The 70,664-nt window shown below is 46.6% G+C and overlaps 5 protein-coding genes across 10 annotated transcripts; 2 read left to right on the top strand and 3 right to left on the bottom strand.

Annotated features, from left to right (window-relative positions):
- Nucleotides 1–28,758: 28,758 nt before the first annotated feature.
- Nucleotides 28,759–32,571, top strand: LOC123069617 (cyclic dof factor 2). The gene is made up of 2 exons (XM_044492512.1): nt 28,759–29,183; nt 30,776–32,571. The coding sequence occupies exons 1-2, from the start codon at nt 29,016–29,018 to the stop codon at nt 32,225–32,227; spliced, it is 1,620 nt and encodes a 539-aa protein (XP_044348447.1). The 5' UTR covers nt 28,759–29,015; the 3' UTR covers nt 32,228–32,571.
- A 181-nt stretch (nt 32,572–32,752) lies between these two features.
- On the bottom strand, nt 32,753–39,896 carry LOC123069618 (mediator of RNA polymerase II transcription subunit 27). Of its 2 annotated transcripts, XM_044492513.1 has the most exons (7): nt 39,562–39,893; nt 35,627–35,788; nt 34,277–34,730; nt 33,583–33,642; nt 33,422–33,490; nt 33,229–33,272; nt 32,753–33,133 (listed from the first exon to the last, which is right to left on the bottom strand). In XM_044492513.1, the coding sequence occupies exons 1-7, from the start codon at nt 39,864–39,866 to the stop codon at nt 32,992–32,994; spliced, it is 1,236 nt and encodes a 411-aa protein (XP_044348448.1). In that variant the 5' UTR covers nt 39,867–39,893; the 3' UTR covers nt 32,753–32,991. The 2 variants fall into 2 exon arrangements, with proteins under 2 accessions (XP_044348448.1, XP_044348449.1); XM_044492514.1 differs by lacking the exons at nt 32,753–33,133; nt 33,229–33,272 and having other exon boundaries at nt 33,449–33,490; nt 33,583–33,662; nt 39,562–39,896.
- Nucleotides 39,897–40,003: 107 nt separating this feature from the next.
- Nucleotides 40,004–49,117, top strand: LOC123069616 (pentatricopeptide repeat-containing protein At5g57250, mitochondrial). 5 transcript variants are annotated; one of them, XM_044492509.1, is made up of 7 exons: nt 40,004–43,443; nt 43,549–43,803; nt 45,236–45,332; nt 46,881–47,173; nt 48,339–48,459; nt 48,659–48,724; nt 48,815–49,117. In XM_044492509.1, exon 1 carries the CDS (start codon nt 40,122–40,124, stop codon nt 43,383–43,385), a length of 3,264 nt encoding a protein of 1,087 aa, XP_044348444.1. In that variant the 5' UTR covers nt 40,004–40,121; the 3' UTR covers nt 43,386–43,443; nt 43,549–43,803; nt 45,236–45,332; nt 46,881–47,173; nt 48,339–48,459; nt 48,659–48,724; nt 48,815–49,117. The 5 variants fall into 5 exon arrangements, with proteins under 5 accessions (XP_044348444.1, XP_044348445.1, XP_044348441.1 ...); XM_044492510.1 differs by lacking the exon at nt 48,339–48,459; XM_044492506.1 differs by having other exon boundaries at nt 48,659–49,117.
- LOC123069619 (peroxidase 15) lies at nt 45,358–47,315 on the bottom strand. The gene is made up of 3 exons (XM_044492515.1): nt 46,949–47,315; nt 46,215–46,406; nt 45,358–46,119 (listed from the first exon to the last, which is right to left on the bottom strand). The coding sequence occupies exons 1-3, from the start codon at nt 47,171–47,173 to the stop codon at nt 45,535–45,537; spliced, it is 1,002 nt and encodes a 333-aa protein (XP_044348450.1). The 5' UTR covers nt 47,174–47,315; the 3' UTR covers nt 45,358–45,534.
- Nucleotides 49,118–62,091: 12,974 nt separating the features above from the next.
- Nucleotides 62,092–64,548, bottom strand: LOC123069615 (peroxidase 49). Its single transcript, XM_044492505.1, has 3 exons — nt 64,081–64,548; nt 63,271–63,462; nt 62,092–62,904 (listed from the first exon to the last, which is right to left on the bottom strand). The coding sequence occupies exons 1-3, from the start codon at nt 64,309–64,311 to the stop codon at nt 62,320–62,322; spliced, it is 1,008 nt and encodes a 335-aa protein (XP_044348440.1). The 5' UTR covers nt 64,312–64,548; the 3' UTR covers nt 62,092–62,319.
- Between the last annotated feature and the right edge of the window lie 6,116 nt (nt 64,549–70,664).

Here is a 70,664-nt window from a genome sequence, read left to right as displayed (position 1 = left end):
GGACGGCCAGGGCTCGCATACATGGCTGGGTCGGAACAGAGAAACAGAGTCGTTGTCGTGTTCATGGGGAGGCAACGGAATGCATCGTGTTCATGGGGAGGCAACGGAATGCGTCGTGTTCATCGGGAGGCAACGGAACGCGTGGGAGCCAACCGGCTTGGACGGAACAGGCGATGGAAATGAGGCCTAGCGTACCGCAGAACGGAGGAAACGGCCTTGTGTTTGACCGGACACGTTCGGAACGGGGTCCTGTTGATCGGGAGGGGTGTGGCGTACCGCAAAATGGAGGAAACGGACCTCCTACAGTCGAAACGGGGGTCATGTTGATCAGGAGGGGTGTGGCGTACCGCAAAACGGAGGAAACGGACCTCCTACGGTCGAAACGGGGGTCCTATTGATTGGGAGGGGTGTGGCGTACCGCAAAATGGACGAAACGGACTTGTGTTGAAGCGCTACGGTCGAAACGGGGGTCCTGTTCATCGGGAGGGGTGTGGCGTACCGCAAAACGGGACTCCACAGGATACTGTTCATCTCCACCATTGACCTCCTCCAGCCTCCACGGGCTACCGTCAACCTCCTCCAGCCTCCACGGGCTCCTGTTCATCCAGCCTCCACCGCGCGCTACTCCACCGGCTACTGTTCAACCACCCCTCCACCGTCTACTGTTCATCTAGCCCTCCACACCACGGGGTCCTGTTCAACCACCCCTCCATGGCCACCCCTCCACCATCTACTGTTCATCCAGCCCTCCACACCACGGGGTCCTGTTCATCCAAAGGCAATGCCACCGCTCACTGTTCATCCAACCTCCCCCCCCCTCCCCCCCCCCCGCAACGCTCACTGTTCATCCAATCAATCGGCTTCAGTTAGCAGCAGTAGCGAAGGAATCGCTCCATCGGGTTAAGTTAACAGCCATCGATCAATCGCTCGGGTTCAGTAACGCGTAGCCTGCAGTGCAATCGCTCAGCTTCAGTTAGAGCCCAACACCTCGCTCGGGTTTAGTTAGAGCCAACGCCTCGCACACACGCGCGTACTTGTACGAGAGAAACGCGCATCGCTCGGCCCCCGACCTCCCACCGTAACCGGCAACTCCCCGAAATTTTCCTCCCCCTCGCTTCTACCACGGTTTTTTCCGTCATGGACGGCCCAAAGAATGTCATGCAGCTGCGTCTCCGGCCCGCCCAGGATGAAAAGCCCATTTTCTGTCATGATTTTTTGTCATAGAAGTAGGAGCCCACCACATCTATGATGATACCGGGTTTTGTCACAATTATCGTCATAGAAGTGTCATATGTATGACAGAAAAAAATTCATTCGGCCCAAAATGTCACGGATGTGTCTTTTTTTTGTAGTGATAGGCATCACATCCACGACAGTAGATCGAAACGATTCTGCATCTACTACTATTACTCCACACATCGACCGCTATCCAGCATGCATCTAGAGTATTAAGTTCATAAGAACAGAATAACGCATTAGGCAAGATGACATGATGTAGAGAGATAAACTCAAGCAATATGATATAAACCCCATCTTTTTATCCTCGATGGCAACAATACAATACGTGCCTTGCTTCCCCTGCTGTCACTGGGAAAGGACACCGCAAGATTGAACCCAAAGCTAAGCACTTCTCCCATTGCTAGAAAGATCAATCTAGTAGGCCAAACCAAACTGATAATTCAAAGAGACTTGCAAATATAACAAATCATACATAAAAGAATTCAGAGGAGATTCAAATAATTTGTTCATAGATAATCTTGATCATAAACCCACAATTCATCGGATCTCGACAAACACACCGCAAAAAGTATTACATCGAATAGATCTCCAAGAAGATCGAGGAGAACTTTGTATTGAGATCCAAAGAGAGAGAAGAAGCCATCTAGCTAATAACTATGGACCCGAAGGTCTGAGGTAAACTACTCACACTTCATCGGAGAGGCTATGGTGTTGATGTAGAAGCCCTCCGTGATCGATTCCTCCTCCGGCGGAGCACCGGAAAAGGCCCCAAGATGGGATCTCACGGGTGCAGAATGTTGCGGCAGTGGAAATAGGGTTTCATGGTGCTCCTGGATGTTTTCAGGGTATATGAGTACATATTGGTGAAAGAAGTAGGTCAGGGGAGCCACGAGGGGCCCACGAGGGTGGGGGTGCGCCTACCCCCCTGGGCGCGCCCTCCTACCTCGTCGCCGCCTTGTTGCTTCCATAACGTCCACTCCAAGTCTCCTGGATTGCGTTTGTTCCAAAAACAATTCTCCCAAAGGTTTCATTCCGTTTGGATTCCGTTTGATATTCCTTTTCTGCGAAACACTGAAATAGGCAAAAAAAAACAGCAATTTGCACTGGGCCTTCGGTTAATAGGTTAGTCCCAAAAATAATATAAAAGTGCATAATAAAGCCCATTAAACATCCAAAACAGATAATATAATAGCATAGAACAATCAAAAATTATAGATACGTTGGAGATGTATCAAGCATCCCCAAGTTTAATTCCTGCTCGTCCTCGAGTAGGTAAATGATAAAAACAGATTTTTTTTTGATGTGGAATGCTACCTAACATAATTTTCAATGTAATTCTCTTTATTGTGGCATGAATGTTCAGATCCAAAAGATTCAAGATAAAAGTTTAATATTGACATAAAAATAGTAATACTTCAAGCATGCTAACCAAGCAGTTTATGTCTTATCAAAATAGCATAGCCAAAGAAAGCTTATCCCTACAAAATCATATAGTTTGGCCATGCTTCATTTTCGTCACACAAAATGCTCCCATCATGCACAACCCCGGTTTCAGCCAAGCAATTGGTTCATACTTTTTAATGTGCTTCAGCCTTTTCAACCCTCACGCAATACATGAGCGTAAGCCATGGACATAGCACTATGGGTGGAGTAGAGTATGATGATAGGGATTACGTGAGAAAACAAGAAAGGAGAAAGTCTCACATTGACGCGGCTAATCAACGGGCTATGGAGATGCTCATCAATTGATGTCAATACGAGGAGTAGGGATTGCCATGCAACGGATGCACTAGAGCTATAAATGTATGAAAGCTCATCAAAAAGAAACTAAGTGGGTGTGCATCCAACTTGCCTGCTCACGAAGACCTAGGGCATTTCAAGGAAGCCCATCATTGCACTATACAAGCCAAGTTCTATAATGAAAAATTCCCACTAGTATATGAAAGTGACAAAATAAGAAACTCTCTATCATGAATATCATGGTGCTATTTTGAAGCACAAGTGTGGAAAAAGGATAGTAACATTGTCCCTTCTCTCTTTTTCTCTCATTTTTTATTTGGGCTTCTTTGGCCTCTTTTTTTCTTTGTTTTTTTAATTTCGTCCGGAGTCTCATCCCGACTTGTGGGGGAATCATAGTCTCCATCATCCTTTCCTCACATGGGATAATGCTCTAATAATGGAAATCATCACACTTCTATTTATTTACAACTAAAGAATTACAACTCAATACTTAGGACAAAATATGACTCTATGTGAATGCCTCCGACGGTGTACTGGGATATGCAATGAATCAAGAGCGACATGTAAGAATTATAAAGGTGGCTTTGCCACAAATACGATGTCAACTACATGATCATGCAAAGCAATATGACAATGATGGAGCGTGTCATAATAAACGGAACGGTGGAAAGTTGCATGGCAATATATCTCGGAATGGCTATGGAAATGCCATAATAGGTAGGTATGGTGGCTGTTTTGAGGAAGATATAAGGAGGTTTATGTGTGATAGAGCGTATCGTATCACGGGGTTTGGATGCACCGGCGAAGTTTGCACCAACTCTCAAGGTGAGAAAGGGCAATGCACGGTACCATAGAGGCTAGCAAATTGCGGAAGGGTAAGAGTGTGTATAATCCATGGACTCACATTAGTCACAAAGAACTCATATACTTATTGCAAAAGTTTATTATCCCTCGAAGCAAAGTACTACTACGCATGCTCCTAGGGGAAGGGTTGGTAGGAGTTAACCATCGCGCGATCCCGACCTCCACTCATAAGGAAGGCAATCAAAGAACACCCCATGCTTCAAATTTGTCACACAACGTTCACCCTACGTGCATGCCACGGGACTTGCCAACTTTAACACAAGTATTTCTCAATTTCATAATTACCCAACTAGCATGACTCTAACATTACCACCTTTATATCTCAAAATAATTATCAAGTATCAAATTTATCATAGTGTTTAATGCACTCCATATGAAAGTTTTTATTTTACCCAACTTGGATGCCCATCATATTAGGACTAATTTTATAACCAAAGAAAATTACCATGCTGTTCTAAAAGACTCTCAAAATAATATAAGTGAAGCATGAGAGATCAATAATTTCTACAAAATAAAACCACCACCGTGCTCTAAAAAGGTATAAGTGAAGCACTAGAGCAAAATTGTCTAGCTCAAAAGATATAAGTGAAGCACATAGAGTATTCTAATAAATTCTGATTCATGTGTGTCTCTCCAAAAGGTGTGTACAGCAAGGATGATTCTGATAAACTAAAAAGCAAAGACTCAAATCATACAAGACGCTCCAAGCAAAACACATATCATGTGGTAAAAATATAGCCTCAAGTAAAGTTACCGATGGACGAAGACGAAAGAGGGGATGCCTTCCGGGGCATCCCCAAGCTTAGGCTTTTGGTTGTCCTTGAATTTTACCTTGGGGTGCCTTGGGCATCCCCAAGCTTAGGCTCTTGCCACTCCTAATTCCAAAATCCATCAAATCTTTATCCAAAAGTTGAAAACTTCACAACACAAAACTCAACAGAAAATCTCAGCTCCGTTAGTACAAGAAAACAAACCACCACTTTAAGGTACTGTAATGAACTCATTCTTTATTTATATTGGTGTTAAACCTACTGTATTCCAACTTCTCTATGGTCCATACCCCCCGATACTAGCCATAGATTCATCAAAATAAGCAAACAACACACGAAAAACAGAATCTGTCAAAAACAGAACAGTCTGTAGCAATCTATAACTCTCGAATACTTCTAGAAACCCAAAAATTCTACCAAATTATAATTTGTCTATTAATCTTCTGCAAAAAGAATCAACTAAAAAGCACGTTTCTGTGATTTATGAAAATTATTCTCGTGCGTGCAAAAGTTTCTGTTTTTCAGCAAGATCAAATTAACTATCACCGTAGGTTATCCTAAAGGTTTTACTTGGCACAAACACTAATTAAAACACAGAACCACATCTAACCAGAGGCTAGATGAATTATTTATTACTAAACAGGAACAAAAAGCAAAGAACAAAAATAAAATTGGGTTGTCTACCAACAAGCGCTATCGTTTAACGCCCCTAGCTAGGCATAAAAGCGAGAATAGATCTAAGTATCACCATAATGATAAGGTAAATCACGAAAACTCATCTCATATTCCCTATGTTCAGCAGCAAGTTTTCCTTGTGGCAAGCAAAAGTAATCAAAAGGGCTAAATTTAATGGGACAGAAGTGTTGGAAATATGCCCTAGAGGCAATAATAAATTGATTATTATTATATTTCCTTGTTCATGATAATCGTTTATTATCCATGCTAGAATTGTATTGATAGGAAACTCAGATACATGTGTGGATACATAGACAACACCATGTCCCTAGTAAGCCTCTAGTTGACTAGCTCGTTAATCAATAGATGGTTACGGTTTCCTGACCATGGACATTGGATGTCATTGATAACGGGATCACATCATTAGGAGAATGATGTGATGGACAAGACCCAATCCTAAGCCTAGCACAAGATCATGTAGTTCATATGCTAAAGCTTTTCTAATGTCAAGTATCATTTCCTTAGACCATGAGATTGTGCAACTCCCGGATACCGTAGGAGTGCTTTGGGTGTGCCAAACGTCACAACGTAACTGGGTGGCTATAAAGGTACACTACGGGTATCTCTGAAAGTGTCTGTTGGGTTGGCACGAATCGAGATTGGGATTTTGTCACTCCGTGTAAACGGAGAGGTATCTCTGGGCCCACTCGGTAGGACATCATCATAATGTGCACAATGTGACCAAGGGGTTGATCACGGGATGATGTGTTACGGAACGAGTAAAGAGACTTGCCGGTAACAAGATTGAACAAGGTATCGGTATACCGACAATCGAATCTCGGGCAAGTACCATACCGCTAGACAAAGGGAATTGTATACGGGATCGATTGAGTCCTTGACATTGTGGTTCATCCGATGAGATCATCGTGGAACATGTGGGAGCCAACATGGGTATCCAGATCCCGCTGTTGGTTATTGACCGGAGAACGTCTCGGTCATGACTACATGTCTCCCGAACCCGTAGGGTCTACACACTTAAGGTTCGATGACGCTAGGGTTATAAAGGAAGCTTGTATGTGGTTACCGAATGTTGTTCGGAGTCCCGGATGAGATCCCGGACGTCACGAGGAGTTCCGGAATGGTCCGGAGGTAAAGATTTATATATAGGAAGTCCTGTTTCGGCCATCGGGACAAGTTTCGGGGTCATCGGTATTGTACCGGGACCACCGGAAGGGTCCCGGGGGCCCACCGGGTGGGGCCACCTGCCCCGGGGGGCCACATGGTCTGTAGGGGGTGCGCCTTGGCCTACATGGGCCAAGGGCACCAGCCCCAAGAGGCCCATGCGCCAAGAGAAGAGAAAAAGGGGAGAGTCCTAAAGGGGGAAGGCACCTCCGAGGTGCCTTGGGGAGGATGGACTCCTCCCCACCCTTAGCCGCACCCTTCCTTGGAGGAAGGGGCAAGGCTGCGCCCTCCCCCTCTCCCTTGGCCCTATATATAGTGGGGAAAAGGAGGAGCAATCAGACCTAAGGCCCTTGGTTGCCTCCCTCTCCCTCCCGTGACACATCTCCTCTCCCGTAGGTGCTCGGCGAAGCCCTGCAGGATTGCCACGCTCCTCCATCACCACCACGCCGTTGTGCTGCTGCTGGATGGAGTCTTCCTCAACCTCTCCCTCTCTCCTTGCTGGATCAAGGCGTGGGAGACATCGTCGAGCTGTACGTGTGTTGAACGCGGAGGTGCCGTCCGTTCGGCACTAGGATCATCGGTGATCTGAATCACGACGAGTACGACTCCATCAACCCCGTTCACTTGAACGCTTCCGCTTAGCGATCTACAAGGGTATGTAGATGCACTCTCTTTCTACTCGTTGCTGGTCTCTCCATAGATAGATCTTGGTGATACGTAGGAATTTTTTTTGAATTTCTGCTACGTTCCCCAACAGTGGCATCATGAGCTAGGTCTATTGCGTAGATTCTATGCACGAGTAGAACACAAAGTAGTTGTGGGCGTTGATTTTGTTCAATATGCTTGCCGTTACTAGTCTTATCTTGATTCGGCGGCATCGTGGGATGAAGCGGCCCGGACCAACCTTACACGTACGCTTACGTGAGACCGGTTCCACCGACAAACATGCACTAGTTGCATAAGGTGGCTGGCGGGTGTCTGTCTCTTCCACTTTAGTCGGATCGGATTCGATGAAAAGGGTCCTTATGAAGGGTAAATAGCAATTGGCATATCACGTTGTGGTTCATGCGTAGGTAAGAAACGTTCTTGCTAGAAACCCATAGCAGCCACGTAAAACATGCAAACAACAATTAGAGGACGTCTAACTTGTTTTTGCAGGGTATGCTATGTGATGTGATATGGCCAAAAAGGATGTGATGAATGATATATGTGATGTATGAGATTGATCATGTTCTTGTAATAGGAATCACGACTTGCATGTCGATGAGTATGACAACCGGCAGGAGCCATAGGAGTTGTCTTTATTTATTTGTGACCTGCGTGTCAACTTAAACGTCATGTAATTACTTTACTTTATTGCTAACCGGTAGCCATAGTAGTAGAAGTAGTCGTTGGCGTGACAACTTCATGAAGACACGATGATGGAGATCATGATGATGGAGATCATGGTGTCATGCCGGTGACGATGATGATCATGGAGCCCCGAAGATGAAGATCAAAAGGAGCAAAATGATATTGGCCATATCATGTCACTATTTGATTGCATGTGATGTTTATCATGTTTATGCATCTTGTTTACTTAGGACGACGGTAGTAAATAAGATGATCCCTTAAAACAATTTCAAGAAGTGTTCTCCCCTAACTGTGCACCGTTGCGACAGTTCGTGTTTCGAAGCACCACGTGATGATCGGGTGTTAGATTCTAACGTTCACATCCAACGGGTGTAAGACAGATTTACACACGCGAAACACTTAGGGTTAACTTGACGAGCCTAGCATGTACAGACATGGCCTCGGAACACGGAGACCGAAAGGTCGAACATGAGTCGTATAGAAGATACGATCAACATGAAGATGTTCACCGATGATGACTAGTCCGTCTCACGTGATGATCGGACACGGCCTAGTTTGACTCGGATCATGTAATCACTTAGATGACTAGAGGGATGTCTATCTGAGTGGGAGTTCATAAGATGAACTTAATTATCCTGAACATAGTCAAAAGGTTTTTGCAAATTATGTCGTAGCTCACGCTATAGCTCTACTGTTTAGATATGTTCCTAGAGAAAAATTAGTTGAAAGTTGATAGTAGCAATTATGCGGACTAGGTCCGTACACTGAGGATTGTCCTCATTGCTTCATAGAAGGCTTATGTCCTTAAATGCACCGCTCAGTGTGCTGAACCCCAAACGTCGTTTGTGGATGTTGCGAACATCGGACATACACGTTTTTGATAACTACATGATAGTTCAGTTAAACGGTTTAGAATTGAGGCACCAAAGACGTTTTCGAAACATCGCGAAACATATGAGATGCTTCGAGGGCTGAAATTGGGATTTCAGGCTCGTGCCCATGTCAAGAGGTATAAGACCTCCGATGACTTTCTTAACCTGCAAACTAAGGAGAAAAGCTCAATTGTTGAGCTTGTGCTCAGATTGTTTGAGTACAATAATCATTTGAATCGAGTGGGAGTTGATCTTCCAGATAAGACAGTGATGGTTCTCCAAAGTCATTGCCACCAAGCTGTTAGAGCTTCGTGATGAACTATAACATATCAGGGATAGATATGATGATCCTTGAGGTATTCGCGATGTTTGACACCGCGAAAGTAGAAATCAAGAAGGAGCATCAATTGTTGATGGTTGGTGAAACCACTAGTTTCAAGAAGGGCAAGGGCAAGAAGGGATACTTCATGAAACGGCAAATCAGCTGCTGCTCTAGTGAAGAAACCCAAGGTAAAACCCAAACCCGAGACTAAGTGCTTCTGTAATAAGGGGAACAACCACTAGAGCAGAATTACCCTAGATACTTGGTAGATAAGAAGGCTGGCAAGGTTGATAGAAGTATATTGGATATACATTGTGTTAATGTGTACTTTGCTAGTACTCCTAGTAGCACCAGGGTATTAGATACCGGTTCGGTTGCTAAGTGTTAGTAACTCGAAACAAAAGGCTACGGAATAAACGGAGACTAGCTAAAGGTGAGCTGACGATATGTGTTGGAAGTTTTTCCAAGCTTGATATGATCAAGCATCGCACGCTCCCTCTACCAAAGAGATTGGTGTTAAACCTAAATAATTGTTATTTGGTGTTTGCGTTGAGCATAGACATGATTGGATTACGTCTATCGCAATACGGTTATTCATTTAAGGAGAATAATGGTTACTCTGTTTATTTGAATAATACCTTCAATGGTCTTACACCTAAAATGAATGGTTTATTAAATCTCGATCGTAGTGATACACATGTTCATGCCAAAAGATAGTAATGATATTACCACCTACTTGTGGCACTGCCATGTAAGTCATATCGGTATAAAACGCATGAAGAAGCTCCATATTGATGGATCTTTGGGCTCACTCGTTTTTGAAAAGTTTGAGACATGCGAACCATGTCTATTGGTGTATATGCATGAAGAAACTCCATGCAAATGGACCATTTTGACTCACTTGATTTTGAATCACTTGGGACATGCAAATCATACCACATGGGCAAGATGACTGAAAAGCCTCATTTTCAGTAAGATGGAACAAGATAGCAACTTGTTGGAAGTAATACATTTTGATGTGTACAGTCCAATGAGTGCTGAGGCATGTAGTGGATATCGTTATGTTCTTACTTCACAGATGATTCGAGTAGATGTTGAGAATATTTACTTGATGAAACACAAGTCTGAATTATTGAATGGTTCAAGTAATTTCAGAGTGAAGTAGAAGATCATTGTGACAAGAGGATAAAATGTCTATGATATGATCATAGAGATGAGTATCTGAGTTACGAGTTTTGGCACACAATTAAGACATTGTGGAAATTGTTTCACAATTAATACCACCTGGAACACCATAGTGTGATGGTGTGTCCGAACATCATAGTTGCACCCTATTGGATATGATGCATACCATGATGTCTCTTATCGAACTGCCACGATAGTTTATGGGTTAGGCATTAAAGACAACCACATTCACTTTAAATAGGGCACCACGTAATTCCGATGAGATGACACCGTATGAATTATGGTTTAGAGAAACCTAAGTTGTCATTTCTTAAAGGTTTGGGGCTGTGACGCTTATGTGAAAAAGTTTCAGGATTAAGCTCGAACCCAAAGCGGATAAAGTACATCTTCATAGGACACCCAAAACAGTTGGGTATACCTCCTAATTCAGACCCGAAAGCAATATGAATTGTTTCTAGAATTGGGTCCTTTCTCGAGGAAAGGTTTCTCTCGAAAGAATTGAGTGGGAGGATGGTGGAGACTTGATGAGGTTATTGAACCATCACTTCAACCAGTGTGTAGCAGGGCACAGGAAGTTGTTCCTATGGCACCTACACCAATTGAAGTAGAAGCTTATGATAGTGATCATGAAACTTCAGATCAAGTCACTCCCAAACCTCGTAGGGTGACAAGGATAACGTACTACTTCAGAGTGGTACAGTAATCCTGTCTTGGAAGTCATGTTGCTAGACAACAATGAACCTACGAGCTATGGAGAAGCGATGGTGGGCCCGGATTCCAATAAATGGCTCAAGGCCATAAAACCCGAGAGAGGATCCATGTATGAAAACAAAGTGTAGACTTTGGAAGAACTACTTGATGGTCGTAAGGCTGTTAGGTACATATGGATTTTGAAAGGAAGACAGACAATGATGGTAAGTGTCACCATTGAGAAAGCTCGACTTGTCATTAAGATGTTTTTCGACAAGTTCAAGGAGTTGACTACGATGAGACTTTCTCACTCGTAGCGATGCTAAGAGTCTGTTGGAATTATATTAGCAATTACTGCATTATTTATGAAATCTTGCAGATAGGATGTCAAAACATTGTTTCCTCGACGATTCTTGAGGAAAGGTTGTATGTGATACAACCGGAAGGTTTTGTCTATCCTGAAATATGCTAATAAGTATGCAAAGCTCCAGCAATCTTCTGAGGACTGGAGTGAGCATCTCGGAGTTGGAATGTATGCTTTGATGATGATCAAAGATTTTGGGAGTATACAAAGTTTATGAGAAACTTGTATTTCCAAAGAAGTGAGTGGGAGCACTATAGAATTTCTGATGAGTATATGTTAATGATCAGAAATGACATAGAATTTCTGGAAAGCATATAGGGTTATTTGAAAGTGTTTTCAATGGAAAACCTGGATTAAGCTACTTGAACATTGAGCATCAAGATCTATAAGGATAGATCAAAACGCTTAATAGTACTTTCAAATGAGCACATGCCTTGACGTTGTAAGGTATGAAGTTAAGATTTAAAGCTCGACCATGGCAGAATAGAGAGAAAGGAACGAAGGTCGTCCCCTATGCTTAAGACATAGGCTCTACAGTATGCTATGCTGTGTACCGCACCTGAAGTGTGCTTTACCATGAGTCAGTCAAGGGGTACAAGAGTGATCCAAGAATGGATCACAGGACAGCGGTCAAAGTTATCCTTAGTAACTAGTGGACTAAGGAATTTTCTCAATTATGGAGGTGGTAAAAGAGTTCGTCGTAAAGGGTTACGTCGATGCAAGCTTAACACCTATCCGGATAGCTCTGAGTAGAGATACCGGATACGTATAATGGAGCAACAATTTAGAATATCTCCAAGTAGAACAGTTATTTGGAATAGCTCCAAATAGAACGTGGTAGCTGCATCTAGGAGATGACATAGAGATTTGTAAAGTACACACGGATCTGAAAGGTTCAGACCCGTTGACTATAACCTCTCTCAGAAGCATAACATGATCAAACCCAGAACTCATCGAGTGTTAATCACATGGTAAATGTGAACTAGATTATTGACTCTAGTAAACTCTTTGGGTGTTAGTCACATGGGGATGTGACCTTGAGTGTTAATCACATATCGATGTGAACTAGATTATTGACTCTAGTGCAAGTGGGAGACTGTTGGAAATATGCCCTAGAGGCAACAAATTGATTATTATTATATTTCCTTGTTCATGATAATCGTTTATTATCCATGCTAGAATTGTATTGATAGGAAACTCAGATACATGTGTGGATACATAGACAACACCATGTCCCTAGTAAGCCTCTAGTTGACTAGCTCGTTAATCAATAGATGGTTACGGTTTCCTGACCATGGACATTGGATGTCATTGATAACGGGATCACATCATTAGGAGAATGATGTGATGGACAAGACCCAATCCTAAGCCTAGCACAAGATCATGTAGTTCGTATGCTAAAGCTTTTCTAATGTCAAGTATCATTTCCTTAGACCATGAGATTGTGCAACTCCCGGATACCGTAGGAGTGCTTTGGGTGTGCCAAACATCACAACGTAACTGGGTGGCTATAAAGGTACACTACGGGTGTCTCTGAAAGTGTCTGTTGGGTTGGCACGAATCGAGATTGGGATTTTGTCACTCCGTGTAAACGGAGAGGTATCTCTGGGCCCACTCGGTAGGACATCATCATAATGTGCACAATGTGACCAAGGGGTTGATCACGGGATGATGTGTTACGGAACGAGTAAAGAGACTTGCCGGTAACGAGATTGAACAAGGTATCGGTATACCGACGATCGAATCTCGGGCAAGTACCATACCGCTAGACAAAGGGAATTGTATACGGGATCGATTGAGTCCTTGACATCGTGGTTCATCCGATGAGATCATCGTGGAACATGTGGGAGCCAACATGGGTATCCAGATCCCGCTGTTGGTTATTGACCGGAGAACGTCTCGGTCATGACTACATGTCTCCCGAACCCGTAGGGTCTACACACTTAAGGTTCGATGACGCTAGGGTTATAAAGGAAGCTTGTATGTGGTTACCGAATGTTGTTCGGAGTCCCGGATGAGATCCCGGACGTCACGAGGAGTTCCGGAATGGTCCGGAGGTAAAGATTTATATATAGGAAGTCCTGTTTCGGCCATCGGGACAAGTTTCGGGGTCATCGGTATTGTACCGGGACCACCGGAAGGGTCCCGGGGGCCCACTGGGTGGGGCCACCTGCCCCGGGGGGCCACATGGGCTGTAGGGGGTGCGCCTTGGCCTACATGGGCCAAGGGCACCAGCCCCAAGAGGCCCATGCGCCAAGAGAAGAGAAAAAGGGGAGAGTCCTAAAGGGGGGAGGCACCTCCGAGGTGCCTTGGGGAGGATGGACTCCTCCCCACCCTTAGCCGCACCCTTCCTTGGAGGAAGGGGCAAGGCTGCGCCCTCCCCCTCTCCCTTGGCCCTATATATAGTGGGGAAAAGGAGGAGCAATCAGACCTAAGGCCCTTGGTTGCCTCCCTCTCCCTCCCGTGACACATCTCCTCTCCCGTAGGTGCTCGGCGAAGCCCTGCAGGATTGCCACGCTCCTCCATCACCACCACGCCGTTGTGCTGCTGCTGGATGGAGTCTTCCTCAACCTCTCCCTCTCTCCTTGCTGGATCAAGGCGTGGGAGACATCGTCGAGCTGTACGTGTGTTGAACGCGGAGGTGCCGTCCGTTCGGCACTAGGATCATCGGAGATCTGAATCACGACGAGTACGACTCCATCAACCCCGTTCACTTGAACGCTTCCGCTTAGCGATCTACAAGGGTATGTAGATGCACTCTCTTTCTACTCGTTGCTGGTCTCTCCATAGATAGATCTTGGTGATACGTAGGAATTTTTTTTTGAATTTCTGCTACGTTCCCCAACAAGAAGTCCCCAAGATCAAGCTCGGGAGGTATGGGTTCCTCCTTTGGCCCCTCATATTGCACAACCAATTCATCAGTATAAGCATTCTTTTGGCAAAAAATCATGAGTGCTTGCTCAAGAGAAAATCCTAACCCATTGTTTTGAATAGCAAAATCATCATTAAGTTTGGAGATTCTATCAACTAGAACATCAGTAGGAACCTTTTTTCTAAGGTTTTCATTATAAGCAACATGATCTAAAGATCGTAAACACATTATGTCTTCTTTATTAAAAAGGATCGCCTCTATGGGAGGACGACTAGCGTCCACCCTATAGTGCACAAAAATTTCTTTGGCTTCTTTCATTATAAATCTGAACTCATGTGCCAAAAAGATAGTAGCTGCACGCTTAACAGAAAATGCTCAATATTGGAAAATTCTAGGAAAATCCTTTGTATGCAAGGATGCATATGAATAAACTTTCTTTCAAGTTCAACTATAAGCAAGGATATAGCATCCGCAAGACTACTAGTTCTATGAAGAATAGATCCACCAATAGTGGGCAAAGCACTGGCACAAGTAAAGAAATCTTGAATAACCCCTTTTCCAATAATATTATCACTACCGATTCGAAACTTTTTAGTATGTGAGATAGTGGGTTCTTCAGCAGGATCATCAAAAGCATCAAAGTTTCCCATGTTATTACTATTGTCCTTATCAACGATAACCTCCCCAGTTTCAGACATAGTGGCAGCAAATACCACAAGAAGCAAGCGAAAAAGAGGCGAACGAAAAAAAATAAGGCGAATAAAACGGCAAGGGTGAAGTGGGGGAGAGGAAAACGAGAGGCAAATGGCAAATAATGTAATGCGAGAGATAAGAGTTTGTGATGGGTACTTGGTATGTCTTGACTTGTGCGTAGACTCCCCGGCAATGGCGCCAGAAATCCTTCTTGCTACCTCTTGAGCATGCGTTGGTTTTCCCTTGAAGAGGAAAGGGTGATGCAGCAAAGTAGCGTAAGTATTTTCCTCGGTTTTTGAGAACCAAGGTATCAATCCAGTAGGAGGCTACACTCAAATCCCTCGTACCTGCACAAACAAATAAGAACCTTACAACCAACGCGATAAAGGGGTTGTTAATCCCTTCACGGCCACTTGCAAAAGTAAGATCTGATAGAGATAATAAGTTAAATATTTTTGGTATTTTTATGATATAGATTGGAAAGTAAAGATTGCAAAATAAAATAGGTCGGAAACTTATATGATGGAAAATAGACCCGGGGGCCATAGGCTTCACTAGTGGCTACTCTCAAGATAGCATAAGTATTACGGTGGGTGAACAAATTACAGTCGAGCAATTGATAGAAAAGTGCATAGTTATGAGAATATCTAGGCATGATCATGTATATAGGCATCACGTCCACGACAAGTAGATCAAAACAATTCTGCATCTACTACTGTTACTCCACACATCGACCACTATCCAGCATGCATCTAGAGTATTAAGTTCATAAGAATAGAGTAATGCATTAGGCAAGATGACACGATGTAGAGGGATAAACTCAAGCAATATGATATAAACCCCATCTTTTTATCCTCGATGGCAACAATACAATACGTGCCTTGATGCCCCTGCTGTCACTGGGAAAGGACACCGCAAGATTGAACCCAAAGCTAAGCACTTCTCCCATTGCAAGAAAGATCAATCTAGTAGGCCAAACCAAACTGATAATTCGAAGAGACTTGCAAAGATAACAAATCATACATAAAATAATTCAGAGGAGATTCAAATATTGTTCATAGATAATCTTGATCATAAACCCACAATTCATCGGATCTTGACAAACACACCGGAAAAAGTATTACATCGAATAGATCTCCAAGAAGATCGAGGAGAACTTTGTATTGAGATCCAAAGAGAGAGAAGAAGCCATCTAGCTAATAACTATGGACCCGAAGGTCTGAGGTAAACTACTCACACTTCATCGGAGAGGCTATGGTGTTGATGTAGAAGCCCTCCGTGATCGATTTCCCGTCCAGCGGAGCACCGAAAAAGGCCCCAAGATGGGATCTCACGGGTATAGAAGGTTGTGGTAGTGGAAATAGGGTTTCGTGGTGCTCCTGGATGTTTTCAGGGTATATGAGTATATATAGGTGAAATAAGTCGGTCAGGGGAGCCACGATGGGCCCACGAGGGTAGGGGCGTGCCTACCCCCTGGGCGCGCCCTCCTACCTTGTGTCTGCCTCGTTGCTTCCTTGATGTCCACTCCAAGTCTCCTGGATTGCGTTTGTTCCAAAAACGATTCTCCCGAAGGTTTCATTCCGTTTGGACTCCGTTTGATATTCCTAATCTGTGAAACACTGAAATAGGCAAAAAAGCAGCAATTTGCACTGGGCCTCCGGTTAATAGGTTAGTCCCAAAAATAATATAAAAGTGCATAATAAAGCCCATTAAACATCAGAACAGATAATATAATAGCATGAAACAATAAAAAATTATAGATACATTGGAGACGTATCAAGCTACTTCGCACTTTGCAAGGTGAACCTCGGTTGGGGGAGCATGCATTCATAGCTTAGGATTCCCTTCGTGCTGACATGAGGGAGGGAGCTGCTAGCTACTTTGCACATTGCTAGGTGAACCTCGGTTGGTGGGGAGGGGGCATGCATTCATAGCTTAGGATTCCCTTCGTGCCGACACGAGGGGGGTGGGGGCAAGCAATACCGTGCGCTTTGCGAGATATGTGCCACATCATAGTTGCATTTGGTATTTGAAAATCAAACCACCCTTTTCATACATAAATTTGGTCCACATGCAAGTGTGTTCGTGTTCTGACCCTCTCCCGCGTCGTTTTTCGCCAAATTTATGAACATTAGACAAGTCAGATGACGCAACAGACACGGTTCACTCAAACTAACCATGTGCCACGCCGGTGCCCCTGTCACACACACATCCGCACAGTACATTGGGCTCCATGAGGCTCCCCTCTCAAAAATATCTGCCTGCCTCGAGGGTTTTTCTGTTTCATAACACGCGGTTGTTATCTCTGGACCGTGTGTGAAGTTTCTTGTTCCCAATCCCGCCCGCATCCCTAGAAACTATCTGCCCGCCTCGAGGGGTTTTCTGTTTCATAGCACACGGTTGTTATCTCCGGACCATGTGTGATGTTTCTTGTTCCCAATCTCGCGTGCATCCCTAGAAAATATCTGCCCGCCTCGAGGGTTTTTATGTTTCATAACAGACGGTTGTTATCTCCGGACCGCGTGCGATGCACCATCATCAAACTTTTGAATAGCCCCGGCATTTCACTCCCGTGTTTGACTCCCGTGTAGTAAAATTTTCAGTACACGCGTCATTTCCTCAAACACCCCCCTCCACACACACACACACACACACACACACACACCAAAACCTCCTCGGGCGTGCGCACACACACACACACCCTCCCTCGCTCGAAACCCTAGCAAGGTCCCCCCCCCGCCGCCGCCAGGCCTCCATTGTCAACATCTATCGGTTTTCCCGTGCAGCTTACCCACCGATCTCCATACCCAGGATGCCCTGAGTTTCTTAGATGACACCTGCCAAACGCCCCCTTTCCCACAGATCCCCATCCCCATCCCCCACTCCAGAGTGTCGCAGCCTAAGCCTGGCTACGCTTCCTGTGGAGCTCGAGGAGCAACTGGCCCAAAAGAGGTGTATCGCGGTCTCTACGCCCGACGTCGCCGAGGAAGCTGACGACCATTACTGGTGGCAGGCACTCAAACAGCAGGCTAGAGTATGCGGGCATGTCTCGGCCGCCGGCTACGACATTGAGGTCATCGACAACAACGGCATGAGGCGGGCTATGTCATAGGTTAAGTGGCCCACCCCCAACCCCTCGGGTTCAACCGCCGTCGATCTCATCCTTGGCCCCGCCGCTGATCTCCTCTGGCTCGCTGTCAACAATTTGCCATCCTACACCACCATCGTGCCCCTTTTGTCATTTCTAAAGGACACGTTCTGCGACGCTGGCTTGGGATCCACAGCTTCCAAGTCAGACCTCATCGACGCGACCACGAGGAGGGCACCCTCTCCGGCTCTTCCAAGGGGAAAGAGCCCATCTACTCTTCCAAGGGGAAAGCGTCCGTCTGCGACATCAGGGAGGGCACCCTACAATCGTGCTCTTCCAAGGGGAAGGAGCCCATCTGAGACAACATGGAGCGCATCCAGGGTCCGTGCTCTTCCCACGAGAACGAGCCCATCTGTGACAAGTGAGGAAACAAATGATTTGTTGTGCCATGCCTCTTCACAGAGGGAAACCCATGATTTGTTTTGTCGAGTCCCTTTTGTAGTGTAGTGAGAATATGTCCAGTTTTAATTGCTATATCTGGTTGTTTGTAATATGCCTTGTTTATTTCAGTTGTTCACAATGTGATGCTCTATATGTGCAATTATTTACTGTGCAGTATATTTCATCAATCTAGTTTTAAATATACCGATAGGAATGCATATATTTGCTTGTTGTTGAGCCTGTTATAGCTAGCATATGCCTCTTTTAAAGTTTTTTGATTGTTCGGTTGTTTGTAGTTAGCATATGTCCAGTTTCAGATGCTATCTTTGGTTGTTCGTAGTATGCCTTGTTTATACCAGTTATTCACAACGTGATGTTCTATATATGCAAGTATGAATTGTGCAGTTCAATTTCACCAGTACCAGTTTCAACAATACCACTATGAATGACTACATTTGGTTGCTGCATCTTGTAGTTAACACGCCTTTCCATTTTTATTCAACAATAACCAGTGTACTTAGACCGGCAGAATACCAGTTTGAATGACTATATTTGCTTGTTGTTAAATCTTAGGCCTATTGCAGTTAACACACCTTTCCACTTGTTTTGCTTTACTAGCGTGCTTGAACATGCACACTGAAGCTATCTTTTGGAGATTATTTTGTCTGCCATGGATAATTTTGGTTGATGTTTAGCCTGTTGTGCTTAACATGCTTCTCGATTTACCTACACAGGACAATTTTAGAAACGACTGTTGTTTTCCATCGAGGTTATTTTCATCCCATGGCTTATATATGCTCACTGTTCAGGATATCGGTAGCTGGTACCATATAGGCCGGGGGCTGATAAGAGACTAATCGGTGAATCGCACTTTTAACTAAATATATCTGCAACCCATTTATCGTTAGGTTAACTAGGGTCATATGTAATATATCTGAGGCTACATAGCAACATGCACTGTACTTAATGTCTAAATATGCAATCCTAGGCTACATAGCAACAAGGAAGAGTGTTACATTAATGTTCTGATGATGTCTAAATATACGTAGAAGAGCAGCAACAACAACACAACCCTGTTTGGATACTCAACTTAGCTAGAGGTTAGAGTTAGCTTCTAGCCCATGACTAACCCTGAACTAACTCCATCCGAAGAGTTGTTTGGATGGTAGGGTTAGATTGACAATAAATGCACTAAGAGAACTAGCTCCAGTTAGCACCTCTTGGGTTGGATAGTTGTTTTGGGTGGGTTATAGATGCAACTATCTTAAACTAGCCCTCATGTTTAGATATACTTTAGGGCTATTTGAGCCCGAACTAGCTCAAACTAACTGTAACCCATGGATGCATCAGCAGTTAATCAGCCGATAATTTGTAAGAATGCAATAAACTCCTTCCGGCCCATAATATAAGATGTTAATTCACCTAATATGTGAGTATATTGGATGTTATTAGATATTATAAAAGAGTGTTGTACTACATCATTGTGCGATTGTTGTTTAGCTTCTAATATTAACTTTGTGCTTTTAGATACATATGTCATTGGTAAAGATCCGCGCTTCGACGCTTTCTGCGTATGGGGCAATAAGATATCGATGAACCAACATCAAGTGAGGAAGCTGAAAAAGATTGTTAGTAAAATGGGTCCAAAGATGACAATTAAACTATTTGTTTACACTTTATCCAAGACAATAGCGAACTGCAGGATGGTAATTAAGAATTCTGCAGCCTTCTTTTTACTGTCCATAATGAGTTGTGTTAGATGACAATGTCTGAATATTTTTCTTTTGCAGTGGTTGCCAAAACAGTTTACTCAAGATTACCTCTCAAACTACATGATTGGTGGGCATGCAAAGGTTAAAGTATTTCTACCAGAACACGATGATTATCTAGATGTTTTCATGAAGACCGTGAAGGATAGGCGGTCGGCCATCACAAGGGGTTGGACTAGAATCGTGCGTGCCTTTTGCATGGAGGAGCGTACCATATGGGCATTTCGCTTCACCTTGTTCAACAACCATAATGTATTTTGCCTCTTTCTTTACCGTCTTTAATAGTACAAGTATGCAACTGTGGTTCATCATTCTTTATTTGGTTCTTATGTAATTCTTGAACATATGTACCTATTAATCGTCGGAGGAGCTAGAGGAGATCGAGGTCGTCGCCGTCAAGCAGGAGCCCGAGGAGATTGTGCATCGCGGTGTCGTCGGGCCGCATGTGGAGCTCCGGTCACGGCTCCGGGAGTAGATCCGGCGGCGGTGACGACCCCGAGCACGAGCGGCGTGTCCGCTCGGACGGCGCGAGGAAGCGCCGGGCGAGGAAGTGGACGAACCGGGGCCTCTCGCCGCCGGCGAGCTTCTGCGTCTGCGAGACGGAGGAATACGTGGCGTACGCCCTCCTCCACCGCGGGCTCGTCCTCCGGCGTGAGATCTTCCCACGCCGCGAGCTCTTCCTCTTCCGGCGCGAGCCTTCTCCCCGTGAAGAGGGAGTGGTCGGAGGAGCCAGAGGAGATCAAGGTCGTCACCGTCAAGCATGAGCCCGAGGAGATTGTGCGCCACGGTGTCGTCGGGCCCGAGGACTTCGTCGCCGATGTCGACGCGGTCGTGGCTGCCATTGCCGAACGCAGCTTGCGCGAGGAGGCGGAGCGCCGACGCCACCACGAGGAGCTCGACGACCTCGTGTTCCAGCAGGCGGTCGCGGCAAACCTTGCCGCCAAGGAGAAGGACAACGAGTGGCGGCGCATCCGCGAGGAGCAGAAGCAGAAGTACATCGACCTCGGCAGCTCCGGCGAGGAGGATTGAGCTCCTCCACCGCATCGTCCATGGCCGCGAGCTCGCCGCCGTGAGATCCCCACCCCCTCTAGTACCAGTAGTGAATATAGTATGTACTATGAACTAGTGTTTGTAATAAATTAGTGTTTGATCATGTAGTATATGTAGTATGTGATGAACTACTACGGTTGCAATTTCTACCAGGATTTTTTTTTCAAATTATGCAGTTCCATATACGATTTCTGTTCGGCTGCGCATGTTTTCGACCCGCAAACGAGATCTATGTCGAACTGCAAACGCGTTTTGCGGGTCGGGATTTTGCGGGATCTGCTAGAGTTGCTTTGTGTGGCCAAAGCAAAAACCTATCGCGGTTGCATTCCATGCGCCCGTAGCGATCTATAGCACCGTTCTATCCACATGGTAGCGTAGGCGACTGCGTGAGAGAGGGAAAACAACGGCGACAGGGGATGGAGCGAGGGCCGCTGGATATGTACGCTTGCGCCCAGGAAAAGGCGGACGTGAGGAAAGGAAGTTGAAAAGTGTGGCTGGCAGCCGCCCCTTTTGGGTCCGCTTTCCGCCAGATTCGCACCCGCGCGCGCTGACGTCGGCGGACTGCCCTCCCAGCCACGAGTTTTCGTGGCTGACGAGCCCCCTCGCCGCTGACCTGGACGCCAGCTGTCCCCCCGCCGGGCGCCTCCCCGTCGCCATCTCGTGTGCTACTGTATTTCGCACCCAGATCGGCATGCGCTAACGTCCTCGGTAAAAAGGATAATTGCGCACACACCCCTCGCGTTGCACACGACAACGCCGGTGCTGCTTTAGTTCAAACCGCGGCCGGCAATTGCTGCACATCTGGGTTGGCTAAATCCTCCCTGCAAATTTAGCTGCTGCAGTTTGACAGCACGATTTGCTACCGACACACGTGTACGTGCATGCATATTGATCGAGATGATGTGCACGTAGCCAGGTTGGCGGCGACGGTGTTTTCAGCTAGGCGGCAAACACGCACGGGGAGGATGAATTCCATCTCCACGTGACTTGTATCTGTGCTACTTGGCCAAATGTTGCCATCTCTCTACACCAACGTGAATGCTTTTGCTTGTATGTCCGCCTCTGTGCCCATAACACATCGCGGCCTCAGCTCAGCTCGCAACTCTAAATCGCGTGCTCTTTGCACTTGTCCGTTCAACACAACAGAAATCTTGCATCATTTCATATACTCCCACTCTCTCAGTTTACAGGGCGTGCGCGTACTCCTAGGTCATCAATTTGACCAATCTAATACAAGTCATATACTACAAAAAAATATATCAATACAAAATTCAGATGTTCTATTTTCAAACCATATAATTTTTGTGTTATATAGTTTATATTAGGGTGATAAAATTGGCAATCTAGGTATACGCGCAGGACTTATAAACTGAGACGGAGGGAGTATTATTTTATGGTATTTACTTCCATATATTATTACGCAAATGAATGTGAAAACATGTTTTTTAACGCAGTACAATCAAAGTCCCTTTTTTGCAAGTACAATCAAAATCAACCACATACACAAGCATACACTCACCCATATGAACTGGCAAAATTTTGATAAATGAGGTAATCCGGATGAGAAGTTGTAAAATGGGGTAATTATCGTCAAAGTGTCAAAGTAGAGGTAAGACTAGAATTGACTCTAAATATTAATGCAAGCAAGAGAATTTGAAGCCTGCATATATCAACAAATAATCAAAAATATTTGTCATGTTAGATAAAAGAGACATTACTCTAAAAATTCAAATAACATGCACTAAACAAGAGCAAAAAATATTTTTATTAAAGGTATCATGTAAAACATGCATGTATTGGGGATAAAACTATAGGGGAATCAATTAGGAGATAACAAGCATACTCACTAAATGTTGGATTGAAATATTAAACAGTGTTAAAGATATTTAAGAAACTAAATTATGCCATTTTATGTAGGCATAAGTAAATATCTTTTTAACTAGAGGTAATATCAGCCAAGCCACTTTTGTCTCCTTTCTATTACCGCATTAGCATTATCCATAATTAACTAAAAAATCAATCAAAGGAAAAACTAAGTTAAAAATAGTGTCACTACCCTCTAGATGAACTAAGTGTCCAACCTCCTAAGAAACCTTTCAAAAATTTAGAAAATGTCACAAGTCCAAATAAACACGATTATGCACGGATGTGGACCACAAGGGCATGATGTGCAACTTTAAACCGAGTACATGTGAGGTTGCATATAGGGGTATAACTAAGATGCTGAAGTTGCTCTTGGTGCCAATAATAGTCTAGCAACTGACTAATTATGTTTCTGATTTGCAAGATAGTACATTTGCTCCTAAAGCTCAGGTTGTGGCTATGGTGACTATTTTAAATGAACCATGAAAAGTTAGTTATTAAAATTGGCAAACCATGTGAAGTAAAAAATAAAACATATACATAAAAGGATTAAAATACGAGACTATAATAATCCATTATAACCAACTAAAGTACATGTTTAGTGAGATCTAGATGATCTTAAATTTGTGTTAGAAAAATGATATTGAATTCATGCAATTCTCCCTCATGAAAACAAATTATTCATGCAATCAGATTCAGTGGCTCTGAAATTAAACACCTGGGAATTTACAAGGGTTAAACCTCGCTTAAACGTGAGTTAGGCTAAGTATCAACACTATTATTTTCTTCTACGAGCCCAACTCACATGCCCTCTTAAATTGACCCGTGTCACCCCTCCATGGATACCTAAGGTGGGTAGTATACTCTATGATCCACTGTTTCCATGTTCGTAAGGGCAATCTCCAAGGCTATCCTCTATTATGCCTTAGTTTGTCCGTATGGGTAGTTGGGCACTGTGCGAACAGAAAAGGCAATCCAACAAGCTCTTATAAATTCACTACAAATATGAACTCCCCCAAACCCATCCCATATGTGGGAAAGTAATGGGGTGGTGCGGACATGCCTGCTCTAGCTCACCCCATCCATTTTCCTTCTTTCTTTTGTATCTCTCATTTCTCTCTCTTTCTCTCACTTCTCTCTCGTGGGGCGAACAAATGGGGTATCTCACTTTTTTATAACCACCCTCATGGAAAAGTTTATTCATCTAGACGGTTCATATATGATTGAATAGTCTCAACTAGGTAGTCAGGGGACAAATCAAAAGAAATATAAGCTACCGATAGATTAAGTGTCTCCTGAGCACACAAGTGCGTATGTATACTGGCGCTTCTTCTATCAAGAGTTAGATTAAAAACCCTGGAATGTGTGAGAGATACAGTCTCATCTCTCTGAAAACTTGTGACCCCACCAAGTTTTCATTATTCACTTCCACACAATGACCGAATCACCTGGCAGTCATTTTCGAGAACAACACATCCATTGCCATGTGCATAGCATCCCGACAGGATAATAGCTCAACGGTGAACATGTGAGATATAGACCAATACTTGGCTCCCCTTTCGTAGGTGAGGACCCCCTTATGATCATGCACCACCGTTGTTGCTCTTGCACATCTCAACGTCGCGCTCAATGCCCCACAAGTGTTGATTTTAAACTAGCCCACCTCCACGAGTTCCAATTAATACATCTCCAACGTATCTTTTTTTAATGTTTTATGTCTATTATCCATCATTAATTTAATGTTTTTGGAGTTATTTTGGAACTAACCTATTAATTTAGTGCCCAGTGACAGTTCTTATGTTCTGCTATTTTTATATTTTCATGAAAATAAAATAACTATGTACCTAGGATGTCTAAGGGATGATTGTAGCCAAGATCCAGGGCAAGGGAAGGCCCATAGGCCCCACATTCCCTATGTAGGTGACCTAGGCCCACAACGCTTAGGGTGGGCGTCTAGGAGCCCTATGCTTCCCTTGGCCGCATGCTTTTATATACTCCTCCCAACTTCTATTATACTTATCAACTATTTTTTTCTCCGCCGCCACTTAGCATTCCGAAGTGATCTTGGTTTCAGCCCTGATCTGGTAGTCTGTCGGAGGAGGAGTTCATTGCAATATTCATTAATGTCAATCACCAATGCTCTAATATGAGTTGTAAGTAGTCCAACCTCTGGATTATGGGTTCATGACAATATTCAATATGTAATCTCTCCTCTTTGTAGTTCAATACAATGGTCATATGAGCTAACCTACATGATTATGGTTCATCTAATGTAAACCCTAGCGATGATATTGATCAGGTGATGAATTATTTATTTATGTTGAGATTGTGTTGGTGCCCTATGTTTTATTTATAGATGCATATTTTTGTTTGGTTTTTTTCTTCTCTTGGCCAATTTAGATGGGCAATCAATAGTGGGAAATGTCTGAATTAGTTAGGTTTAATCCTACAAGTAAACTATCATGGTGACAGGAAAATGGGAAAGACATGTATTGTATTACTTCCACTAAGGATAAATCTTTGTATCAGGACTCTGATGAAATCATAAAATACAACACTGTGTCATCTTGTATAAGGAAATTATCCATTTACACTTAATACTTGGATGATGTAGAGGGTATCCCGATCTAAGAGTGGATTATTAGCTATAGATGCAGGTTATGTCTCCATCTATATAATTATGGATGTACTGCCTATATAAATCAACACATCACACACAATCTAGCATGAGCATGCATGAAATATTTCATATGCACTTTTTCCACATGATTGTGTTATTTGCTACATTTTATCTTATGGAGAGTTACCACTTGGTAAACTTACGAGCCCCGATCCAATTTTAGGATAAGAAAACACTTCCAACAACTTTTACTTGAACTTTTTACTTCTACTTATTATTTATTTAGAAAATACAAAAATAACACCTACCACATTATCTTTTAGTATCTTATACAACTAAAAAATCTAGCAAGTTTGACACCCTTGTTAGTGTTGTTGGCGGGCACAAGTGAAGTTTTAGTTGTGCTGTAGAGCTTACCATTGGTGTATAAACCTTGTACCTCCACAGATTGATATTTAGTTTCTCAGGGAGGAAAAATGTTGTTGCTTGCTACAAACCCTTGCACTTGGGTCCAACTAATTGTTAAGCGATGACATAGCAATCATCACCTATCTCTGTTCCAGCATCTACACCCCACCTAAAACTGGTGGAGGAACATCTAGGGACTTTACGAGTTCGTCAATAAGTAGCATATAGCCCATCGACTGGTAGCCAATCTCTCTGTGAGCAGGTTTGTTTTGATTCCCTCATATAGCCCACATGACAGAAATCATGATTACTTCGTCTGTCTTGCTAATGAATGACTGGTCGAGCAAATCCCTAGCCCATGCCATCAGATGTAACTTTGGCAACTACAAACTGAATAAATCACAGGCTGAATCTGAGAACAACATGGAAGTACCGCATGAGTGAGAGCATGAAATAAATACCCTGCATCATTTCCACAATAGGACATGTAGATGCCTCCACAATATATCTTCTTCTCAACTAACCATACGATGGCAAAATGTTCTTAATCACTTGCCACCAGGATATCCTGCTCTTCCGCTGGAGTCACAACTTCCACATTCCCTTCTGTGTCTCGACACCATCAGTGGAATTGCTCGGTAAATCTTCACTCAAAAAACTTTTCTCCGTCATCGCTGGGTATGCTGACCTGAACGAGAACACACTTGATTGCTCCCATGGCTAGGAAAAAAATCACCCGTCATCACTCTCGGCCATGGCATAGATAAGATCGCCTCTGCATTTGGAGGAATGAACAATGACCGAATGTGATCCACATCCTACTCCCATGTTCTGGCGTTAATGAGGCCCCCCACGAGCTGCACTAATTCATGTGAGATTCGGTGCAAGGACCTCATCGTGGGAGATCCATCAATCCACTTGTCATGCCATATTTATGTCGTCAAACCATCCCCAACACGCCTAATCAGGTCCTGCATCAACACCTTTCTCCTTGTACAATCACCTTCCATGTCGAAGAGGAACTTTCAGGACACCTGACTTGTAAAATCTCTCCATCGAAGTAGTATCTTCCCTTTATAGTGCACACAAGCTATAGGCTGCTCCAACGACCTCCATGCTTGATTAGCAAGCATTGCATCTTGAAGATCTGCCAATGTTAGAAATTGAGCCCCCCTCTAAATTTTGACACAATCAATTTATCACGTGCTTGCCAATGCTGTCTTTCTTATCGAATGACCCCATTAACCAGTACTTGAACATAACCGTTGTCACTTTTTTTCATAGCGGGGTATCACATGGAGTGCCACAATTTTTTGGACGAATGGGGGATGCCCGCGGGCACGTTAGGATGTCTCTGTAGACAAATGGAAATGCCAAGTGATGTAATGCCCTTAGAGATGCCATGAACTGCAGAAACACGCAGGGGCACGCAGGTGCGGGGGCATGCAACTGCTTGCTGTGTTGGCCGCCCAACTTCATCGCGACCCGCAAAGTCGTTTGATTCCGCAGGTGTGCACACCAAGTTTAAAGTTTTATTTCCTGGAACTTATGATTTTGTCGTTCTCTCATACCATTCTAGCAGTTGAAACTTAAAGGAGTTTTGAAAACACATCAAAACGTATTCTAAATGGATCTTATTTGAAAGCCTTCGTCACAAGAAACACGAATATGCAAACGAAATTTAATTTGGATTTTTGGCTCAAAAAATATAAAAGATCGAAAATCAAAAGCCAAAAAAGGAAAATGCTAAAAATCCGACGTCAAATCTTTAAGCATGGAAAATCGAACATTCTTTAATGACAAATTGCGTGTCACGAGCATGACAATTCCCTTCAGCAAGCATGGCAAAAAAAGCTGAACATTCATGATGTGCCATGCTTGATGAGGGGCATTGCCAGGCTCACGGCACATAATTTGCCATAAAAACGTTTGATTGCCATGTTTAAAAATCTGACATCAAATTTGTAACGCAGTCCAAAACTAATGGGGTTGGTGCCCCCGCCCATGCGGGCCATAAATCCTTCTCCCCCCCCCCCCCCCAAAACTATCTTGTTTTGAACATAAACGTGATCTCTAACATGCTAGCCAAAAAAGTGTTTCATTAAATGATTAATATTTTCACAAAAAAGTTATGATAACATTTTCACAAAAATGATTATGGTATTATTGTTGCAGCAATATATACATTCGCAAAACGTGCCATGGTTTTCTTGAGGTAAGAAACGTCCCATGAAATGGCAGTGTTTGGAGAGAGTACTCCCTCCGGTCCCTTATACTCAGCATATAAGATTTTTCTAAAATCAAACTTGGTAAAATTTAACCAATTTTATAGAAAAACAACAACATTCATAATGAGTAATCAATATCATTAGGTATGTCATAAATTCAGTTTCATATTGTATAATTTTAGCATTATAGATGTTGACATTTTTTATCTTGTATGATAAAATTTTACGAAGTTTAACTTCAGACAAATCTTATATGCGGAGTAAAAAAATCAGAGGAGTACTATCTTTTCATGAGGATGCATGTGCAATTATTATGCCTGTGGAGGACACGCATGCATTAACCCCCCTTGTTAATAAAAGAAGTGCCCACTCTGAAGTTCCCCTAGTACCTTTTATTTTTGCTCTTTCGGCTTCATACTTCAATCCCGGACTGAACTTCAGTGCCGTAACTGCACCTGCAGTTGGGCCAATGACATGTGGGCCTAACAGACGGCTGGCCCACATGCCATTGACCCAACTGCAGGTGCAGTTACGGCACCCAAGCAGCGTCCTTCAATCCCATATTCCCCATGTAGAGTAGCAGCTATATCCATTAGCCCCTCCTCTCCCCTCCTTCCACCAGCTCGGTGTTTGCTCTCTCGCAACTTCGCTCAACTTCCAGTGGCAATAGCAGAGGCAGCGGGCAGCCCGCGATCGATCCTTGCTGGGTCCGCGGGTGGGATCGAGGATGTCGGATCAGATGGATTCCGGCATAAAGCTCTTCGGGCGGGTGATCCCGTTGGTTCCTGACGCTGCGCCCGGGCCGCCGGAAGCGGAGGCGACGGCCGGCTCCGAACACCCACCGCCGCCGCCGCCGCCGGCGTCGGAGGCCGAGCCAGAGGCTGATAATAATAAGGTTAGCTCAAGGAGGGCTTTTGTTTGATCGACAATTTCAATACGCATGTTCCTCGGTTTTCGCGTGAAATCAAGGAGGCGCACCTTCATCTCATCATGTTTAGAGTCTGCATATTGCAAAATACTTATAATAAAACTAAAAATTACTAGAAAATGTTTAGAAAAATAATCCGGCGATCGAATTGGAGAACGAGGGCGGATTGGAGGTTTAGAATTTTAGAGTGGACTCGAGGTTTAGATAAACGGCGCGGATGTGCATGCCTGATCAGGTGACCCGCATGATGATAAAATAGACCAGGTTTCGTTTGGATCTCAGAATGGATAGGTCCAAAAGTACAGGAGGGGTAATCTCTTTGGCCAGGCACAGTTGGACGTCGGTTTCTCCTATTTGGGCTCTATCTTTGTTTCCAAAAAAGCTGCTGTGAAAGGTCTCCTAGCTGTGGGGTCCGGAGGTACAATAATTGTACTACCATGCTGTGAGTGAGATGCTGATTAATGGGGATTAATAATCGTCTATTCATTTTTATACTATACTATATGGGACTCCTCGGAGTTACTAATCTCTGAGTCAACGGTAATACCCTTCCGATCAAGATACTACTCTCATAGTTCTGTACTTGAACAAATCTTGATGACCCAATGGAACATTTGTTTTGAAGTAGCTTAGAAATAGTAATTTCTCAGTCGCCTGGGAACCAGCAAACCATTTTTGTATATCATTTGCCTTTCTTCTTCTTCTTCTTCTCATTTTTGTTACACCTTATTTCGTTAGATAAAATGAAGTTGAACATGGAATTATTACCATAACTGGAGTAAATTGAAAAGTTAGTTATCGCTTCCATTTGGTGCATGAACAGAAGATGGCATACCACATGTTGCCTACATATAGATGGCTGGGTGAGGACACAACAGAGTTGGTAGGGTGTTGTCATGCTGCTTCCTCAGAAGTTATCAGTTAGGAGTGCAGAGTAAGCTATCCATGCAAAATTCAGCTTGTTTTGAGCATGCGGCAGTCCTTCAAGGGCCTTCTCATCTTCATTTGTTCACGAGTGGTCACCTGGGGGCTTCTATTTTGAACACCAGGCCCAGAATACCTTGATCTTGTTAAAGCAGGGCACGCAAAATTTATGTCATATCATATGTCACCATATGCAGTACAGTACCTCTTTGTTTGTTCTTTTCGGGCCCAACTTACAAATGTCTATTGCCGTTGCACTAAGCTGATCGAATTTCGATTTTGTGTTCAAGCAGCCGAACTTGAACCCCGTGACGAATTTCTGCGTATTTCTTAACGCTGTCTTACTGTGGTTAAATGCGCACACTATGTTAGTTTTGGTTAGTATTTGAGGACGCAATACTTCCAAGTTCTCTATGCGTGGAGTGGTAACATAACCAATACCTCAGATCGTTTGTTAGCCAATATTGTTCCCTATGAAGACTATAGTTGATCCGATTTATGGTCATGTTTTAGACCTGTTGGTGCATTTGCAGAAACATAATGTTCCCACTTCTATAAGATGTTAAATACAGTAACTTCAGTTTTGTTTGAGTTGAAGTACTCTTTTGACAGTATCTCGTGTTGCAACCTTATAGGAACAACACAAAGAAACGGAAGACAAAGGTGATAGCGAAATGAAGGTGGATGCGCCAGAAGAGAAAGAAGATAGTGCAATGAAGGGTGATGAACCAAGAGAGAGAAAAGACAACGAAATGGAGGTTGATGCACCACAAGCCAAAGAAAATGCAGAAACAGCCAGTTCGTCTACCTTGGACCATAAGAAAGATGACCAGGCCCAGATAAGCAATACTGAAGAGAAAGCAGCGTCAGACCCTAAGGAGGAGAATGAGAAGAAATCAAATGACGAATCAGGCCAGGTTAAGGTGCTCAAGAAGCCAGATAAGATTATACCTTGCCCTCGGTGCAACAGCATGGATACAAAGTTCTGTTATTACAACAACTACAATGTTAATCAGCCTAGGCACTTCTGTAAGAATTGCCAAAGGTATTGGACTGCAGGGGGGAGTATGAGGAACGTACCTGTTGGTGCTGGGAGGCGCAAAAGCAAGAATTCAGCGCTGCACTACCGTCAGTTGTTGATGGCCCCTGATTGTCTACTGGGGTCTAGAGTACACATCTCTAACACAGTGAACCCAGAAGTCCTTGCATCTCTACCTTCCATCCCGACACAATCAGCCAGTAGAAGTGAAACAGTTCTCAAGTTTGGGCCTGAGGTGCCACTTTGTGAATCGATGGTATCGGTGCTGAACATTGAAGAACAGAATGTGACCAATGCTGGATCCGTACCAAGAGATGAGACCAGGGAAGATAACTCGTGCACATCGTCTACCACATCAAACAATGGATTACCTGCAAACGCAGTCCTGCCTGGTCAGAACGGAGCACCTGTTTACTGTAATGGGGTTGGTCCGGTGCCTCAGTATTACCTTGGAGCTCCTTTCATGTACCCATGGAGCATGGGGTGGAATAACCTTCCTGTAATGGTGCCGGGTGGAAGTATGCCCGAGTCTGCTTCTCCATCAGAAAGCTGCAGCACTAGTTCGGCGCCATGGATGAACTCTCCCATGATGCCAGGCTCAAGGCTTCCTGCACCCCCGTTTCCATATCCTCTTGTTCCGCCTGCCCTCTGGGGTTGCTTACCAAACTGGCCAGCCGCGGCATGGAACACACCATGGATCGGGACCAATGGGTGCATATCTCCGTCTGGGTCAAGCAACAGCAGCTGTTCAGGCAATGGGTCTCCTACTCTGGGGAAGCATTCTAGGGACTCCAATCCACAGAAAGATGACAAGGAGGAGAAATCACTGTGGGTTCCCAAGACACTCCGCATCGATGATCCCGACGAGGCAGCAAAGAGTTCCATATGGGCAACTCTTGGCATCAAACCTGGAGACCCTGGCGCCTTCAAGCCTTTTCAGTTCAAGGGTGAGAGCAAGGGCCAGCCAGCAGATGCACGCCCTGCCCGTGCTTTACAGGCGAACCCCGCAGCGTTTTCTCGGTCGCAGTCATTCCAGGAGAGCTCTTAAACTGATGGCTGCTGCCTATCTAATACATTTTGGCAACACAGCTTGTCCTGTAGTAAAATTTGTACATAATAGTATAGCTCTGCGATATGGGAAAAGACCAAAGGAGAGCTTTTTGAATAGCCACTGACCTGCAGTGGAGCTTGCAAAGAGCTTTCATGAGAACTTACTTGAGAGGTGTGTACTGTAAATATTTGACAAACTGGTTATCTATAACAATGTAATTAGGTTAAGTCAGGAGTACAATCACCTGGTTTGCCACTCCTATTATTTCGGTGCGGGTTGTAACAATTTAACGTTGCTACTGATGAAGACTATTTATAGTACTATCAATAAACAGTTTGAGATGTCGAGCTCAGTTACTCCTTTCCAGATAATTATTCCAGTGTTTCACGGTACATGTAATCCGCCAATTTGAAGTTTCTTTTATACATATTTATTCTTTTCTATAATTATTTCTCAGGCAGCGACAAACAAATCAACAATGGGTGCACGAATAGTTTCACAGTGCAGTTAAAGCTCAGTACATAAGAATTATCAAAATTTGCAACATCTGTTTACCACAATTTCTGCCCATGAGATACACAGGTTTTACACAGGTTAGGTGAAAATGCAAACAGAGTAACCCCTCGATCACCAAGCCTTTAGTTCTTAAAAATTCACTACAACATTTTCATCGTCCTACGGATTAGGCTGGTATAGCACAAATACAGTCGGGTGACGGTGTTAGAAACATCCTAGCTAGAAGTCCAGAGTGCGTAGAAGCGTCAGGCATCATAGGAAGAACATCCAATGTGATAGGCTTCCTGATGATCTGAACCAATGCTTGAGATCTGGTGGTAGGGGCGGTGAACCGGGGGTAGAAGCAAAGCCAAAGACTTGTCCATGAGCAGAAGCCGTCGGCATTTACTGCATGACAAATAATGCAGTGTTACTTGTCTGTACAGGAGAAATGATTGATGATGATATGATGCAAATTAAGTTACATATCTAAGGGGGATTACCTGCAAAGTTTTGTAAATAGAGTCTGATAATCAGCAATCCAATGCTGCAAAAGGTTTGCATCTGTTAGTACTTACTTAAAACAAAAGCAAGGTAGAATTGTTGCAATGGATTTCTAGTGATAAGTTTTGGTAATAACTGGATTACTGCCATACAGTATATTTATCTCAATGACTAAAATTTGCTGCAACTCACCAATAATATAGAAAGTGCTTTACTGGGTTCCACACTGATGAAGTACTGCAATGCCTTGTCAGCATGCTCCTACATAATCACAACAGTACACCCATGCTTCACTTCGAATGCCTCTTATGGGAACAAATAATCAGCTCAAAGATTATAAAAGAAGCATTTACCGTCACATGCTTAAAGACGTGATGCACCGACAAGCCTCTCGCATGAAGGTAGCTTCCTCCCTAACAGAGGATAACTGCATCTGTCAGAAATAATATCTTGCCCACTCATTATCAACAAGAATGCTCACTTTGCCTATTAAGTGTATCAATGGGAACATGCTAAGACACAGAAAGTGATCTTGCTACATAAGCAACTACTTATATGGTACTCCCTCCGTCCGAAAATACTTGTCTTCAAAATGGATAAAAAGGGTTGTATCTAGAACTAAAAAACGTCTAGATACATCCCCTTTTAATGATTTTGATGACAAGGATTTCCGGACGGAGGGAGTATTGGCTACTCATTCCAGTTCACAAAGAAGCGGTGTTTTGGACATACCTTCGGTCAAAATTTATAACTTTGACTGCCAAACCATTTAACATATATCGGAAACTTGAAAAATAATATGTACATATTTGTCTCGGAAAGTATTTCCAAAATATTACATCTTTCTTGGGTTTTATGCTTGTACTATAGTAAAAGTTAGTGGTTAAAGTTATATCTTAAGACTCTGTCCAAGTCCAATACATCAGTTATTTCTGGACTGAAGACGGTAGTGAACACACACTTTTTGCACCAGTGCTTGTCTGCTTATGCAAAGTTCAAAATTGTGATGAATCATGAATGAAGTCAGCTTTTGGAAGACATTCTTACCTCAGTTGGAGAGAAGAATGCCACAGCATCAGGATCAACAGATCCTGCAGGATGCAATGACACTACAACTCTAAATATTGAAGGAACCAGCAACTCAATTACTGCAACCTGATCTATCGGAGTCGTCACAGAACCAGGTCTCGATTTTCCCATATTTTGCAGGTTCAACTCCTTAGATGGATCCACAAAGTCATCATCCATTAGAGATGCTAATGATGAAGCTCTTTTTGACCAATCTAAACGACGATACGTGGATATTTTCATGTTGGGTACTTCATTTTCTAGATTCTTAAGTATCTCGGACAAAGTTTTTTCTTCCAGCTCTCCGTTGCCCGCAGGCATCCTTGGCCTTTTAGCAATACCAGATTCACCATCATGGAGATGGTTAAGAACTTCGTCTTCTAGATGAGGAAAGAATCTTCTTTTCTGGTCAGTGAAGGCCTTGAGAGCTAACCTGAAAACAACATTGAAACAAGATGAATCCCAAACCAAAATCTTCCTCCCAAGTTTTTAGGTATATAGCACTTAGAAATTGTATGCATGAAAAAAGTAAGAAATAACATCGGGAGAGCAATTTCTCCATTTAGGCATAAACCAGTGCGCGCATAACCACATATAGAGGGAGTGAGTGAGTGAGAGATCCAGAAATTATAATCGTATTTTAGAGAGTAACACTATACAAAAAAAACATTGAATATACATTCAATTGATTGTATGGTTGGCCATGTTCACCAAGGCGTTAGGCGCTAGTCGGGCTGTAAAACAGTGCCTAGCACCTAATTGCTGAATAGGCAAGCAGGCTAGGGGCCCGCCTGGGTGGGCTAAACTGGCTGGGTGACAGGGCGTCGCCTAGCATCAAGGTGGGCTTGTCAGTTACTCCCCCTGTAAGCAAATATAAGAGCATTTAGATCACTAAAGTAGTGATCTAAACACTCTTATATTTCTTTACAGAGGGAGTATCTTTTAGCGCACTGATGGTTGGTGAAACCGTGAAAGTGTCGCATGCCACTCTCCTAGATAAGATCTATGGTATCACCTCTGGTGGTCCATGATTGCTGATCCAGCTCACCTCTTGGTGGATGTGGAAACAACACAAAAGTGCGTAGAGACCAGGTGTCCATCATCTATTAAACACTATGAAAGTATAAGTACAGTTCGGGTGACATCGTAACCTCAATCTTGGTTCCACAGACATTGTGTTCCCAGTGGGTTTCTTAAGGCTTGTACATATACTTCTTTTAATCTGAACACATTGAGACAGACATTTTTCTACATTTTCCCGAGAAAAAATGCTGCACATCAATAGCAAATCAAGAGTAAGGCAAACATCATGGAAGTAATGAATTTCACCTAGTTCTGTCAACAGCTGATGCACCAGCTTGGCCTGCCAATTGACGCTTCCAAGCATAGGCCACAACAGCACCATCTGGGCACACAAGTGGCATGTGCAAGCCCCATGAATTTCCTCGAGCTTTAAGGGCCCCATTTAGAACCCCGGACTCTTCCAATTGCCTTGCTAACAGAAAAAATAAATAAAATGAATTAATCACCACAAAATAAATATTAAAAAAAAGGAATACATGATACTTTGGATACAGTTGAACCTTTAAATGACTATTCCCCAACCGTTAATGAAAAAAAAATGTGGGATTACTCTTGAAAAGTTCAAAAGAATCAAAGAAATTTTGGTATGGATGCACATAACTTATGATGTCTTTATGAATATAAATGCTTACTTCAGTTCAGTAGGACAATAGTGTGACTAACTCATAACTTTCAAGTATGCTGCTGAACTTTATTCACATTGGTTCCAGATACCTTTATAGCTTTCATCACCCATAAGTCTGTTATGTCCGGCCTGTCATATGGAAGGCCCATCGGGCAATCTTAGCCCACAAGTTATCTTAGGTTAAATTCGTGCGCAAGTTATCTAGGTTATAAATATAAGTTGTAAGACTCTTTTCAGATCAAGCAATAAGAAGAATATTATCTCCTATTGCCCGGCTCCCTGAGGAGCCGGAAACCCTAGCCGCCAACAGCCCTAACCGCCGCCGCCCTTCTCCTAGCTCGCGACGGCGCCCTGCCGCCGGCGCGCCCGTTCCTCGCCACGTCCCCCTCCATCCTTCCCTTACCGCCTACGCCCTAGACCTGGTAGAGTACTTGATTCTACCAATTTGGTATCCAAAGACACCAGGCCGATCATGTCACTCCCTCCATCACCGCCGCCGCTGTCATCCACCTCCCCCTCGCTCTCGCTGCCGCCGGCCACGTCCACGCCGATGACGGCGATCACGTCCGGCACCACCACCACCACCACCGCGCCCGCGCCCATCACCCCCACGGCGGATCCGCCCCCACTATTCTCGCCCGAGGAGATGTCGACCACTCTGCGGGAGCTTGTCCAGGCGGTCAGGGGCATTACCCTCTACCTCGCCGGGAACCAGCCCCCGCCACCAAGCGCCGTCTACGGGCCGCCGCCGCTGCCATGGGCCGCACCGGCCTTCCAGGCGCCCTACGGAGGGGCGCCCCAGCCGCCGCTGCTGCTACCGCATTACTCGGCCACGGGACAGCCTTGGCCAGCGTGGCCCGCCTCCACCGCGCCGCTGGGGGGCCCGACCCAGCAGTTTCTTCCAGCGCCACCGCCGGCCCCCACGACACAGACGCCGGTGCAGCAGCTCCCCCAGGCGCCGCCACCATCGACAGCCCCACCACCCGCGTCTAGGGCCACGGGTCGGCCCCTGCACCAGGTGCAGTTTCCACCGTCACCATCGCCGATCCTCGCGTGGGCGACCGGTTCGTCTCCGGGCCCGGTATACTCCATGGCGCCGGACCACCCAACGCCCTCCCTGCGGTTTGATCACCCCTCCAGCTCGGCGACCTACGCCCCGGCGTACGCGCTGCCGGCGACTGCGGCCGCCCCCGGCCACGGCGGGCCAACACCCCCTCGCTTCGCCAAACTGGACTTTGCCACCTACGAGGGCACGGAGGACCCCCTCAACTGGCTCAACCAGTGCGAGCAGTTCTTTCGAGGGCAGCGGACGCTCGCATCGGATCGTACCTGGCTCGCGTCCTATCATCTCCGAGGCGCAGCGCAGACCTGGTACTACGCCCTTGAGCAGGACGAGGGCGGCATGCCACCATGGGAGCGCTTCCGGGAGCTCTGTCTCCTCCGCTTCGGGCCTCCGATCCGCGGGAGCCGCCTGGCGGCCCTCGGCCGTTTACCCTTCACATCCACGGTGCAGGACTACGCCGACCGCTTTCAGGCCCTGGCGTGCCACGCGCCGGGCGTCTCCGCGACTCAACGCGCCGAGCTATTTGTGGGCGGTCTACCGGACCATATTCGCGTGGACGTCGAGCTACGGGACCCCCCCGATCTCCAGACGGCCATGTACTATGCCCGCGCATTCGAGCGCCGCGCGGTGGCCATTCAGCCGGACTCACCGTTTCGGGCCGCTGGCTCACTACCTTCGCTGGATTCTGCACCAGGACGGCCTGTGCAGGCTTCCGCGGCACCCCTTGCCGCGACCGCGGCACCTCCCGCCGCAACCGCGGCGCGTCCGTTCCGCCGGCTCACCCCAGCCGAGATACTCAAGCGTCGCCGCCAAGGGTTGTGCTTCAACAGCGACGAACCCTACAAGCCCGGCCACGCCTGCCCGCGACTCTTCTACCTGGAGGTAGCAGACTACATTCCGGAGGACGCCGTCGCCGCCGACCTGGCCGCCCCAGATGTCGAGAAGGGGTTTGATGCTGGTTGATTACCTCACGGAGTTCAAGCAAGCGCTTCTCCACCTTACAGCTCGAGGACGAGCTGTTTGTGCAGGCGGGGAGAAGTGTTATGTCCGGCCTGTCATATGGAAGGCCCATCGGGCAATCTTAGCCCACAAGTTATCTTAGGTTAAATTCGTGCGCAAGTTATCTAGGTTATAAATATAAGTTGTAAGACTCTTTTCAGATCAAGCAATAAGAAGAATATTATCTCCTATTGCCCGGCTCCCTGAGGAGCCGGAAACCCTAGCCGCCAACAGCCCTAACCGCCGCCGCCCTTCTCCTAGCTCGCGACGGCGCCCTGCCGCCGGCGCGCCCGTTCCTCGCCACGTCCCCCTCCATCCTTCCCTTACCGCCTACGCCCTAGACCTGGTAGAGTACTTGATTCTACCAAAGTCAAATCACATGGCTTATTAGCCTTATCTAGTAACTTCAGCATTTTCTCAAAACTTAACTCATATATGTAAAACTACAATTAATTAACAAGTAACTTCACAGCTTCATAAGGATTGACAACTCGCACATCTTTGATGTGCAGGTGGATAAGTAGATTATATTGCTGCAGCTGTTCATGCGCCGTACAGGCAGTACCACAAAGCAGACTATCAAACTATTCACAATTTCCTATCCAACACAAAAATTACAGAGCTCGCTGAACATGATAAATGTTTGTAGGGCGACTTCCAAGCGTAAAATTATGGCCATGGTCACACTGAAGCAATAGCTGCTAAATGCTAGTTCTAGCTATAGCAGTTAAACAAAACAGCCAGGTATAAAACATGTGTTATACATAATTAGAATTATCCCAATTTAATAGATCGCGCTATGTCTCCAGAAAAGGCCACAAACACCTAAAAATCTAGATCAAAGTCGAGTGATTAAGCAAAACATAGACCTGGCTACCTGAGGGCCTTAGCAAGGAACATTACTGAGATTCTGTCAAAATCAGAGCGCAATCTCATTTTAAACTTCTCAATACATTTGTTCAAAGTTATCAAATTTTCTCATGGATATTTTACACGAAAAGTTTTCCTTGTTGAGGACAAACTAGGCCAAGCAGAACAAAAGAAGATCAGAATCTAGCTGACAGTAACTCTGTCTAACCAAATTACCTTTAAAGTCCAAACATGATCCGCGAAAAATAGCTATAGAATTCAAAGTACGATATGCGTATCTAGGGGAATGACCAAACCCTCAAGAGTTACAATTTTCTTGCAAAGTCAGCTACGCAACTCAAATTAGCTTAGCCAGAATCACAGGCATCAATTTCCCCAACATAATCTAAACATGTACCAGTTTCCACTATCTCAACAATGTCCTGATTTAGATTTAGGGCATAGGCATACGACCTCCCCTAGGCATACCGGCAGAAGATGGGACAGTGGCTGTTGTCCACACGCTTCAGAAACCATCCCAGCGGAAATTCGTTTCCCAAACCAAACGATACAACCACCCAAGGGAGCTCACAAGAAGCTCCCAGATCAAGATGGAAGAAAGTGGGCGCGGGCGGAGTCGAGTACCTGCCGAGGGCGCGGAGGTCGTCGAAGTGGCGGTGCATGGAGACCTCCTCCTTGGCTACAACCTCCTCGTTCCTCTCGATCTGCTGCTGGGCGCTGTCCGGCGGCGCGCTGGCGGCGACGAAGAGCGCCTCGAGGAGGCGGTCCGCGCCGAGCCGGATGTCCGCGATGATCCTGCCCGCGCGGCCCAGCCGCTCCATCGCCTGCGCCACCTGCTTCGGCGGCGCGTCCCCGCCCGCTGGCTCGTGCGCGCGCGCCGCCGCCGCCGGTGCGGCCACCGCCGCCGTCGCCTGCGACTGCTGCATCATAATTTCTCCTCTGCGGGAGTTGTCTCATGGTGGACTGGCTAAACCTTGTGGCCATTTACTAGAGTCGGCCCATTGTTGGAAAATGAGGCCCAAAGAGATCTGGTATGGGCCCCATGACTCAAAATACAAGTGAGCTCGGATACAGCCCAGCCCTAATGAGACCGCCAAATGCCGCTTCACTGCGGCGCTTGGATACAGCCCCACGCACACACACACTCGCACTCACACCGCGGCAGCAGCTAACCGCCGACGGCCATGGGCTTCCCCGGCGGCGAACCCCCTCCGCTACCGTTGCCGACGCTCGTTAAGCTCGGTCGCGCGATCACCGAGCAGCATGTGGACCGAATGCTCGCGGCGCTCCTTCTCCGCCGGCACCGTCTCGTCGGCGCCCTCGCCTCCCAGGCGCTCGCCAACTCCCTCCGCCCCACCGCCCGCACCCACCTCCTTGCTGCCTCCGCGCTGCTCGATTCCGCGCTCCCCCATGACGCCGCTCGGCGTCTCGCTCTCGCCGGGTCCGCGTCGTCATCCCGTCGGCTCTGGGACGCGCTGCTCCGCCGGGCCTGCGCCCAGCGTGGCGACCCTCGCCTTGCGCTGGAGCTGCTCTCTGCTGGTGTAGAGGATCACGGAGCTGTCTTTTCCCCGTCCACCTATCGTGCGATTATATCTGAGTTGTGTGCCCGTGGGGACATGGTCGGGGCGCTCAAGGTGTTCGATATAATGACAGCGAGGGGATGTCAGGTGGACGACCGTGTTTGTAGTGTGATCATTTCTGGCTTCTCCAAGGCCAGCAAGGCCGAGGCTGGCTTGGAGTTCTACAATAGAGTGAGGAAGGAGGTCAGAGGGTTTGAGCCAGGCCTGGTGACACTGACTGCGGTTGTGAATTTGCTCGGAAGGCAGGGGAGAATTGGTGACGTGGCGGAGCTGATAAGGGAGATGGAACAGAAGGGTATGGTGGGTGATGCGATGTTCTATAGCAGCTTGGTTCATGGATACATGAGCAGTGGCCTGTTGATGGAAGGGTTCCGGGAGCATCGGCTGATGTTAGACAAGGGTGTTGCAGCTGATGTGGTTAATTTCACTATTGTTATTGATGGGATGTGTAGAGAAGGTAGTGTGGATAAAGTGAAGGGGTTCATAGATGAGATGGAGCGACGGGGTGCTAAGCCGAATTTGATCACTTATACGTCACTTGTTGGTGGTTACTGCAAGAGGAATAGGCTAGAGGATGCCTTCTCAATAGTGAGGAAACTTGAACAAACAGGTGTAGTGGTGGATGAGTATGTATATTCAATTCTAATCGACAGTTTGTGCAAAAAGGGGGATTTGGATAAGGCTATCTCTTTGCTTGGAGAGATGGAGAGCAAGGGGGTAAAAGCTGGGACAGTGACCTACAATGCAGTAATAAATGGTTTGTGTAAAGCTGGTGAAACTACCAAGGCTGCGGAAATGTCTGAAGGTGTTACTGCTGATAATTTCACATATAGCACGCTGTTACACGGTTACATTAAGCAAGAGGATACGACCGGTGTTATGGCGATAAAGGCTAGGCTTGAGAGTAGTGGGATTGCACTTGACGTGGTCACGTGCAATGTACTTATCAAAGCATTATTTCTGATCAACAAGGTGGAGGATGCCTGCAGCTTGTTTCATAGAATGCGTGATATGGGCTTAAGCCCTAATACTGTCACCTATCATACACTCATAGACATGATGTGTAAACTTGGGGATTTTGACAGGGCAGTTCAGTTGTTTGATGAGTACAAGAAAGATACATCATTCTCCAGTACTGTTGTTCACAATTGCCTGATTGGAGCACTATGTAATGGAGGAAAGGTCACCATTGCTGATCAAGTCTTCCATGATCTCATTCATAAAAAACTAAGGCCTGATTCCTGTACTTATAGGAAGTTGATTCATGCAAATTTCAAAGAAGGTGGTGAACAAGGTGTGCTAAATTTCATTCGTAAGACGGATGAACTAGAAATGGGCTTGTTTTCATCTATTTGCAATTATGCTTCTGATTTCTTAAGCAGCAGGGATTGTTGCCAGGCAGCATTATATGTTTACAAGATACTCAGAACACAAGCCTTTGCTGTATCAAGCAAAACATTCTACAGGCTACTCAAGAGCTTACTCCGCAATGGAAATGAACAGGTCGTAGAACCATTGTTAAGTGAATTCATTAAGATTCATGGCCTGCATGAACCTAGAATGATTAATATGCTGTCTTGTCACCTCAGCAAGAAGGGTGTTGGTGAAGCTATTCGGTTTTCAAGTAACATGAACAGTGGCAGCATTCCTATCAGTGTTCTAAGAGGAGCTGTCTTTGCACTAAAGAAAGAAGGAGAAATTATGGATGCATATAATTTTCTCAAGGAAGCTGAACAAAGTGGATTTTCGGTGGATCTTGCCATGTACTCTATAGTAGCGGAGGGCCTTTGCAAAGGTGGTTATCTTGAGAAGGCATTAGACTTGTGTGAAAGCATGAAAAGAGAAGGGATTCATCCAACCATTATCATCCACAACTCTGTTCTTGGTGGTTTGTGCCAGCACGGATGCTTTACTGAAGCATTCAGGCTCTTTGATTACTTAGAAAGAAGCGACATTCTTCCAACAATGATAACTTACACTATACTTATAGGTGCTTTGTGCAGAGAAGGTTTCTTAGATGATGCATATGAATTGTTTCGGAAAATGTCCAACAAAGGTATCAGACCCACTACCCGTGTTTACAACATGCTAATAAGTGGTTACTGTAACTATGGTTTAGCTGAAAAAGCGCTTGAGCTTATGTCTCATTTTGAGAAGCTTTGTCTACATCCGGATGCTTTTACACTTGGTGCAGTTATTAGTGGGCATTGTATGAAAGGTGACACTGAAGCTGCATTAGGCTTCTTTAATGAATACCATTGTAAGGAGATGATCCCAGATTTTGTCGGATTTATGAGCTTGGTCAAAGGGCTCTATGCAAAAGGAAGGATGGAAGAGTCCAGGGGCATCTTGAGGGAGATGTTTCAGTCCAAACAAGTTGTTGAGCTAATAAACAACGTAGGATATGAGGTTGAAACAGAATCTCTTGTTGCTCTTCTGTCTTCTGCATGTGAGGAAGGGAAGATCGATGAGGTTGTGACTATCCTAAGTGAAGTGAGACTCATGTCTGTATCCTCTTCAGATTCTAATAGTTCTAATACACTTGGTCAGCTCAAAAAGCTGCAGAGAACTGATGATGCTTGTGATCCTAGAACAGATTCAGAACAAGTTCTAAGTTCAACCGATTTTGATGTTTCTAGCAATTGCCTCCACGGAAGTTCCCAAGGCACAATGCAACCCATGACAGAGAGAACTGATAGTTTATGCACAGCAAGTGATAAGACTGATATTGACAATGGCAATCTGCTAGGGAAGTCTTTCTATGACGACTTTGACACATATTATCCTGCTATTGCTTCCCTTTGCTCAAAAGGGGAGCTGGTTAAGGCCAATAAGGCAATTGAAGCAATGATTCAGAATTCTGGTTAAGTTTGGTGACCGGTGCAATCTATTAGGGAAGTTCTTCTGGCCCATTGTATCATCTTCTGTAAGCAAAGCTACTCTCATAAGTACACCATGTTCTTGCAGATATAACCGAGGCTTCATAATGCATCCTTGAGAATTTTGTTAATATGCATTCTGTGTTTTGTAGGTGAAGCAAATATTTGTTGACATCATTGACCATCCTGGCAGTTGGCAACAGAAGAAAACCAGTGGTACACTGGGAGGGCATGAGAAAGGAGGAAACCAGTGGCACTTCTTTGCGCAAGAAATGCACTTAAACGACTAATCAGATCAACTTAGGGTAGTAAACTACTAGTAGAGCTACCAGGGCTTGGTGATAAAAAAACACCACCCGAGAGAAAATGGTGCAAACAGAAAGCTTGTAAGAGCAATGGACCTGCAGGTAATTAGTTTAACTATATGCTCTTTGTTCCCTCATTGTCTTGTTATTTTCACTTTCTAGCCCTATTCGAATATCTTTCCTTTGAAATCTTTGACAATGTAATGATTCTCTTGTCTCCTGCTTCACATATAGATTCTGTTAATACATGTTAAAGCGGCTAGTCTAGTAGTCTGCCTTTCCATTTGCCCCTGTACAAACTGAAAATGGAACCTTGTACATATGAACGGAACACAATCACCCTTGCTCTATACTTAGATTTATGTGGCCATTTATTAGATGGTCTTTACTCTTTCAAAAAACTTTTAATTCAACCGGGTGAGGTTAGCCACAACTATCTGGGAACTTACTGGTTTCAGATAAACATGATTAAAATATGATTTTCAAGAAATTAAAATATGATTTTCAAGAAACCTACGTGTCATTTTCGGTGTTGTAAAGAAATATCATGAACCCCTGACACAAGAAGCTCAAAAAACTAATTCCCCGAAGCAACCAGTTTATGAAATGCCTTAGTTTGCTCCCAGCTTCTCTGGATGTTGAGCTGGTGGTTCTCAGCTAATGAGTGACTTCAAGCATAGAGTCTACAAATAAATTCCTCTCTGCTGGAACCAAGTATCCTGTGCGGTATTGATTACACCTCTCGTCCATGAGTTCTAACAGTATTAGTGTAGTATGAAAGCAGGAACTGAGGGTTTGCAATGCAAGTTGCCCTATACCTATCTGTTTGATGAAATATCAACATCACAGATCCTTGAATTTATTTTTGCAATCATGATTTGCATCTCTGATTACTATGGTGAAACTTGGCACGACTAGTTTACTGTGTGATAATTCCTTGCTTGCTCTTCCGATGAGCAGAAGGGGAGCCTTGGCGCAGTGGTAAAGCTGCTGCCTTGTGACCATGAGGTCATGGGTTCAAGTCCTGGAAACAGCCTCTTATAGAAATGTAGGGAAATGCTGCGTACTATAGACCCAAAGTGGTCGGACCCTTCCCTGGACCCTGCGCAAGCGGGAGCTACATGCACCAGGTTGCGCTCTTCCGATGAGCAAGGGAGGAGACTGGACTCCTCTTTTTTGGGCACTTCTCCTCACTTGCTCTTGTTCCAGTTTGATTGGCATCCTGATTTCTCCAGCTGTCATCAAAAGATAACACAGCTGCTAGCTTTGAACAACTTGTGCTGAAAAGAATCACATGTACCTGATTTTCTTCATTTAGAAATTAGGAGGTTTACTTGTTTTATTAACCTAGTATGGCACAGCAATACGATGTGGTGTATCCTAGTGGTCATCAGCGCAAACTTGGTCAAGTCATATTTAGTTATACTGGTTCCATAACCGTCCGAGATATTTCTTGGAGGCATAACAAGATTGAATCAATAATTTATAAGTATCTTGAAAGACTAATTCTTTTTGATCCATTTTATTTTGACAGATGATAAATCTTGAAGTCAGCACAGCTGGAGTACCACGAGAGCTGTTGAACAATAGGTGGATGTATACCATGAGTGAAATTTGGAAGTCAGAACTTGGTAAGTTATGTCAAACAACCAGCTCTAAAGCAAACAAGTGAACTCATCTTATATATTGAATTATTATTACACACATTTCATAATGCAATTACATAACACAAATGATCAAGCGATTTTGAAAATTACAACCACACTTGCTTATTCAAACAAAATATGGCGCCAACTTCCCACACAATTCAGCACTTTCAGGAGCTTCAGTAACTCAGTGATAGTTGTTGAGCCTCCTGCAGTCCTTCCTGATCTCCCCCTGTGACCCAGTCAGTGGCATGATGTTGCCCATGTTCACCATCGACTGTGCAAAGTGCTGGAAGAAGAGATGCACATCATTCGCGTACGCCTTCACGAGTGCTGCTGTTTCCGCGCTCTTGGTAAGCAGGACCTCGTCAGAGCTGAGGAGACCCCTACCGGCAAGGATGTTCTTGAAGTAGAAGTTGTCAAACTTGGTCGAGCTGACAACGTCGAGTGGGAAGAGATTGTTGTCGCCGCCAGAGCGGGGGCACCCCTGCCTTAGTTGCGCCGCGTAGGACACATCCAGTGTGCTGTCTGCCAGGCCGTTGCCCGACTGGTTGTACAGCCTCTGCCGGAAGCTGGTGCAGCGGGACAAGCCGATGGTGTGGCCACCTGAGAGGGCGACGACATCGACGACGTTGAGACCGAGGCGATTGAACTTGGTGATGATGGTGGGGAGGGTGTTGTTGGGGGCAGGGATGTCATTGTTTGATCCCTGGATGCTCGCGCCCAGAGAGTCCCTGCGGCCGAGCGGCACGTCCCAGTAAGGGCCACCAACCTGCAGGTTAATTTGGGTCCCAAAGAATCACAAATACTGGACGCATTGTTTAATTCATGCTATCTTGGAAAGAATTATTTTTGGTGTGCACATACAAGGACAGTAGAGTCACGGGCGGCGAGGGCGAGGATATCGGCGCAGGAGACAGTACCGGGGCAGGCTGTCTCAAGGGCGACCTTGATCTGGTCAACGACCTCGAACCCGCGGAGGGAGTTCAGATTGGGGTTGGACCCCTTCTCGCTGATTATGCTGCTACTGTTGTCCAGTAGCACGGATGCGTCGCACCCCTATACACAGAAGAAAAAAAAAGTCAGAAAAAGTTACTGGTACTACATAGATTGGGTACATACAACGAAATAGTAGTTTCCTTGGATCAGGTACATGGATTTTGTGAAGGATGAGCATTGCATGGAGAGTGCCAATTATTGTGCACTTGAATTAAGCAATCGCCATCTTTTTGGGGAAAAAGCAATCATGGTACGGACTCGATCATGTCATCAAGACAATAAGTAGTGGTCGTATGGGCATTGTAGGCAGGCTATCTTATCATTGGTAAAACTAAAAGTTTAGCCTAGGAACTACAGATTCTTCCATGTTCCTGAGGACAAGGTTCCCCATATGGAGGACAAATATAGCAAAAGTAACACTTTAGGCATTTAGTTAAGCATTGGAACTGCTGTAAGTTCAGAAATAAAATGCATAGCTTATCCTATTAGTCACAGACTCACAATGAAATAGTAATTTTCTGTACTACATTGCAGGAACTATGTTCAGCAAGTATCATTGTAGAAACATGTAAAGGATACTATAGGAAAGAGGAAACAGAGACCTTGACAAAGCAGTCATGGAAATGCAGCCTGACCAAGGATGCTGCCATCCTGGTCTCCTGGGCAACAGCCTGCGCCACGATGGATTGCACAATCTCCTTTGCCTTCGGGCAAGAGTGGTCGTAGAACTGTGGGAACAAGCCGTACCATGGGTTGGCACGTACGACACCAGCAAGGAGGGGACAGACAAGGCATAGCACCAACAGGCAACTCATGGAAGTCGCCATGTAAGTGTCCTTAGCTGCACTTTGTACAAGTAATAGAAGAGACTTGTTATTTGTTTGTTTCTACTTCTCTTCTTGTGGGTTATGAGGTGCAGAATGGGGTGGTTTATATAGTAGGAGGATGGGGTGCATGTAGGGAAGAGAAAGAAGGGTGGTTTCTGGGAGAGAACGGTGAGATGCTGCAGGGCAGCTGGGTTGTTAGACGATGCATATAAAATAAGGGAGCTACCCGGCATTGTGTTCAACTGCTTCAACAATAACTCTTCTATCAAGTAACTCCAAAGGTTCAAATCATCTAATTTTCTTCCAAAGCGTGCTATGTCCTATGTCTTGTTTCGGTCTTCATTTCTAGTGTTTTAGTTACTCAAACTTTAAGCTTTGGTGATTTGGTAGACAAGTGTACATGGAGATTCTTAGAAAAGTTTAAACTCAGTAAATATTTTATCGATAAGTTAAATACAAATGCACACTGTAACACTGATGAAACATCGTTAGTGCCATCACCACTTGAAGAACAACCATTCCTATGAAAATTCTACAAAGGTGCGAGTACAGAATGTCTTAGACAAACATATCCATACACAATAGCTTTGTGAACTAATAATGTAATTTCACCCTTCGTGACCATGCCTTGGAGCAGCAGTAAAGCTGTTGCCTTGTGACCATGAGGTCACGGGTTCGAGTCCTGAAAACAACCTCTTGCAGAAATGTAGGGAAAGGCTGCGTACAAAAGACCCAAAGTGATCGGACCCTTCCCCGGACCCTGCGCAAACGGGAGCTATGTGCACCAGGCTGCCTTTTTTTTAGTTTCACCCTTCGCGAGTTGGAATGTTACAGTGATTGAATCGGAATGTCACAATGACTGATTTGAATTACCTTACCAAGGCATGTACAATCTTACAATAGATCAGTCATCGGTCCGATGTCTCCCTTAATTTAACCTTTTGTATCACGGTGGGCCCACCCCTAACAAACCACTAGTCTCTAGGAGCCTCTCTATACACATGGCAATACATCGTATATCATATGTGAAACCAAGCTGCTAAAGTACACAAAATGGCGTAACCAAAAGCGAGAGGTTTGCTTCCTAATTAATACTGGTACTTTTGTTATACATAAGTATCGTTACAGGTAAGAAGGTATTGATCAGCGCTAACACTGTATGCAGGGAGGGGTTTTATATTGGTCATCATGGGAACAGGGATTCGTATCCCACGCCTTTGGGGATAAAAGTATGCCGCTACAGCAGCGTGGTGCCTTAAAAGAAATACAGGTTTTCTAGATGAAGGGTAATGTCTAAGATCATTAGGACATTATTGCTGTGTCTTATCGTAGAATCATGCTGAATTAGGTGACTTTTCCCACCTCACTGAAACTTTTCGATGGTTCATCCAATGGCCAAGGCCAGAGAACGTGTGTGACATGTTGCCTTCTGTACAGCCTGGGGCTTATTTCCCTAGCTAACACACGTGCATGGATGCCGATCAGGTCAAAGGAGATGTGCGATATTGTACCAACTTTGGAGGCACAGGATGCGTGATGAATCTGGGTTAGGTACTTGCATGGCCTACATTGATTGATGCCGGGAGCAGGTTCCTGGAAGTACTTTCAACTGTTCCTAAGTTTTGTCACTGGGCCCAGCAGCCTTGTTTCTCTTCACAGCACATAGCAGTGGCCGTTTCTTGAAGAAAACAACAGCGTGGTTGTTACTGCCAGAGAGTCAGAGTTTCAGGGACTTTGCATATGACTTGCAGGTATGCTTATGCTACGTGTGTGCATGGTAACCGTTTTCTGGTTTAGAAAGAAAAGTACACAAATGTGGAGACCAATTTGTGACCTAGCACTGTCATATATTCTTTTTTTTTTGCAAATTAATATCCTAGCTAAACTAACACAGACAGAATGAGCATAAAGAAAATTCATATGAGCTAGGAGTTTTCAAGTTCATATCTAGCAGCATTTTACATTGTGTCGATGTTGAACATGGGACTCCTCCCCTTGGCATGTATCCCTACTGCTAAAAGCCCCGGGATGAAACTAAAGCGACATAAGAGTGCCTGCTCATTTGACTTTCTGCTGTTAGGAGGATCCTGAGTCATAATTGTTTCCTATTCGCTTTCCCCCCATTCTCCTCCTACAATCAACTCTTAACTCCACGCCAATCATGCTTACTGTAGAAGTAAAAGGCAAATCTTGAACAGGTCCCACATGTTTCTTAGAAGTTAACCAACACAGATTTTCCAATGTAATTGGCCAATGATTTCTTACAACTTGTTCCCTGAATAAAGGACTTCGCAACGGATGATTGATTAGAGAGTGCCTTAAGGTATTGTCTGATCTTCCTTTTACCAACCGCAGTCTGCTTAAGCAAGCTTTTGTAGAAAGAGAACATTATTAAGGAAAGCTCTTTCAAAGTACTCTGTTTTTTCTCATTATTGTATTTGGCTTCCCTATGATGTTACTTGACAGTTTTAGTAGGTGAAATCTACTTTTCTTGATGTTAAACATACTCAGTTAAGCATAGAAGACTTTTGACCTGTGTTATGAAAAAGGGCAAGTATTTAATCAGATACATTAGCATAGACGCCTTGCTGATCATCGTTATCATAACAGTAGCTTATACTGGTAGCCAAGTTGATCACTGCTTTGTTGAATATCAGAGAAGGCCCTTAGCTTCCAAGACATGGTTAAAATTTATTTCCATGCTTTCCTTTTTCTTTTTGTGAAGTGTAGTTGGCTCGATTAAGGAGCTTTGTGGTTCTGAAACCAGCATTTTAAGCAATGCGCTGTGTGAATATTTGACACCGTGGCTGCGTATCTGCTATGCGAAGTTTCATTGCGTAAAAAGGAAGATAAAAGCAAAAAAAAATGTAAATTTGGAGAAAAAGGAAATATATACATAGTGTATTACGAGTATACAGAACGATGCGGTTATTCCGCAGCTTAGAACAAACCTTAGTCACACTTCAATTTGGCAATAAATTAGGCCCTTTCGTTACGAATGTGGTTATATCCCACTCTCACTATATGTAGTAATATACTCCTCTCTTATATTTGATTTCCATGGCAATCGGATACACGTGTGACATACTTACTTTTACTCTTGTCATGCGGCATGCCGAGGCTTGCTGAAACAATTATGAAACGTTTTGGAATTTCCTTGAATCTTCCTGGACATCTTGGAGCTTGCTAATCACCCTCGGAGTACTTTTTGTACATGCATATCAAACATGTGTTTGAAGTTCATACAACTTGTTATGTTCTTGGGACTCCAGTTAAATCTATAAACACATTACAGTTCATCAAGCTTGCACTAGTTTTTATAGGAATACAATTTAGTGATTTTTCATGCTCTCTGCTTTCATACATCAGAATCCAATGTACCGTGGCAAGAGCTGGTAACACAATCACATATATACCTACTACCTGACATATGGGATACCAAAGAGTCATAAACGCATCCGTGGACATCTACAGTTTGATGAAAACTACCAGCTGCTAGAGCATTTGGCATACCAGCAACACCAGGGGACACCACATTAAGTATACACCACTGGTTTTGGCAAAATGAAAAGAAAAAAGATGCACTACCGGTCTTTACCTTTTTTTGGCGGTGCATGGTCTCCTTGTCTACTGTTTTTCTATGGCTCAATCAGAGGGCTTGTTAAAATGAGCACCCTCAAAAGCACTATTTTCATCGTGATCTGAAAAAAGAAAGTCGGAAAAGGGATGTGACTCATACCAGTAAAATAGAAAATCGCCCACGTCTGCATATGCATTGCTCAATCATCTCACACGTTTTTATACAACAACTAAACACCGCATACATTCATCTAATCCACCAGTTCTGGCAAAACTCTATAAGGCTAGGTACAAGGGACATATATTGTCGTATTAAGTATGCAACAATCACACTTGCTTATCTATCTACTCCACATCATGCACCATGCATCTGTACACTGATCACAATAATCAAATTGCCCATACATAACGCAGATTCCCAAGAAGACAAAGTACGTATAAATCAGTGAATAGTTATGATATTGTAAGCCAATAGAGCTAGAGCTAGTGGAGCGCCACAGCTAAAGAAGAAAATAGTACAATGCTGCTAGCGTACTAACTCTAACCAACCGCCGATTCGTCTGGTTCCATCTGGATGTGCCTGTACGGCATTTTCACCTGCCCCTGCCAGCAGCTAGTTACTGCACATGGAATCTGCATAGCCACTTGACTTTGAGTTCGATGGGTGCACATCAATTATATGGGACCTGGAGTAGGAGTAGCTAGTAGTATTTAGTTTGGTCTTCTTTTCGATCTTCATTTCACTTTTTAGGTCAAGGCTCTTAATCCTCATCTGCTAGCTGTTGGTCCTATCTAATCTGGCCTGGAGGCGATCGTTATTCAAATGAGTCATTCCCTTTAGTTAGATGCATGCATGCTTCGTACAAAAAACTACCTGAGTAGTGTATAAATCTAGAGATGGAGACACAGACACTAGTAGAAAAGAGGGCATTTGTCCCGGTTCGTAAGGGCCTTTAGTCCCGGTTCATGAACCGGGACTAATGGGTCATTACTAATACCTCCCCCTTTAGTCCCGGTTCAAACACGAACCGGGACAGATGGTCCTCCACGTGGCCGGTGTGCCGAGCCCTGGCAGGGGGGCCTTTGGTCCCGGTTGGTGGCACCAACCGGGACCAAATGGCATCCACGCGTCAACATTCCAGTGGTTGGGGTTTTTGTTTTTTTTTTTGAAAGGGGGGGGGGTTGGGGGTTTTGGGGGGTTAATTTAGGTGTTTCATATATTGTGTTAACTAGCTAATTAATAGAGAGAAGTGTTCTCTCTTATGTCCGTGCTTGGTCGACGCTACGTACTATATACATATAGCCCTCGACACGCTAGCTAGTAAGAAAATGAAGGGAACCATTGAGTACAGAAGTTCGTCATGCATACCGAGAGAAATGATCGATCGACCTCTCCTTCTTCGAGAGATTGGTTGAACAACAAGTTTTCGTATCATGTACATCCGACGCTACTGGCTACATACATGTACAATATGTACGATCTCTCAATTACAGTCCCCTAGCATTTGAAATCAACTTTCACATTGGTATTCTCCGGCTTTATTGATGACGTGGTCAAGAAAGAATCCCGCCAATTCCTCTTGAATTGCTTTCATGCGATCTGGTTCTAGGAGTTCATTCCGCATCTGCCACGTCTAATTTGAAGAAGGGGGTTAATTAATACATATATATGAATGAAACTCAACAGAAATGATGGTGTAATAAAATGAAATTGTGAATATTATTGCTTACGCACTTCATATTGTCTTTGAGAATAGCCCCGCTTGTTTTTCAAAGTCGCGGTGTGGATGAACTCGCACACGTAGTATCCACAGAAATCATTCCCTTGTTCCTGCCACAAGCACTTTACGAGAAATAGAGGTCAATCAAACTGATAATGAAGCATTATAAATGGCATTGATGAAAGTATAGCTATAGAATCAACGGGAGATGCGCGCAACTAGCTAGCCAATAGTACTTACTTTCGGGTATGCATATCGCAGCTCCTTCGGCAGTCTCGGAGCTTCTGCGATGAACTGTTTCCAAACCTTGCAAGACAAAGAAAATAATTATTATTACTTGAGATATCAGGAAATGAACAAAAAGTTGCCGATATGGTGCGATAATGATCGATTGAACTTACTTGCTGAGCATTTCAGTCATGTCCGCATAGGTTTGGGAGCTTTCTGTCTCGAGTCTAAGACGGTTACTAGTCCACGCTCAAGCTTAATCTGCAGAAGAATATAGTGGTACCTGCGCACGCATGCATAACTCATCAATTACATTACTATAACCTCGCTCGAGTAATAAGGAAAACCGAATATGCACACGACAGTAACACTCACTTGCCGTTGTAAGGAAAGAGTATGGTATCTTTGTTTTGATTTTTGATCAACGATTGTAGCAAGTTGTCCTCGGCCTCTTTGACGTCCTTTTCAACCAGAAATTCATCTATGATATTTGTGTTAATGAACCCAATATCATAAATTTCTTATTTTTTGCACTCGACGATCTTCAATCTGCATAATATATTGAGGATAATTAATTATAAATACATGCAATGAAAGAGTCGAGCTATATATAGAGACTTAATGACAAAAATAGTACTTACAGGTAGTAGCAAAAGACCGTTAATTTATCGAGGGCCTTTTGATTGAAGAACTCGAAGAACTCCTCAAATGGAACAGGCAACAGATCATTTCCAACGAGGTCGTGCTCCTCTTTAATTCTCAGATACAAAGTATTCGCCCCCCCCCCAGACTCTCTGCAGGTTTTCATGTACCAAGTATGGAATCTTCGCATCATCGTTGTTAGAGATTTTTCATCTTTGACGAGAGGCTTCCCGTACTCGTATCTGTGTTCGTCCACCTTCATGAAATCAGGAAGTGCATCGTCAGGCAGGTAATCTTGTGGATTGCCATAACCGGCCACCATCCCCAGAGCATTAGCGGCGATGTAATTGCCGCTAGACACATTGAGCGGGGGGCATGATTGGTTTGCTTGTTCGCCGAGCTGGTCAATTTTTTTCGTAGCTGCTCGTTCTCTTGCTCTTTGATGTCTGACAGTATTTCCCGACCGCTCCGCTTGGAGATATGTCTATTCAGTAATGCGCTCATAGTTGGTTCTCGGCGGAGACTTTGCCGGTTTCCTCAGGGCATCGAGAGTGTGCTTTGCTTTCACCGGATCTACCTTCTCCTCCGAAGGTGGATGTCTCTTTGCTTTCACCCCTTCAAAGAACTCCTTTACGTGGGTCCGCACGATCGTATCGTTTTCCTCCTCGGTCCTCTCGTACGGTAACTTCTCTAGAGGCTTGAGAGGTGGACCGTATCTGTATTGCCTCCCGCAGCTGGTTCCTCTTGATCTTGATCTTCAGCAGCTTCGCCCGTCTGGTTTGAGAGGTGGCACATCGTCTGGTTCCTCTTGATCTTCAACAGCTTCGCCCGTTGCAGCATCATCGTGCACATCGTCTGGTTCCTCTTGATGTTCAGTAGCATCACCGTATTCAGGGGGCACATAGTTGTCATCGTACTCTTCTTCTTCGCCGTCTTCCATCATAACCCCTAGTTCTCCGTGCCTCGTCCAAACATTATAGTGTGGCATGAAACCCTTGTAAAGCAGGTGGGTGTGGAGGATTTTCCGGTCAGAGTAAGACTTCGTATTCCCACATATAGGGCATGGACAACACATAAAACCATTCTGCTTGTTTGCCTCAGCCACTTCGAGAAAATCATGCACGCCCTTAATGTACTCGGAGGTGTGTCTTGAACCGTACATCCATTGCCGGTTCATCTACGTGCATTATATATAATTAAGTGTGTCAAAAATCATTACAGAACATCATGAATAGATAATTAAGCGACCAAATTAATAGAAGTTCATCACCACATTAAAACCAAAGTACATACATAGTTCTCATCTAACAACATAAAGCTCTGCAGAGCATCTAAATTAATTAAACCATACACTGAAACTATGTAAAACATTTCAATGCGAAAACAAATGCGATCATAATCGCAACCAATGTAACAACTGATCCAATGGCATAATGATACCAAGCCTCGGTATGAATGACATATTTTCTAATCTTTCTAATCTTCAAGCGCATTGCATCCATCTTGATCTTGTGATCATCGACGACATCCGCAACATGCAACTCCAATATCATCTCCTCCTCCTCAATTTTTCTAATTTTTTCCTTCAACAAATTGTTTTCTTCTTCAACTAAATTTAACCTCTCGACAATAGGGTCGGTTGGAATTTCCGGTTCAACAACCTCCTAGATAAATAAAATTTATGTCACGTTGGTCGGCATAATTGTCATAAACAATAAATGAACCAATAGTTATGAAAAGATAATATATACCACATCCGAATATAGACAGGACGAGGGCCGACGGGGGCGGATACCAAAACCATCGCACTATATAAGATGCAATAATAAAAGTTAGAAAATTATACAAGTATCTATATAAACATACAAGTAAGAATTTTTTTTCTTTCAGAAAGAAGATAAGAACAAGAGGCTCACCACGGTGGTGCCGGCGACGAGATCGGCGCGGGCGATCGATGACGGTGAAGACGGGGACGGGACGTGACGGACCGCTAAACCTAGAAAAATATTGAGGAAAATGGAGCTTGGAGGTCGAGCTTGGAGAGAAGAAAGCTTAAGTAGTGTGGCTCGGGCATTCCATCGAACACCTCGTGTGCATAGGAGGTGAGGTAGAGCACCACAAAGCTCTCCCCTCGCCGGCCACGAAAAACAGAGCAGTGGGAGTGCTCTGCTCGCGGGCGAGGGGTATATATAGGCAACTAATTGGTCCCGGTTCGTGGCCAGAACCGGGACTAAAGGGCAGCCTTTGGTCCCGGTTCGTCCCACCAACCGGGACCAATAGGTCCAGTCGAACCGGGACCAATGGCCCACGTGGCCCAGCCGGCCCCTGTGGCTCACGAACCGGGTCCAATGCCCCCATTGGTCCCGGTTCTGGATTGAACCGGGACTAATGGGCTGGCCCGGCCTGGACCATTGCCCCCTTTTCTACTAGTGAGAGTCTAGGTCCCAAGTATACTACCTCTATCCGGGTTTGTAAAGTGAGAGCGGGGTCTTCAGTTTGACCAGTGAAACGTGGAAAATATGTCATCGGAGGATTCGTCGTCGAACAAAGTTTCTAAACATCTACTCTTGGTGGCTTGTTACACATATTTAGTTGCTAAAGACTTAAATATCCGCGCCAGCCTTACAAACCCCGGATGGTTGGAGGGAGAATCACGTACCATGTGTTTAGTTTAGGTTAATTCCTTTGTAAAGTTGTTCTAATTTAAACCATTGTATGTAGTAAATTTTAAGTAGGCCCCCAGCCTCATCTATACAAGGAAACTAGAGATGGGGCCGGTAGGAGATTATCCTAACCATATACATGAGTGTAGGCCTGCATAATATGTTCAACACCCCCCGCAGTCGATACGATCGCTAGTGACACATAGACTGGACTGGAATTCCTCGAATGTAGGCGTCGGTAACCCCTTAGTCATGACATCGGCAAACTACTGAGTTGTGGGAACATGGAGAACACGGACGCGTCCAAGAGCCACCCGCTCACGCACGAAGTGAATGTCGAGCTCAATGTGCTTCGTGCGACGATGATGAACGGGGTTGGCGGAGAGGTGGACCGCTGAGACATTGTCACAGTAGACAGTGGTGGTCGTCGAAACGTCAAGGAGCAACTCCTAGAGAAGCTGCATGATCCACGAGCACTTGGCGACGACATTAGCCACAACACGATACTCAGCCTCGGCGCTGGAGCGGGATACTGTGAGTTGTCATTTAGACGACCACGATATGAGCGAAGGACCCAGGTAGACACAGTAGCCGGAAGTGGAGCGTCGTGTGTCCGGACAGCCAGCCCCCCAATCGGCGTCACTGTGGGCAACAAGGTCGGTCGAGGACGAGGCCGTCAATGTGAGACCCAGAGCCGTGGTGCCGCGGATGTACTGAAGAATCCGCTTCACCAGGTTCCAGTGAGTGTCGCGAGGAGCGTGCATGTGGAGACACACCTGCTGAAGAGCATACTGCAGGTCCGGCCGAGTGAGCAAGTACTGAAGGGCGCCGACGATGGAGCGATAAAACGCCGCATCTGGCGCGGGCGAGCCCTCGAGCGTAGAGACCTTGGCCTTTGTGTCGATAGGCGTGGGGACAGGCTTGCAGTTAAGCATGCCTGCCCGCTCAAGGAGGTCTTGTGCGTACTGCTGCTGATGAAGAAAGAACCCGTCGGCACGACGCACCACCTCAATCCCGAGGAAGTAGTGCAAGGAGCCGAGGATAATGGCGAACTCGGCGCTGAGGCGAGCAGTAAGCTGGCGGAGGAGCTCTGTCGAGGAGGCCGTCAGGATGATGTCGTCGACGTAGAGGAGCAAGTAGCTCGAAACCCAAGCTGCTGCAGGAAGGTGGCGATGCGCTGGTACCAGGCTCGAGGTGCCTGCTTCAACCCGTACAAGGAGCGGGAGAGCAAGCACACACGATCAGGATGAGCTGCTGACAAAAGACCTGCTCCGAGAGATGGCCATGCAGGAACGCATCCGACACATCCATCTGATGCACCGACCATGCGCGACATACCACAAGCAGAAGGACCACATGAATCGTGCCTGGTTTGACAAACGGAGCAAAAGTGTCGGTGAAGTCGACTCCAGCACGCTGACGAAACCCGCGAACCACCCAACGAGCTTTGTAACACTCGAGGGACCCGTCGGGACAGGTTTTATGTCGGAAGACCCACTTGCCGGTGATGACATTGGCATGGGGGGGGGGTCGCGGGACGAGCTGCCAGGTGCGGTTACGCATCAACGCGTCGAACTCCTCCTGCATCGCAGCGAGCCAATGCGGGTCGCGAAGCGCGGCTCGAGATGACGATGGAAGAGGTGACGGTGTGGACGTCGAGGCAGCGAGGAGGTACTCGTCCACTGAGTAACGCATGCTGGGGCGGTGGATGCCCGCGTGAGCACGGGTGACCATGCGAGATGGCTGGGCCGGCGGGGTCGGCAAGGCCCGCGGAGGCGGCGACGGAGGATCAACTGAGAGCGAGGCCGAAGAAGAGCTTGTCGGGATCACCGTCGAGTCTGTCGAGGAGCTGGGGTCAGGCGCATGAGGGGCGCTCACTGACGGGGCTGCAGACTCAATGGGAGTCGGAGGCGCCATGGAGCCTGGCGCGGTAGGCGAAGGCGGCGGGTCCGGCGCCACGGACCTGGTGGGACCCGCAGGACGGGACGAGGAGGGGGCCCCTGACGAGGGCCCAGGCGTGGCAGGCCCGCCGGAGCCGGGAGGAGACCCGGGCGCGGCAGGGCCGCCGAAGCCGGGAGGGGACCCGGGCGCAGCAGGGCCGCCGAAGCTAGGAGGGGACCCGGGCGCAGCAGGGGGCTCGAAGCCGGGAGGGGGGGCCGAGCGCTCGGGGGCGGCCAGCATGAGCAGCGTCGGCGGGCGCGGGTGGTGATGGCGAATCGTCCGTGGGCGGTACCTGGTGAAAAGGAAAACCCCTCTTGTCAAAGTAAACATGCCGTGAAGTGAAAACTCGGTGGGAAACCGGATCATAACAACGACATCCTTTGGTGTTTGGTGGGTATCCGAGAAAGGTGCATGCCACGGAGCGAGGTGCGAGTTTGTGAGGTGTGGTGGAGGCGATGCTGGGATAACATAGACACCCCAAAACACGAAGATCATCATAGGAGGGGGCGGTACCGAAAAGAAGATGATGTGGTGCAAAGTTCCCACGAGTGCGACACGGAAAAATGTTGAGAAGGAGAGAGGCGATGGCTAGGGCATCCGGCCAAAACCGGGGCGGGACGTTAGCATGGAAGAGAAGGGTGCGCGCACAATCATTTAGAGTGCGGAGAATCCATTCGGCGTGACCATTTTGTTGAGAGGTATACGGGCAGGTAAGACGAAGAATCGTGCCATGTGTGGCAAGAAGGGTGCGAACCCCAATGTTATCGAACTCCTTCCCGTTGTCAGTCTGCAACGTGTGAATGGGACGCCCAAACTGCATAGCGACATATGAGTAAAACATAGTGAGAATGGAGAGTGCATCGGATTTTCTCCACAACGGGAAGGTCCGCACATAATGCGAGAAATCGTCAAGTAGAACTAGATAATATAAGAAACCTGTATTACTGGCAACTGGAGATGTCCATAAATCACTATGAATCAACTCAAATGGATACGCCACCACCGATGAGGAAGCACTAAATGGAAGACGAACGTGCATGCCGAGGCGGCAAGCATGACAAGTATGATCATCGGTTTTATTACACATGAATGGGAAAGTCCTAAGAATATGACGAAGGGTGGCGGAGTTCGGATGTCCTAGCCGAGCATGCCAAAGGTCCACGGCGATGGAGAGGGCGACTGGAGTGGAGGTGGTGGTGGCGGTGGAGTGGACTGGGTAGAGCTCACCGAGCTGTCAAAACGGTGGAGTACCATCCGGGTACGGGCGTCCTTGACAGAAAAACCGACTTCGTCAAATTGAACAGTTATAGGATTTTCATGTGTAAGGGAACGAACGGAAACAAGATTTTTAATGAGCTAAGGTGAAACTAAGGCATTAGACATATGTATAGGCATGGAGTTAGACGGAAAAAAACCATGACCGACATGAGTAATGGGAAGGGAGGATCCATCCCCAACGGTGATACGACATGCGGTATGAACTGGATATGCGGAGTTGAGATTACCGGGGTTGGAAGTCATGTGAGATGTAGCCCCGGTATCCATATACCAGTCGCCGCCGCCGGTGTAGGTGTTGGGTGTAGGAGCGGAGTGAAGCACCGCGAGGAGGGCCGGGTCCCAAGGAGCCGTCGGAAGGGCAGCGGCCGCGGTAGGGGGTGCGGTAGGGTAGGTGGGCGCGGCGCCTGGGTAGCCTCCTGGCGCGGCGTACGCGAGCGGGGGTGGCGGCGGCTGATAGCCACCCGGCGTGGCGTACATGGCCTGAGGGGCGTCGGGACGGGCGCCAAGGATGCCAGCCGGGACGGGGGCGCACGGCACGGGCATCGTGTACGCGTGGACCACCCCTGTCCAGGGATTCGGCGCGGCCGCCCAAGGGGCCGAGGGCAGCTGCTGCTGTTATTGCCCCCCCCCCCCCGCGTGCACCTTGCTGCTGCTGCTTCTTCTTCTTACCACGGCGATGATCGTTGCCAGGGGCGGCGGCTGCTGGTTGCCGTAGGCCGGCGGCTGAGGCGCTGGGAAGTAGGAGGCCGCCGGTGGGTTGGGAACCGCGGCGGCTGCGGGGCCGTGGGAGGGGCTGCGTGAGAAGTGCCCACGGCAAGCGCCGTGTGCGTGGCCCGGGACTTCACCATCTTCATCCTCCTCTCCTCCAAGCAAAGATAGGCCACAACCCTAGGAAAGGTCGGGTCCGGAAGGAACATGAGGTTGGAGGCCGCGTTGCTGAACTCTTCATTCAGGCCGGCGGTGAGCGTGCTAAGGAGGAGCTCGTCGGAGATCATGTCCCCAAGATCGCGAAGCTCGTGAACAAGTTTCTTAAGGTGCATACAATAATCGTCAATGGACGAGTCATGTTGATGGCAGCCAAAACATTCCTGCTGAAGAAACACGTGGCACTGGAGGGCGTTGTCGGTGAAGAGCCCGTTTAGCTTCGCCCACACCGTTTGCGCGTCGTCCTCGTTGCACACGATGGTGTGAAAGAGGTCTTTGGAGATGGTTTGGTACAACCAACGAGTGATGGTGGTGTCGATGGTCATCCAGTCGTCATCCGCGAACATGAGGTCGGTGTCGATGGAGCCATGAACGTGATCATTGAGGTGGTACTCGCGGAAGACAAGGCAGAAATAGGTTTTCCAGGCGTAGTAGGTGGAGTTGGCGTAGTCCAGGATGATGGGCACACGAGCGAAGATGTCAAGATCGTGGATGAGTTCCATCGGAGGAGGAGCTGGACCGTCGAAGGGATTGGAGGGGATGGAGACGGAGGAGTGGGGAGAAGCCATCGCTGGAGAGGGAGGGTCGGGCACGGCGGCTTCTGTTCGTTGGTGGCAGCTCGGGTGGATGGGGGATCGGGGCAGGGGCGATCGGGTGGGAAGAGGGGAGGTGGTGATTGGATGGGGAGAGGGGAAGGGGAGAGGCGCGCGCGGCGGCTGGGCAAGATGCGGCGGCGACGCGGGAGGATTGCGGCTGCGGCGGCGGCGTGGTTAGGGCTTAGGCGGAAGCTAGGGAAGGATCGGGAAGGAAACTGATACCATGTTGGAAGGCAATGCAACTCTCGATGTTGATCGGGTGCCTAACGCACGTATATATGTACAAGGAGAAGCCCTCAGCCTCATCCATACAAGGAAATTAGAGGCGGGGCCGGTAGGAGATTATCCTAATCATATACATGCGTGTATGCCTACATAATAATATGTTCAATAATGCTGCTTCGCGTGAGCAGTGATGTCCAGTTGAGTTGAAAAGGTAGAAGCCAGTTCGTGAGTTCCCTTTTGCCCCGGAGGTGCGTGCAATGCAATGATGAGAATGTTGGTGGGTCGACCCGGCACACGCCTGTTACACAAATGATTACATGTTCATTTCCGCACGCACATCACTATTTACCCTTTCTGCTTTTGCTGTACGGTAGATAAGGGCGGGCAGGCCATTGACCTCTAGTAGTAGAGACGAACAAAGTGTGCTTTCTTCCGGTTAGCTAGCTAGGTTGCTCTCCTTTTTTGATGCATGACAAGGCATGATTACTCACCCTTGCAATAAGCTCTCGGCTATCTAGTGCTTGTTAAATGCATGGTAGACCGGGAGTGAGCTCTTTTTGGTGGCTCTGTATGTTTTCTGCGTTGCAAAAGAGTAGTAGTAGTTCCACTTTCCCTCCCTCTCCGAGCTTATATCATGTGGGTCCGATCAGTCGATATGAATGAAGTGGTGGGGCTTTCTTGTGAAAGCTACGGGATGGGTATGTGCAATGCAGATGCAGTGTGTGTGGTCGGCACGCCATGATTCACCCACCCACACGCGCGCCTGAGCACTAGCTTGTTTGATTGCTACCTTGACCTAGGAAGACCGGCCGGCCGTCCGGGCTGCGCATCCACGTACTACGACCCACATGCATGTTACCTACCTAACCAGCAAACAAACGAACTAATTATTAGCCTGCCGCAGTAGTTGTTCTACTAACCATGATGACACATATGCTTGGCTTTTCTCGTTCCGGCCGTACGTGGACGGTGAGCCAGATTCCACATGACCCATGCGAGGTGCTCGCTCACTGCCACCACCATCAAAATTACTAGTACTGATTAGGTTTTCCGACGGTAACGTGAATGGCCAACTGTACACGGCCGTAGTCGGTAGGTACATATTCCCTGACACAACAATGTAAAAAGAATGCACCTCGAGTTAAGATCCGATCGATTATTGTTATCCAGACAAGATGTATACATGATCAATTATGAAGTTGGAGCGCGATCACAAAGCACAATCTGGAATTCCAAAGCACACAACGACACTTGCTTATTACAAAGAGAGAGAGAGAGAGAGAGAGAGAGAGAGAGAATCAAGGCACACACAAAGCAAGCAGCTAAGCATTTAATTTCCAGCCACTTAATTAGTGGAAGTTGTTGAGTCTCCTGCAGTTCTTCCTGATCTCGCCCTGCGACCCGGTGAGCGGCGTGATGTTGCCCATGTTCACCATGGACTGCGCAAAGTGCTGGAAGAAGAGGTGCACGTCGTTGGCGTACGCCTTCACCAGCGCCGCCGTCTCGGCGCTCTTGGTGAGCAGCACCTCGTCGGAGCTCAGGAGTCCCCTGCCGGCGAGGATGTTCTTGAAGTAGAAGTTGTCGAACTTGGTGGAGCTGACGGCGTCGAGCGGGAAGAGGTTGTCGTCGCCGCCGGAGCGGGGGCAGCCCTGCCTCAGCTGCGCGGCGAAGGACACGTCCAGCGTGCCGTCGGCGAGGCCGTTGCCCGACTGGTTGTACAGCCTCTGCCGGAAGCTGGTGCACCGGGAGAGGCCGATGGTGTGGCCACCTGAGAGCGCGACGACGTCCACGACGTTGAGGCCGAGGCGCTTGAACTTGGTGATGATGGTGGGGAGGGTGTTGTTGGGCGCCGGGATGCCTTGGTTGGAGCCCTGGATGCTGGCGCCAAGAGAGTCCCTCCGCCCGAGCGGCACGTCCCAGAAAGGCCCGCCAACCTGCATGCATGCAGGTTCATTTCCGTGTCAAATTAAGGCCCTGTTTGGTTCATAAGTTCTACGACTTTTTTTAGTCTCAACTAATAAGTTCCAAGTCCTTAAAAAGTTTCTACCTGTTTGGTTCCTGGGACTTATAAGTTTCTATAAGACCATATTACAACTATAAGTCCCTATAAGTCTCTCCTTGAGAGTCTTATTTCATAAGTCCCAAATGCCCACTTTAAGTCCGTATAAGTCCCTCCTGTTTGGTTTAGATGAGACTTATAGGGACTTTTTTAAGTCTCTAGACCAATAAGTCCCGGGAAACAAACACCCTCTAAGAACCAGGAATAGAAGTGTTGTTGGTGGTGTTTAACGGTGACATACGAGGATAGTGGAGTCACGGGCGGCGAGGGCGAGGATGTCGGCACAGGAGACAGTGCCGGGGCAGGCGGCCTCGAGGGCGGCCTTAATCTGGTCGACGACCTCGAAGCCCCTGAGGGAGTTCTTGTTGGGGTTGGACCCCTTCTCGCTGATGATGTTGGTGCTGTTGTCAAGCAGCACGGACGCGTCGCACCCCTGCAATCACACCAAGATACCAGAAAAGTTTGTTTAGATTACGTACGTGGCGTGGTTAATTAGGCGCACACATGAAAAAATAGCTAAACACTAGCACATAGGGCAGAGGCACATGCGTCGAGTTAACGTGCTATACGTTGCATGGATATCAGCGTTATTCGGGTTAATCAATCACGGTACTGACTGGATCATGCCACCCAGACAAACACAAAAGCAGCGCTCACATGGGCAATGTAGGTAGGCTATCTCATCACATCACTGGTTAAACAGTTAGCCTAGAAAACTAGAGATTCCTCCATGCTCCTAGAGTTCATATGTAGTGATGCTTTTTCCTGATACCAAGGTGCAATTATAGCAAAAGCTTTAGAGCTCAAATAGAACATTTTGCACGTTGAGTTATGTGTTCAAAGAGGCAAGAGTGCTAGTAACACATAAAATGCACATCTTAATTATCGTGGTGAACGTAGAGTAAATAATCCGAGGCAACATAATTTGCTGTAGCGCATTTGCATGGAGTATGTTCACCAAGTATATCCTCGCAGCTAGCTTTGTGAGAGCATGCATGCAAAGTTGCAAACAACAGTGGTACCGCAGAGAGGGAGCAGAGTATGGAGGTACCTTGACGAAGCAGTCATGGAAATGCAGCCTGACGAGGGAGGCGGCCATCCTGGTCTCCCTGGCCACGGCCTGCGCCACCATGGAGTGCACGATCTCCTTTGCCTTGGGGCACGAGTGGTCGTAGAACTGCGGGAACAGGCCGCCGTAGCCCGGGTTGCCGTGGACGGCGCCGGCGAGGAGCAGCGGAGACACGAGGCAGAGCGCTACCAGGCAGACCATGGAGGTCGCCATTGATGGATGGATGTGAGGAAACTACTTTGCTTTGCTGCACTACGGTTGCTAGTGAGCGAAGACCGGAGAGCTGCTTCCCGTGTCTATTGTTGTGGGTGGATAGATGAGGTGACCATGGCGGGTTTATATAGCAGGGGGATGGGATGGGGGCGCGTGTAGGGAGTGGCCGGGGAAGGAGAAGGGTGGTTTCGAGAGCAGAGCAGAGGAGAGGGGAGGACGGATGGTGAGATGGAGCTGGCGGCAGGGTGGTTAGGCAATCCCGTTAGATGGGCACCTGTTTTCAACTGCTTCCTCAATAATTCTTCCATCAAGCAACTCCAATGGAAGAGCTCCAAACTTGGCCCCAAGCCAAGGCCTAAAGAGTACTACAAAGTGCTACCAGTACTCTGCCAGTGTTCATGCCTTGTCTGGGGCTCCATGGAAGATTAAACTTTCGTGAATGCAGCTTCGATAATTGCAATATGCTGATCTGTCATTTCATCACATGTCTCACTTTAACCCCCGCTCAACCATGTTCAGGCCTCGAGCAACACGTGAGTGACGATATATACCACATATCATATGTGTGATCAAGCTTACAAATTACTCCCTCCGTCCGAAAATACCGGTCGGAAAAATGGATGTATCTAGATGTATTTTAGTTCTAGATACATTTATTTTTAGACATTTCTCCGATAAATATTTCCGGACGGAGGAAGTATATATACCGTTGGACCGTGTTGCCAACTTTGCATGCATGGTGCGTCCCTGCGGAGCCATCATTCAACACATACTGGGATACGTATAATCATTTTTTTGGATAAGAAGGCAGACCACGGTCTACCTTATATATTCCAAAACCAGACCAAGGTCTGAGAGTTGTCATGATACAAAGGAGCCAAGCCAACTAGCTAGCTACATTGGGAGGGAGAAGGGAGGAGATACATCGGAGGTAGCTTATGCAGCGTTTGAAAGAAGCTCTGCTTTGCATTGGAGGAAGGCCCTCAAGGAGGAATCGTTCGAGCGGGCGCACCAAAGGCGTAGCATCTCAGCTATAGCTGCCCCAAGAACTTCTGTTGGTGTGGTTTTATTGTCGAAAACACGAACGTTGCGCACCAGCCACAGCTGCGCAGCACATGCAGCAATCAAAACCGCCCGATGGCTGGTAGCTTCCGTCATTGTGAGCACAAAATCCTGGAGGGAAGTAGCGGAACAGGCCTGCTGGAGCAGTCCAAGCTTCTGCCATAAGTAGTGAGCCGGCGCACATCGCAAAATGATGTGATCAACGGTTTCCTCTGCCGGGCATAGGTCACAGAATGGATGCTGAATGTTGTTCCATTGCTTACGCAGCATTGTCGTTCTGGTGTTCAGGCGCCCTCTGTGAGCTAGCCATAGGAAAACTTTCCATCGAATTGGGATAGCTTTATTCCAGATGGTTTCTGCTGGTGCCCAATGGACTCCTCGGAATGTAAGCAATGCATAGTAGTTGCTAGCCAGTGCAGGTTTACCAGTATAGATATGCATACGAGAGTCGTAGTGTCCTGCAGAGGGTGTGGGTATGGAGGCAAGCAGCTCACACAAGGTCTGAAGTTCCAACGCAGCAGTTCGGGAGAGGTTGGGGTGAAGCTGCAGCTGCCATTGATCAAGGTATTGCGAGGCCACCGAGCATTGTTTATCCTTGGCAAAAGAGAAGAGCGTGGGGAAGAGCTAGTGGAGTCGGCCTGCACAACACCATTTATCCTGCCAGAAAGCCGTGAGCTTCCCATCACCAACTCTGCAGGTAGAAGAATGCTGCACCATCGAAATGTATCTAGCTAGAGCTCTCCATAGGTGTGTGTCAGTGGCCTTAGGTTTGTCAGGCAAGCTTTTGCGCAAATATCTCTGCTGGAACCATTGGTAGCATGGGACTGATGAACTTTGGAGTATCCTGCTGGTGAACTTGCAGAGCATCGCATCATTGTGAGCCTCTAAGTCCCTGATCCCCAAACCACCGCTTTGCTTGCTGGAAATTACTTGATCCCAAGCAACCAAGCAGTCGGCACGCTGCCTATCCGCCTTCTTCTGCCAGAGGAAATTTCTTCTGAGCTTGTCTATTTTTGCTATGCTGTTCTTGTTCCACTTTATACAGGCCATATAGTAATTTGGAATGGAAGAGAGGACAGCATCGATCATGGTGAGTCGCCCTCCCCAGGAGAGATATGTGGCCAGCCAGCCTGCCAAGCGCCTGTCAATCTTCTGGATAACCGGCATCAAAACTGAGTTCGAGACTTTCTTCAAAGAGAGCGGTAAGCCAAGATAGTTGCATGGCAAGGAGCTGACCGGGCATCCCAAAACAGAAGCTGCTGCCAGTGCCTCCTCTGCACACATATGTATAGGCACGAAGGTGCTCTTGTGATAATTAATCTGCAATCCAGTAAAGCTTGAGAACGCCTGTAGGATGTGCTTAATGTGTGTAGCTTGCGAAGCCATGCCCTTGAGCAGAATAAGCGTGTCGTCCGCGTATTGCAGCACAGGAAAAAAACTCAGTCCGTCTATAGGGCACTCCAGAATTCCCTCGTTTGCGGCAGCAACACACATACGTTGTAGGATGTCAGCAACCAAAATGAAGAGATACGGAGAGAGAGGGTCACCCTGGCGAACTCCACAATTGAAGAAAATATCATCTCCGAGGCAGCCATTCATCATAACCTTAGCCTTGCCAGAATTGAGAATGGAGGAGACCCAAGAAATCCAACGAGTGCCAAAACCTCTGTGTTGCATCAGGTTCGTGAGACAGTTCCAGTTGACACTATCAAAAGCCTTTTTGAAATCCAACTTGAGTATCATCATGGGTATCTTCCTCTTTTGCGCACATTGTACCAACTCAGAAGCTAGCGCAAAGTTTTCAACGATGGCTCTCCCCCTGATGAAGCCAGATTGCATGCAGTGAATCAACTGGGAAATGAAGTGTTGCAATCTCAGAGCAAGAACTTTAGTGAGCAACTTGATGATACTGTGGACTAAGGCAATGGGTCTCAAGTTGGTGATTTCCAAGGGTAACTCCGTCTTGGGGAGTAAAGCAATATGAGCCCAGTTGATGCCAGATAGATCAGCTCGTCCATGGAAGAAATCATCAAAGAACGTAATAATGTCATCCTTGAGAGTAGAGGCGAACTGTTTGTAGAACTCATTAGTGAAGCCATCCGGCCCGGGGCTTCTGTTATTCGGTGATAGATTGATGGCGCGGATGATCTCGTCCCAACTGAATGGTTGCTCTAGGGCAGAGAGATCAAGAAGATCCACTTGGGAGTAAACTGTGGTTAGGTCAACCGCGAGCGGATCATGCGGCCGAGAGCTGAAGATATCCTGGAAAAATGCCGTGGCAATCTTCAGCTTCTCAGAAATGCTGAAGTGCTCAACTCCATTGTGCACCAGAACCTTTACGCGGTTGTTTCTGGCATGCCAATTAGCAGCAAGGTGAAAAAAATGCGAGTTCTCGTCTCCAAACTTACACCAGTTAAGCTTGGCCCGCCTCTGCCAAAAATCCGCTCGCCACTTTAGCAGCTTCTCAAGTTTTGTATTTGCATGCAAGCGGAGTACAAACTCTAAATCCGTGAGCCTGCGCCGTTCCTCAACAGCATTCAAAAAATCGATCAGCAACTTCTTGTTATCAATCAGGAGCTGTAGATTTCCTTTGTTTTTAGCTCACTGCCTGATGCTTGCCCGAAGCCGCCTGAACTTGAAGCTTAGCCTAGACGCAGCAGAATCAATCTGACGATGGCCAGCATGCCAAGAGGCCAACACAAGATGTTTGAGCTCCGGAATATGCAGCCAATGGTTCTCAAATCGGAAGAATTTGGCAGTGGGAAGGGTGGCGCCAAAGTCAATACAAATAGGCACATGATCCGAGGTGACCGACGAAACGGAAGCAGCTGTAGTGTCCAGGAAGGCCAGACTCCAATCCGTATTGATGAGAACTCGATCAAGCTTGACTAGCGTTGGATCCCTGCGCTTATTTGACCAAGTGAACAGCCTGTTAACAATGTTGACATCCATCAGCCCATGACTATTAATCCAGTCATTGAAAACTTCCATTAAGGACCAGCTGACACGGTCATTATTCTTCTCGAAAGCATATCGGTACATGTTGAAATCCCCAACTAGCATCCAAGCACCAGCAATCAAAGTGGATACGTAGTCAAGTGAGCTGAAGAAACTCGGCCGCTGATTTGCCTCGCAGGGAGCATAGACCGCTGTCAGACAGAAACTGCTGTCATCATTTGTTGACGAGAAAGCTATTGTCATAGAGAAATCATCCTGCGCCATAACATTTCCATTGACCGTTGAATCCCAGGCAACAAGAATCCCACCACAAGAGCCCTGTGCTGACTGTGAGCGGAAGTTGCAAAACGATGCTGGAAATAACCTCTTGAGCAGAAAAGTATCAACAGCGCTGAGCTTGGTTTCTTGCAAACAAACAATATTTGGCTTGCAGGAGGCAATTGTGTCCTTGACAAGGCAGTGCTTGCTACGATCACCCAAGCCACGAACATTCCAGTTAGTGATAATCATAAGAGCAGAGCGGCCGCCAAGAGGACCCGAAGGTCACGGAGTGCAAGAGATAGCAGAAAGAAACATGCCATGCATCAAGTAACGATAGGAGCTTACAGACCGAAACGAAACACAAACTAACACCACACCAGACGACACGACCACACACCCGGCCATAAGGGCCAGAAGCACTCGAAGAGAACAGCAAAAAAAGAAAGACACAGTGACTCCCGACATGCCGGAAGCAACTAACACAATGCAACAGCTCCTGATAACGTGGCTGAAGGCCACCTAATGCAGACGAGGTTGTGCAGGTCCTACTCATTGAGATCGAGCGAGCGCACAGGAGAATCAGCCGTCGAGGCAGAAGAGAGGGCCTCGGCCTCCCTACTTATGCCTTCCGCATCGAGGTCGCAGCATTCCGCGAACGCCTTGAGCTTGTTCCTCCCTAGCGGTCTAGGCGTGCCTTTGAGAGGGAGCTGGATCAAGGAGGAGACTTTGCACAGCTTCTTGGCGCGCTTGGAAGAGGCGGAGTGGCCTGAGGAGCGGCCGGAGGACGATCCAGAGGAGGAGGAGATGGTCATCCGTGCTTTTCGCTTGGTGGCGCGCTCGATGCAGTCAACCCTAGGCCCATCCAGCAGCCCGAGGAGCCTAGGGCTGCGCCGCGGAAGCACTGGCGCCTGGGCTACCCTCGCAGCGGTAGCGGCAGGGAGTTCCACCTCATGCCCCTGGGAGCCAGCAGGGACAGCCAGGCTAGCCGTTCCTGCCGCCCCTAGCTGCACGACAAGGTCTTGGCTCCCTCCATGGCCGTCCTCACCCGCCGGCTCCTCCGGCGAGTCCAGACGGATCGGGTGCTCAGCAGAATTCTCGACCGGAGCCTCGACCCGCGGCGCCGGAAACAGAGGTAGCAGCGCCGGGAAGCTCTTAACCTGAGCGGCCTTGGGTTCCTCCGGCGGGGCGCGACACCCGCAGGTATAGCGAGCAATGGAAGCAGGAAGGGAGTAGCAGTAGGCATGGAACAGGGGGGTGCCAGCAAAAGGGGAGGCTGCGGATTCCGTATGCGTGGGTGGAGTAGCCAGGGTGTATGGTGGTGGAGGGAGCAGGCAGATGGGAGGCGAGGTGAGCCAGAGTTGGTATTGGAGCTGCAAGAAGGCTGTAGAGGGCGGTGGAGATGGTGGGGGGAGGGGCGTGATGGCGTTGCCGTTATTGGATGAGGCGAGGGAAATCGAGGGTCCCACATGCCCAAATAGGCTAGCAGGCACATTTGCTTTGGAGGGAAAGCGACAGTCCACAGAGGGGAGCAGCGGGAGGGAACGGCCGCAAGTGAGCTCGGGAGACGAAGGAGAAGAATCTGAATTGAAAAGTTTTGGCCAGAACCTGAAAAGGAGGGAGTTGCAGCTCTCCCTAGATTGCATGCCCGTGGTGATATCGAACACGGGGAAGTAGCCATCATCGAGCCTGGCTGGCCCCACCGTGACAGCACCTTCCACGACCCTGGCTGGGCTCAGCTCCAGGCGGAAGAAGAAAGCTGTTTTGTCCACATCAAAGAAAGTGACCGCGTGTGGCCCAGCAATCGGGGCTGCGATCAGCTGTCTCTTCACATGGCCATCCTTCTCCGAATCCGCATCGAAGTCGGACGCGTCAAGCGTGCCCACCGAGGACGGACGCTTGAGCGCGGGCTTGCCAGAGAGCTTGAGCAACGCCAGGAAGTCGCCGAAGGACGCCGTCATCGGGTGGTTGTAGGCACGGAAGGCCCTCTCCGCCGCCGCAGGCAAGCCACGCGAGGCTCTCCGGTAGACGCGCCCGCCTGCGGACGACGCCCCGGGACGGCCGCGCGGGGGCGA

Source organism: Triticum aestivum, chromosome 3B, assembly GCF_018294505.1.
Source record: "Triticum aestivum cultivar Chinese Spring chromosome 3B, IWGSC CS RefSeq v2.1, whole genome shotgun sequence".
Lineage (NCBI taxonomy): Eukaryota > Viridiplantae > Streptophyta > Magnoliopsida > Poales > Poaceae > Triticum > Triticum aestivum.
This window is presented reverse-complemented; position numbering and strand designations above follow the sequence as displayed.

Bases quoted from the DNA above. Each gene is read 5' to 3' on its own strand.
- LOC123069617 (XM_044492512.1), top strand. From the start codon at position 29,016: ATGTCGGATCAGATGGATTCCGGCATAAAGCTCTTCGGGCGGGTGATC. The intron at 29,184-30,775 runs GTTAGCTCAAGG...GCAACCTTATAG, and splicing joins CAGAGGCTGATAATAATAAG to GAACAACACAAAGAAACGGA.
- LOC123069618 (XM_044492513.1), bottom strand. From the start codon at position 39,866: ATGATGCAGCAGTCGCAGGCGACGGCGGCGGTGGCCGCACCGGCGGCG. The intron at 35,789-39,561 runs GTACTCGACTCC...TCTGTTAGCAAG, and splicing joins GACCTCCGCGCCCTCGGCAG to GCAATTGGAAGAGTCCGGGG. The intron at 33,134-33,228 runs GTAATCCCCCTT...TTTGTCATGCAG, and splicing joins CTATTTACAAAACTTTGCAG to TAAATGCCGACGGCTTCTGC.
- LOC123069616 (XM_044492511.1), top strand. From the start codon at position 40,122: ATGGGCTTCCCCGGCGGCGAACCCCCTCCGCTACCGTTGCCGACGCTC.
- LOC123069619 (XM_044492515.1), bottom strand. From the start codon at position 47,173: ATGGCGACTTCCATGAGTTGCCTGTTGGTGCTATGCCTTGTCTGTCCC. The intron at 46,407-46,948 runs GTCTCTGTTTCC...TTCTGTGTATAG, and splicing joins TCCATGACTGCTTTGTCAAG to GGGTGCGACGCATCCGTGCT. The intron at 46,120-46,214 runs GTATGTGCACAC...ATTAACCTGCAG, and splicing joins CCCGTGACTCTACTGTCCTT to GTTGGTGGCCCTTACTGGGA.
- LOC123069615 (XM_044492505.1), bottom strand. From the start codon at position 64,311: ATGGCGACCTCCATGGTCTGCCTGGTAGCGCTCTGCCTCGTGTCTCCG. The intron at 63,463-64,080 runs GTACCTCCATAC...GTGTGATTGCAG, and splicing joins TCCATGACTGCTTCGTCAAG to GGGTGCGACGCGTCCGTGCT. The intron at 62,905-63,270 runs GTATGTCACCGT...GCATGCATGCAG, and splicing joins CCCGTGACTCCACTATCCTC to GTTGGCGGGCCTTTCTGGGA.